At 40.8% G+C, this 72,089-nt stretch overlaps 3 protein-coding genes across 4 annotated transcripts in view; all 3 read right to left on the reverse strand.

The window, feature by feature from the left end:
- PPP1R8 (protein phosphatase 1 regulatory subunit 8) overlaps window positions 1-14,258 on the reverse strand; it is a 17,428-nt gene extending 3,170 nt beyond the window's left edge. Inside the window, exons 1-5 of the mRNA XM_082668694.1 lie at window positions 14,131-14,258; window positions 12,177-12,237; window positions 7,390-7,543; window positions 5,865-6,085; window positions 4,133-4,277 (exon numbers count right to left, since the gene is read on the reverse strand). Of these exons, the coding sequence (XP_082524820.1) occupies window positions 4,133-4,277; window positions 5,865-6,085; window positions 7,390-7,543; window positions 12,177-12,237; window positions 14,131-14,186 (637 nt within the window). The 5' untranslated portion in view covers window positions 14,187-14,258. The remainder of the gene's footprint in view (window positions 1-4,132; window positions 4,278-5,864; window positions 6,086-7,389; window positions 7,544-12,176; window positions 12,238-14,130) is intronic.
- Window positions 14,259-18,958: 4,700 nt separating this feature from the next.
- On the reverse strand, window positions 18,959-53,779 carry STX12 (syntaxin 12). 2 transcript variants are annotated; one of them, XM_082668462.1, is made up of 10 exons: window positions 53,579-53,779; window positions 40,241-40,310; window positions 38,362-38,461; window positions 34,073-34,210; window positions 28,122-28,165; window positions 26,706-26,811; window positions 22,889-22,961; window positions 21,749-21,831; window positions 21,539-21,609; window positions 18,959-20,447 (listed from the first exon to the last, which is right to left on the reverse strand). In XM_082668462.1, the coding sequence occupies exons 1-9, from the start codon at window positions 53,694-53,696 to the stop codon at window positions 21,580-21,582; spliced, it is 762 nt and encodes a 253-aa protein (XP_082524588.1). In that variant the 5' UTR covers window positions 53,697-53,779; the 3' UTR covers window positions 18,959-20,447; window positions 21,539-21,579. The 2 variants fall into 2 exon arrangements, with proteins under 2 accessions (XP_082524588.1, XP_082524587.1); XM_082668461.1 differs by lacking the exon at window positions 21,539-21,609.
- An 8,494-nt stretch (window positions 53,780-62,273) lies between these two features.
- FAM76A (family with sequence similarity 76 member A) overlaps window positions 62,274-72,089 on the reverse strand; it is a 26,823-nt gene continuing 17,007 nt past the window's right edge. Inside the window, 4 exon segments of the mRNA XM_082658289.1 lie at window positions 62,274-64,551; window positions 65,083-65,184; window positions 67,832-68,023; window positions 68,025-68,049. Of these exon segments, the coding sequence (XP_082514415.1) occupies window positions 64,465-64,551; window positions 65,083-65,184; window positions 67,832-68,023; window positions 68,025-68,049 (406 nt within the window). The 3' untranslated portion in view covers window positions 62,274-64,464.

Consider the following 72,089-nt stretch of genomic DNA (forward strand, 5'->3'; position numbering starts at 1 on the left):
ACCACTACAATAAACATTTAATAGATGAGAAAACAAACTCAGGCTTGGAGAAGGAAAGTGACTGGCCCAGTCACCTTGCTGGAGAGGAGCCAGGATATAAATCTAAGCAGCCAGAAACAGGCCTGTGCTCCGGACTATGCGCTACACCGGCTTCCCCAGGTTCTTTCCCATTCCACATACCTCCCTCTTTTGAGGGAAGACATCAATAATCTCATGTTAGTGATAAAAAGAGGTCACACACCACATACCTTGCTAACACCCGCTCATTAGCAAATAACAGAATTAGGATTCAGACCCAAGGCTTCTAGCTTAACTTCGCCTTTCAACCTGAACAACTGTATATAGGCATACCTTGTTTTATTGAGTTTCATTTTACTGTGCTTTGCAGATATTGTTTTTTTTTTAAAAAAAAACAACAAATTGAAGGTTGGTGGCAACCGTGCATTGTCAGACGATGGTTAGCATTTTTTAGCAATAAAGTATTTTGTAATTAAGGCATTGTAAAGAAACAAGTACACTGCTTTTGTAGACATAATGCTACTGCACACTTAACAGTTTACAATATAATGTAAACATAACTTTTATATGCACTGACAAACCAAACAAATATGTGTGACTAGCTTTGATATTCACTTTACTGAAGTGGTCTGGAACCAAACCCACAATTCCTCCAAGGTATGCCTGTACAATTAAGACTCACTAAAGGATCTGAAGCCCCTGTCCAGGCAGGGTGGGACCGCGGCTCCCTTTTCACAGCTTATACACACACTATTGCACCCTACGAAGCTTCTAGCTTCATTTATTCACTGTGCCAGAAGAATGCACTAAGACCAAGTAAGGGACATGCTTGTAGTCAGTCAGTCTCTCATTTACTGGACATCAGGCACGGAAATAAAGAACAAGACACCGTCCTGCCTGTAAGGAGTTCACAGTTGTAAAGCCAGACAGGCTAGGATACAATGGAGGTGCTTGAAGAGTGGTGCAAAAATAGTTTTCTTGGAGCACAGAGGGGAGATTGGGCTGGATCACCTAGAATGAACAGTTTTCTCACTAAAGACTGAGTGTGGGGAAACAGGCAAGCATAGACTTATCATTACTAGAAACACTACTCGAGGGCCCTTTTATCTTAATGCAGTGGCAGGAAAGGAGCTGCTTCCCTAATAGATGTTGTTCACCTTATTTTAATGTGTTGAGGGCACTTGCTATTTAAGAAACACTCTTGTGAGTCCCTTTAGAATACAAAGATTCCTTATTTAACTTGAATAATTAGTCCCTGGTTTATCTGTTTTAAGTCTGGCTTTTCACATATTAGGGTGCCTCTAAGGAACATACCCTGGAATTATTTTCACAAACAATCGATGTTCAATGAATGAATAGCTTCTATATGGAAGAAGAAAGAGGAAAAGATATCCAGGCTCATCAGGAAGGAGAGGTCTCTAAAAAAGGCACCCTTATCTTCTCTCTCATTACCGTAACAGCCCGCTCCAATCATCCCTTCAGGAAAGCTAAATCAAGTGCAAGAGCAACTGGAGCCCAAGAGGCATGGCTAACGGGGTATGTGGCCCACAAACACAAGAGGCCTGCGGAAGTGGGGGCTAAGCCATCTGGGGGACCCTGTCCTGTGCTGGCTGAACGGTGCTCAGGCCTCTCACCCTCTCCTCATTCTCTAGCCATTCGACTCCTAGAGAGGGGGTCTGCCCATTGCAGGAAATCTCTGCTCCTGGAAGATCTACCGAGAAGTTTCTTGCTAAGTCTACTTCTAGTATAGGAAAGTCTGCATAGGTAAAGGCAAAAGGGGTGGCGGATGATGATGAGGACAATGGCTAACACTTACCAAGGGCTACTGAGTGCCAAGCACAGATATGAGGTATTTTCACATATATTAATCATTTAATCTCCCCACCAATCCTGAGACCAGTAGTCATGTCACTGGCCAGGGTCAAAGAGCTACTAAGCGGAGAGGTGGATTTCATACCTAGGCCCTCTGATCAGAGCCCACGCTCTTAAACACTATGCCATACTCTGTCTGAACGTACTGCCTTAATAAAGCTGCAGGACAATAATTTTCTTTTTTTTCCTTTTTCTTTTTTTTGGGCATGCCGTGCGGTATGTGAGATCTTCGTTCCCCAACCAGGGAGTGCAGAGTTTTAATCACTGAATCGCCAGGAAGTCCCACAATAATTTTCAAGGAGAAAAACAGAACATATCAGACCCCGAGTCCTGAAAGAGACTTAACAAATTATCTAGTTCAGTGATTCCCAAACTGTTGGCTGTTCATCAGTACAAACAGGAGCTTATTAAAACTACAAATGTCTAGGTCCAACCCCTAGAAACTCTTATCTGGCACTCAGAAATAAACTTCCCAGATTAGTCATCCAGCTTCTGCCCAAACATTTCCCTTGGGCATTCAGTACCTTGAGAAGTAATTCATTCCACTTCACACATCATCAAAAAGTGAACAAAAGTCACTAGAATGAATGCCCCAATCTCTTTCACAGGAATTCTTTTAATTCTTCTTCTAAATATAAGAAGGATTTGTTGTTGCTTTTCATGCTGAGCCAAATATTTGCTACTCACAGGCTCTGGTTTCGCCTCCTCCGTCCTCCCGAAGGTCAGCCTTGCAAACATCCACCTCAGGGTGCCTCCCTCCAATCTACTCTCCCTCATGTACAGCTCCCAGCATTTAGGGACCACTTTCCATAGCTGGGAGTCTCCTTCCCTCAAGACTACATAACACATTTAGTACTTAAGGCCATGCTTGCATTTAGTAACACATTTGGGTGAGTTCTGCTCAGAACACAGGCCACCGGGTTACTGTCCCCCATTATTCTATTAATGCAATTTTAAACTGTACTTGATTAGTTTCCATATCCCCCTGATGACTCAGACTGCATTTTTAACTAACTAAAATCCTTATACCTTTTTTTTAACATGAGCTGTCACTGGAGCAGATTTTCTCCATTTAAATAATTGACATTCTGAAACTAAATGCAGGACTTGAAAGTTATTCTCACTGCATTTCAATTTGGGATATAAAAGCAACTTGTTAGTCTGGGATCCTTGTTTCCATCCATGAAGGTTTATTTTCAAACAAGATTTTTGGAATCCCAATTCCATCTTCACTGTATAAACTGCACCTCCCAGCTCCATGCCATCCACCTCCCAGAGTACTTGAGATATAACATGAGCCCAATAAACGAATGGTGAATGATGGAACAAATGGGTAAACTCAATGGCCTTCCCAGAAACTGATGCTCTCATCTTGCTGACGTTTCCATACAAACTATCTATAAATTAGGACCTTACAGAGGCAAGTCTTCAATGCGATTAATAGTAGCAGAAAGTTCTCCAATCTTAGAGTTACCAATCATACATGGAACCCCATGACAATAGTGTCTGCTCTGACCTATACTTAAGCTCCACTATACCTGGATCAGCAAAGGAGAATTACAGCCTTCCTTCATCTACTTCTTTCACACTGCAACTGGATAATGCTTGAGTTTCAGGGCACTCCATCAATGTACAGGCATACCTTGTTTTACTGCACTTCACATATACTGAGTTTTTTATAAATTGAAGGTTTGTGGAAACCCTGCATCAAGCAAGTCTATCAGTGCCATTTTCCCAACAGCATTCACTCACTTCGTGTCTCTGTGTTACATTTCTGTAATTCTCACAATATTTAAAACTTTTCCATTATTACTATAGTTGTAACAGTGCTCTGTGATCAGCAATCTTTGTTGTTACTATTGCAAAAAGATTACAACTCAATGAAGGCTCAGACTAGCATGGTTAGCATCTTTTAGCAATAAAGTATTTTTTAATTAAGGTATGTACATTGTCTTTTTTAGACATAATGCTATTGCACACTTAACAGACTGAAGTTGTGTAAACGTAACTTTTACATGTACTGGGAAACTAAAAAATTCATGTGACTTGCCTTATTGCAATGCTTGAACTGAACCCAAAATACCTCCAAGGTATGCCTGTTCTGTACAAAAATATCTCCCCTCAACATAGCACCTGTTATCCTAAACCTTGTACAGAAACATTACAACTGACCTACAGGCTGTGTACACTACTCTCTGACATCACAGCTTTTTCATCAGAAAAAACTAGGAAGATACCTCACCTGGGTTGATGATCTCATCATCCTCACTAAAGGTCACCCGTGAGTTCTTCCTCTTCCTCTTTGGTCTCTGAATGTCCAGATTCCCCTCCTCAATGGTGAGAGTGGAAATCCGCTTGTTGTGGGCAGTGTTGAACTCCGTCAGGTTCTGGGACAGGGTTCACACAGGAAAGACAGGAATAAGTACACAAGGAATTTGAAGGAGAATATTACCAAATAAAGGGCAGGAAGATATTAGGAGCTAACCTTGACCTCTCCACACAGATGAGATTCTTTTCTGCATTCAGAAAAGATTCATTACCGTCCCTAGACAGCTAATACCAGCAAGCCTCAATTTGACAGAATGTGGAACATCTTCATTGACTAGTGCGGCAGTGATATTCAAAAGGGAGTGAAGGACCTTGAGATGAAGACAGGTCATCTGTGCAAAAACCCTTGAGTTGAGGTTTTGGGTTTTTCTGAATAAAGTTTATCATGTCTTCATGCTGAGAATTAAAAGAATACAACTGGGAAGAAATCCAAGAATTGTTTTTAAGTAACAGAGACGAGAAAGGACAACTGACAGCTTCTTTCCCAGTAGCTCTCTCCTTTAAAACTTGTAAGGACGTTACCAGTGCACTGAATATCTGGCATTAATGTTTTGTCACTCCCCATCCCTTCATCTGGCCCCATTTCTACTCATAACTATCTATCCATCTCAGTGATTAACTTGGCCTCATCACTGCTGCCTGCCTCTTCCCAATCACCTGGACTTATTCCAATCTGTACTGCAGTTTGAGACATCCCAAATGTCTTGAGAACAAGGACCCAGAGATGACCTAACATACTGAACTAAAAGACAGGAAGGCATGGAAGCAGCCTGGAAGAGAATGTGCAAGAGTGACTGCCAACCAGGTCCCTGGCTACCAGGCTACTTCTTTAGAACAAAATAACTTCTAAGTTGTAAGACTGCTACTGTGCTTTTCTTCCTAAGGGCTGGGAAACTGTCTCGGTATACAAGAATAGTAAATGCATGTGGGTGGTTAAGGACAGGCTGGCGTTTGATCTACCTGGATAGACCAGCCACACCAATGCAGTGATAGACACATGAAGACAAAAGCTACATCACAAACTACTGGGGTCAGCTCTAGAAAAGAAAACCTTAGCACATTAAAATTAAATCTTGTAAAATTCATGGCCTTCAGGGCAGCCAGGCCCAGAGCAAAAGTAATCAAGTTCTACTCAGAAGATTCTTGGGCTGACTGGACAATATCAAAAACAGCTACGTAAATGAATGAAAGCTTCAATCTCTGTGAGCTAGTGTTGTTCAAACAAACTTTCTGGATGATAGAAATGTTTTCTATCAGTGCTATTCAATATGGTTAGTCACTAGCCAAATGTGATTACTGAGAACTTGGAATGTGGTTAGTGGCTACTGCATTGGACAGTGCAGCTCTAGAGAAATGTAACTCCCAGCCTTGGCTTCTGACATCCACTGAAAGTACACAAGACAACCATAAAGGTCTACTGGCAGGAGACCCAGTCTCCTAGTTAGCCCTGGTTATACATAACCAAACCCACACAATGCAGCTCTCCAAGGGCCACATCACACTGCCAAAGTGGCAAAGGCTTATCACTGGGCTCAAGAAAACCTCCAGTTGCTAAGTCACTGGCATTTCAAACTACACAGAACAGCTACACACTGCAAAAGCCAGCGTCCCAAAAGACATAACAATGACATAGACAACGGAATTACATCAAGCTCTGTTTCCTCCTCTGGAAGCCCCAGTAAGCCCTTGAGTTCATCATCCTCTCCACCCATCTTCTCATCTCCTTTCACAGCCGATGGCAATGTCTGAGGCTTCTCACGCAGAGTGTATGCCCTTGTGGATGCACCAAATGAGACCGTGGAATCGATGGGAATTTGCTGAGGCTTGTGAGGCTCCAACCGAATGTGACCCAAGAAAGTGCCGTGTGCTGGGAATAACCAAATCAGAAATGTAAGAGAGGAAAACAAACAAACAAACAAACAAACCTGAGTTGTAGAAGGGAGAGTAGCTCCTGCCAGCACATCAGTTTTGCTTTTTAAAATGGAAATGGCACTGGGTCCACTTTGCATCCCTTGTCATGGGTCACAATGAAAAGGAAACTCCTTCACTGAATCTTGAATCTCTTCAGTGGATTTCTTACACATCTTCAGACCTGCTGTTACCCCACATAACAAATACCACTGCTTGCTCTCTGCTGCCAGACAGGCTTGGCTCCATTCTGGGTCCAGCAGGAATGGTTCCAACCCAGCAATAGGCATGCCCGCTAAGGCAGGAGACAGGAATTGCTATGGTCTGACCTCTCCAGCCCCAAGTCTAAGGAACATAGAAATTGCTGGCCTGGTGGCAGTTATGTTTGGGGTTTCCCCAGGATAAGAAATGAGGTTGGCTGAAACAGGTGCAATATCAATGGCAAGGCAAGCCAAAATCCTACTGGAGAGTCTGGATATCTTTCCATGTCTGCATTCTGCATATTATGAAATGGAGAGAAAAGATGAGATAAATTTGCAAGTAAGTACTTATGAGACAATGCTCTCCAAAACCATTATATAAGCATACTGGGGTGATGTGTGCGTGTGTATGGGGAGCGGGGAAAGGAGTAAAACACGATCAACCCAGGAAGCAGATCTTTTACATTTCAAGCTGTAATTATACATAGGCAAAAATGAACAAATTTCAAGGCCCCATGCAGTCAAGTCTCAACTGCATTTCTGGGATTATCTTTGACAAACTTGAAAATCTTATTAGTTGGAGTATGCTCATAGAATTAAAATTGATATTATTAATATCACAGCAAAATGTAGCTGGGATAAAGAGCCCATTATAAAAAATTAACTTTTGGTCAAAACAAGTTTTGTTTTTTTTTTAATGTCCTACTGTACTACAACTCTACTACATTAATGGAGCTAATCACAGCTTCTGCTTAAATTGGACCACAATCTATCATGGGCCTATAAACACATTCCTTAGTTCCTGGATGCTTTTTCTGTTCTCTGTATATGCTTATTGCTCTCTCCAGGAAAGTGCTCCCCAAAACCCTCTTCTCTCTCCAGTCATCAATTATTCCAGTAAAATAGGAAATATCACAGGAATGGAGAACAACTAATTTAAAAACCAAACATAAACTTCCTTGATAAGCAACAAAACACAATTTCAAAACTGAAGAACCCAAAGAGCATTTTCACACTGCCCAAAAGACAATGTGTGAAATAGGATGGGATATGAGTTACTTACTACTGTTGAGATCTATTAGGAAAACTCTCTTCAGATGCTTATGGTAGACCAAGGCAGCGTGGACCCGAGAGCAAGACTGGTGGTCAATGGTAAAGTCACACAAATCAGGGTTTCTCCCAAATAAGTAATACTTCTTCTCATCAATGATCAGTTTCTAAATAAATTAAATTAAATATTACTTAAAGCTTGTTTCAACAGGGTTTAGCAAAAATTCTTCCAATAAACTAAGTAGAGCATCTTAAGATAAAATTCCTTGTCAAAGGAAATATTTATATTTACTATTATTCTTCAAGATAAAGAGCTCAGAATAATTTACGAACATTGGGGGATGGATGGCAATTAATCTCCCCAAATGTAGTGGTCAAATGTTTAGTGTTGATATGAAAAGAACTTTCCTAATCGTATTAGATGTAAATGGCATGCAAGAGTGGTTGTCTTCTGACCATTGGAAATTTAAGATTTCACTGAAGCTTAATTTTAGGTCAAGCAGGAAACACAAAGCATGCCTATAAAGTAATAAGACCGCTTTTCAGAAAAATATATATTCAAATGAAGATTATCAATTGGTTCAAAAAGGAAGGGGATAGAAACACCTATCTATATTCTAATCATGCTGCCAGAGACACAGAGTATTTCTGGAACTCTCTTTAGAAACTAGAATTACATTAGACATCATTGTATGAGCCTCTAAATCTAACTTTATTGTCCCATTTCATTTTGCCCACAAAAAAGCATTACTCAAAGTTAACTCTAAATGAGTATTTGCTGTGTCCAAATACGGAACAACCTCACAGGGCAAAGATTTTCCAGGTTTGGGGGTTAGGGGATGTAGGGATTAAACATTTATTGAAGAACTATTATTGCTAGGCATTTTTAAGTATTATGTCATCTAATCCTCAAAACAACTCTGTGAACCAAGTATCACCTTTACTGTTAAACATAAGAAAATAGATTCAGAGAGATGAAGCCACGTATCCAAGGCAGTCCAGCTGGTTAAGTAGCAGATCTGGGGTTTAAACTCAGGTGTGAAATGACCTGCAATGCTAACATTCTAAACAACAGTGCCATGGGTCTGAAACAATTCTGAGAAGAGCTCCAAAATGTTTCTAGCCACTGCTGTGGTACTGGAAAAAACAAAACCGTATAAGGCCCCAATATAATAGCAGAAAAGAGGATTTCGCAGACCAGCAATCTATTATTTTAAAAATTGTAGGGGCTGACACAGTATTGTTAACTTTTCTTTTGCCATATGAGAACTATTTTTTTAATTGTCACCAATCAGTATTATAATCATTTTATGAAAGATAGGTCATTTTAACAAATAAGTAAGAAGAGGGATAAAGGACCGCTCTTCGTGCTGAATTTATGAAAAACTCACTACACTGTCTTTATTTTTCTTTTAGCCCATGATCAGTAAAGCCTTTGCCACAGACTGGTTGTAGACTGGGCCATCATAGATGAAGGACTCTGGATAAATTTTCGCTAACACTGCTTTCAGTTCTTAAAGTCTACAATATGAGTACTTGAAGAATAACCCTCATTCATATACATTATGTTGTTCCTTTAAGTTTTGGGGGTTTTCTTTGGCTGTGCCACGCGGCTTGCAGGGATTTCAGTTCCCCCACCAAGGACTGAACCAGTGCCCTCGGCAGTGAAAGTGCCGAGTCCTAACCACTGGACCGCCAGGGAATTCCCTGTTTTTCCTTTAAACACAAGGTCTCACTAAGCTCTAGTTCACATTTCACACTATGCTCCTTCTAAAATCCCTGAGAGAAGACAACACAAAGTTGAGTAGGGAAGTATAGTCAAACTAGGATGTACCAGGCTAGGAATCAAGAGGTTTATATTTCATTCCTGGCTATGTCATTGAATCCACAGTGGGCTACAATTCTCCCCTATGCTTTATGTAGCTGGTTCTGGTTCTTACAAAACCAGAAATACACCTCACGTACTAATAACAGTTAACAACTGCTGAGTACTTATGTGCCTATGTGCTATGAGTTTTATGCTATGAGTTTTATGCTATGTCATTTCATCCTCACAACCACTCTGTGAAGTAGGCAGGCACTATTATTCCTATTTTTATAGATAGGAAAAGTGAGGCACAAAGAAATTAATTAATATATGCAAGTTCACACAGCTAGATATTTATAAACTGGATTAGAAATTTCAGGTTTGTCTGACTTCAGAGTCTAAGCTTTTTAAACCACTACATTATATATTTTCTTCACTCTTCCTGCGTCAAAAAATCCACCATATGGCAAAAAACATTTTAAGGAATGAACAAGTACTATGGGTCACACTCTTAATTGTTTTTTAAACAATCACTTACCCAGTTCCTTCCCAGCTTAGCCTTTAAGGCTCAAAATAGGTATGGGGGTCACCTCTGGGAAACCCTGTCCAACAGTGCCCACCTGCTGCTGGCAGAGCTTGTCCCAGGCCCCTAGTGCTAGGGAGCACCAAGATTCAACAACAGCCTGACAGCTCAGTCACACAAGCATCCCCATGTCTGCTCAGACCCAAGTATTAAGATTTGGGTTAAAAATAAGACAATGCTTCAGAATTGAGAGAGCCCTGAAATTTCAGCATCTTATTCTCTCTAGATAATATCTATGCAGGTTGAATCTCACTGCATTTCTCATTCATATTTATGTGCACATAGATTATGTCCTCATAAGCTTAAATTTGCTAACCAAAGTGTTCACAGGCTAGACTTAAAGAAACAGTACATAAGATCACCAGCACTTGGGCTCTAATATAAAATTGACCACATTTCTATGATTCTAAGCTGCCAGTACCAGCGATTTAGGTGTTTAGAGGGGAAAGAAAAGAAAGGGCCTCCAAATTAAATATATACATTCACTATTAAAGGCATCTCAATTATAGAAATGTGAAAATGTAGGGGAAAAAAAAGTATGCCTCAGAAGCAAGAAAATGTGTGAATTCTTAGACAATATGCTTCTTCTGTCCAAGTGAATGAAATAATGCATTGGTCTTTCAATAGCCACTAAGCCACAATTTCTTAACTAGCTATGGCTAGTACCATTATTCAGTTGTGCCTCTGAGTTATAACTCAGAGTGTATCTTTACACACTGGGCTTAAAAGACTCATGGCTTTTGTTTTAATATTGCACTTCTTAAACCCAGCTATCACAACACATCACAAGCCTCTGACATAAGGCTAGGACATAGATAGCTCGGTTAGTATCAAGTGCTGCCTAAATGCTTAAAAAATAAGCACATCTCGTGTCTATTCCTCTCGGAAACAATACAGTGATGTCTAAGTATTGTAACATGACAGTTCCGTGGCAACTCAGCACACCTAAGAGCACTGAAAGAGAACATTATCACTTAATGGAAACCAGTAATTAGAAGGATGTTTGACAAGTCAGAGTGCTTTGAAAGTATAAATTATTTCGCAGAGGAATATGACCTTATCATTAAAGCTAGCCCTCCTTGTCTGTTTCTTCCTGTAGTAAACTGAAGATTTACTAAATTCTGGTTATATATAAAAAAAGACTCCTATATGTCTATTTAGCAACAATATTTTATATGTGTGGAACAGTCTACAGTGTAACAAAACAAAACAAAACAAAAAATATTTTAGCTAACTTATTCCCTTGAATAATCTTGGTACTCTGTAATCTTTAAGACAGAAGAACACATGACAAAGGGGCTCTAAGTGACTGGCTCAGGGCTTGATGAATTAATAAGAGAATTCATCACAACTCATGCCTTAATACTTTGCAAAATACGTGGGTATCTCTACAACATCCTGAAAGTGAAAACACTGTATTTATAGAACATCCTGCAGGAGACCTCAAAGATAGCTTTTCATTATGGAATGCAATGTTTTTACTATATATACCAAAGAAAAATAACTGCACTCAATAATAGGGCCTTGAACTTAAATTCTATCTGAGCAAGCAAACATAAAATTGGTTGAAGACACAGAGACTCACAACTCCACAGTCAGAGTGGGCTTAATCTCCATCTCTTGGTAAATAAATGGTAACATAAGGATTTAAAAAAAGTACACAACCTAACAGCTAATCAAAATTCATGTTCTCTTGAAGTTCTATGTGGTTTTCATTCTAGAGACTTGTAGAAAAGCTGGAATTCTGCTCAACTTGTCCTTTATAGTACTTATTTCAATTATAATCATGCAAATTTTTGTTTGATTCTGTTGTTCCCATCAGATGATTCCTTTGAGGACAGGAACCACATTTGTTCTGTTCACTGCTATAGTCCTATGCCGAGCACAATGACTGGCACATAATAAGTACTCAGTAAATGTTTTGAATGAATGAATGAATTTTGTCACCATTTCCATTCTCTTTTTTGAGCAAGTATCGTAGTTTACTATCTTCTTTGAAGAGTTTTGGCTTGAATCTCATAAAAGCAACTTAAAAGTGAAATTCAATCTACATCATTCACTTTCTTCTTCAATTACTACAGATCTTGCACCTTCCATACAACTCCACATACTCAGAGAGAAGGAATTCACCAAGTTATAGGGCATCCAGTTTGACTGAGGCCTACAAGGCCATGATCTACTAAAACCCTTCATTTGGAAGGTGAGAGGAGTCACAAAAAACTGAGTGTCTGTGAAGATACATGGTTTTAATGTGTTATATCACCATGTGCTTTTAATAGAAAAAAAAAATCAGGATGAACGAAAGTAGCATTTCTGTAAAACAAAGCACAGGAGAGGAGGTGGAAAAGTGAGTCACTGGCAAAAATCTTTAGTGTGGTGGGAAAAAAAGGGAAGACATGTACTTCCATACCTCAATTAGCTTGTCTCCTTTGACTACATCCAGATGTAAACCAGGAGGGGGTTTACCTGCCCTGAAAAATAAGTGTGAAAAAACATTTTCAGGATGAGTTTGTAGATGCTATTTACAATCATTATCCCATTCAACACTGTAGCTCTCTTACTAGCCTATAATTAGTTCACGTTCAAGCAGAAATGCCATCTACTTCACTGTTATTATAGCTCCTTTCTACATTTGACACTTACTTCCCCAGTGATTCAACTGCTCTGAAACATATTTTAGTGGATCTGTATTTAGAGCAGCACCAAAGAAACCCATATTTTAGTACTGGATTATCCACCTTGGAGAGAAAGCAGCACAAAGACTGCAAGTACTATAGCTGGGGTTGTCTGGTCACTTGGAGTCTGAATCTAAGATTTGCCACTACCATTAATTAATACCATATAAAGGCAGAATAAATCAGTTGGTGTCTGGGGCTGATCAAGACTAGACTCATCACAGAATAAGCAGAGGGTACTGTCCTGAGCTCTGAGTCCAAATCAGAGAAGTGTAATTAGGGAGCTAAGGCAATCCAAAACTATGCCCATGAAACCAGGTACCAATAAATACAAGACATATTTGTTAACCTTGAACAGGTCATTCTACAATGGCATGGGTAAGGGAACTTTTCTCTACACTCCTGTAACCACACCATCCAAGGGAGATACATGTATGTCAAAGCATCTAACACAGTGCCCGGTGCCTAACAGACGCTGAGGAAATGGTAGGTGATCTTATACAGCCTCTTCTAACTATTAAGTTTACTGTCCTGGCCCAACTTCTGAAATCAATGCAGCAAGGAACCAAAATGGACACAGAATTTGTAGACTGAAGCAACTGGGTGTTACAAAAGTGCAGAGGGACCCAGAAAATAGCCACACATTCACTTGCTTCCTGTGTTTGCTCCTTTGAAGTTTGAAGGATGAACAATCTTGCCAGAGTCCCTACATATGCACACACAAAAATGCACCTGTTTACATCTAACTTAAGATGCAACACAGTCATCTCACAATCCTGACCCAACTCCTCTATGGAGGTTGTCAGTAAGACAAGTGCATTGGACAAAAGCCCATTTTGTCTGGAAAACAGGGAAAGCCAAGTTATGTCTAAAACATGCTTTCTGAACTCCTACTACGTGCCAGGCTCAGGTCTAGGAACTCGGAATATAAAGATGCGTTAGGCAGCCCTTGCCTTTGAGGATCTCTATATAACGGGGGCCAGAGAGTAACACAAACAATACACTGTGATGAGCAGAAATAGCCCCAACTCGGATGGGTCTCCTTGCAAGGCAATTCATACGTATTCATCGTGTACTCTACTCAAAGACTAAAATTATTCCATTATTCCCAAGAACTTGCGAAAGGAGGAAAGGGGTTCATCCTAACAAGCAATGATGCCCTCTGCTGCCCGGCTTCGCGCTGGTCGCTGAGGCGAGCTTGGGGGTAGGTCAGAGCCGTTCCTGCCCTCAGGGAGCTCCCAGTCTGCGAGAGACAGGCAAGTGCCGCACCCAGGCTGCATCAACAACCGCGGGATGCGGGGCTCTGAGCGGGGCGCCGGGGCCGGGAAGCTAGCTCGTGCGCGCTCGGGACAGAGAGCAGGGGGGCAGATACGATGCTCCACAAGAGCACCAGACAGGAGTTGGGGTAAGTTCGGGGTCAAGGCCCCGAAGCGCCCCGGCAACCAGCTGATTGCCCGAGGGGCTGCCTAAGCGAGCGCCTCAGAGCCCCCAACTCTGGGTTTCCCCAGTTCCTGGGCCCGGGCTCCGGGTTCCCGGTTCCTCCACACGCCGCCCGGCCCTACAGACAGTTCTCCCTCAGTCAGTCCCACGATCCTTGGGCCGCTCGGCTCGCTACGAGAAACGAGCCGCCCGGCCAGCCCTGGCCAGCGTAGGCTAGGCCACTCCAGCGCTGGTCGCCCCGCCACTCACCAGGTCGGGCAGTCAAACAGCGGGAGGCTAGAGCCGGAGTTCGCGGCTGCTGCCATCTTGCTTCTCCCCCTCCCATTTGGCGGGCCTGAAGCACGCCGGGAAACTGGAAGACCCAGAGGAGAGAGGCGGCTTCCCAGCAGCCTGTGCGTATGCGCGCGCGCGCCCACCCACGGACGCATGGACGCGCAGACGCACGGGGCGCTTCTAGTAGCGGGGGGAACAGGGATAGGGTTTTGAGGTCTTTTTCAGTGCTTGATAGTTCGCTATTTACAGAGGTCAGGGTTTTCCTTGGCCGGGAGTTGTTTGAGGAAAATGGGCTCGTAAGGAGGGGTTCGGTTTCCCTCTACGTTCTTTTTGCAAACACGCTCCCAGGCTCTAAAATGTTGCGACTCCACCCTTGCTCTGGGCCTGCCCCCTCAGCCTTTCGACCCCAGTCTGGAGAGAAGCTAGAGGGTAGAGCTCAGAGATTGGAAAAACTCCAACTTTTCTGTTTCTCTTCTTCCGGTCCTTCTGCGTAGAGCTGCATGCACCGTACTCCCTTCCCCATTGTAACCCAAATCCGGCACTTGAGAGCTTCTGTAGTTTATCTGGGAAGCTACCTTTGGGGGTCATCTAAACTCTAGACAAACAGGAGCCAGGGACGGATCCAACCAGATGGCAGGCGTCCAGATCTTCAGTGTGCATGAATGAAATGGCTAATCAAGTTGAGGCCCCTTTGGATTTTAAAACTTTGGTCATAGTGACTAGATAGTGTAAGGAAGAATTAGGATTCAGGCCTGCTTTAGGCCAACAGCTGGGTGAAAGAGACCAGCAGCAGGTCCTCTGGTTGTAATGGCTTATGTCTACTGAGTGCTTACCTATCTGTGCAAGTATACAGTTTCTATGAATCATCTCATTTAATTCTCACAACTCTCTTGAAATAGGTATTATGATTCCTGAGGGGTGGGTCAGAGAGATTGAGCTACCCAGCCTCACCCTAGAACAAGTGGTGAGTGGGATTCAAATCTAAATCAGTGTGATGCCAAAGGCCATGCTGTTTAATCATCGCTATCTGTCACATTTTGATGTTGGTGTGATCATATTAGCATGCAACTAAAGCCCAACACTTTTTCACTTTTGTAGAAAACATGGGAGGATTATCTGACCTTTTTTTTTTCTTTCTTTTAAGGAAACCGAATGCAAAATTATTGTTCACCCATAAAGAGGCACTAACTGCACAGCAAGTTATCTCCTTCTATGGTGGAGTTATTTCTTTTCTTGATTGCTTGCGACTGTTCCTCTAGATTTTAAATCGAACATCAGCCTGTTCAAAAGAGTTTGCCCTTGGTGACATCTCTAGGCATCAAGATTTAGCTGCAGCATAATATTAACTTAGAATTTAAAATTATCAACTCTTAGGCAGGAGGATCACATTTTCTCCTGGTCTTCAAATGCACAGTGAACTCATCCAGCAAGGATGTTAACTGATCAGATCACTTTTTTTTTTTTGGCTGTGCCTTGGGGCTTGCAAATCTTTGTTCCCGGACCAGTGATTGAACCCAGCCCTCGGCAGTGAAAGCGCCGAGTCCTAACCACTGGACTGTCAGGGAATTCCCTCAGATCACTTATCCCACAAACTGGTTAATATCCTACTTTCCAGCTTCGTGATTCCAAAAATAGACTAGGCTGATAGCTCTAAACTTGGTTTCAGGAAACCAGGCTATAGCTTCCTCCTTTGAGCACAAGGACTTGATTCTTAAGAAAGAATTAAATAGTTTCAAGTGTTTTGAGTGTAACAGAAAGGAGCAAGGTGCTTGTATCTACAGAGATTGTGTGGGCCTTTAAGGTCCCATGCCCTTTCCAGGCATGAAGAGGTATTGAAGCCATGTCTAACTATCAGGGACCTAATACCATCTTATGTCAGCTTTGCCTTTCAATTTCTCAGCTTCTGTGGGTGGTCTATTATTTATCCCTTATAATGCTGAATGTACACCCAAGAAACCTAAGCTATATTCTTACCCTTATAATTTTTTATTCCTTGGCCATGTTCCCTGTTTCCAGCATAGCTGATATTCACACTGACCTCTGATGTAATGGCACCTTACACTTTCCTGGGCCTTATAAAGCAAAATGCTCTTTGGGCACCAATGATGTCAATAGAGATCAGCAAACTGGAGGACAGCAGTCTAGGACATGAACCTTTTGAAATGTAAAGACTGATGGGCTAGCTGCCTTTGGATTTTGGTATCTCAACAAAGACATTAATTTCTTAGACTTTGAGACTTCCTTAGAATAGAATCTAAAGACATAAGGAGCATATTGATATCAAAAAACTTCTTAGAACATCTTTTATGTATGAGTGATCAAATGGAGACACTGAAAAAATTGTGTGTTTGTGTAGAGATGGTACAGCAGGAGACTTCATTTAGCAGGGTGGTGAATGAAAAGTTTACAAGGTGCCAACAAAAGAAAAGATATTCATGAAAACTGAACAGAAATTGCCACTACTCCGCATTGTTAAAGCTTCATGAAAGACGTGGTGAGCAGGATAGTTTGTATCAGTGATGAATGGAGACAGTGTATAGTGTCTAAAGGTGTGGTTTTGAAGTCTGTGTGCTTGAGATCAAATCCTGGCTCCACTGCTCCTGAACTGTGTGCCCTTGGCCAGGTCGCTTACTTACTATGCCTCGGTTTCCTAATCCACAAAAAGAGGACGAGAAAAATATATCTCCTCGATAGTTTTGTGAGTGTAAGATGATAAAGGTAAAACATTCAGCATAGTAAATTGCTTGTAGTGAGGGCTCCAGTATTACCCCACAAATGACCATTCACATACAGAGCACTTCCTCAAGGCTCTAAATTCCTGCAGTATACTGCCATTGCTGGCCTCAGCTTCTTCAGTTGTAAAGCGATGCGGCTAGTCTGTAGATGAGTGGTTCAGATATTCGAGATGTTATGGACTAGGGGAAAATAAGTATTATAGGGGTGTCAACTTTTATTTTGCCAACTGAGATTTTTAAATGAAGACTGTCACCTAACATCACCACCTTTTCATAATCTTTTTAAAAAGTGAGAAGGCCATTAGCTCAGATTCAAAGATGGTACTTTAAAAAGCCCACTATGTTATTTTTCTCATTTCTCCATGGACTGTAAAAACTTGGTCCTTAATCAGAGTCCCACATTAAAAATTCTATTATTTCAAGTTTATCTTTTAAAAATTAAGTAGTATATTGTTAATCAAATTTCATTTTGGATACGTATTAAAATGAACTACTCAGTTGGCCTAAAAGCAGGATCAAGGGTTGGAATTAAAACCTTTCAAGCTATTTCCTGGCTAAATGGAGATTCTAAAGTAGTAGATGTAATTCATAGTACTGGAAAGCAATACTGAAAAATTCCTTGAAACCTAGGGATACGCTAAACATGCTTAGAAAAGGGAGGAAGCAGATTTCTAGCCCTAGGAAACAGGATAGAATGAAATCTGAGTGAGGTTCTGGTCTGCATTTAGTGACCAAAAGCAAAAGCTTCATTTCCATGACTGAGAACTGCCCCTGAACAAAAGAAGGGGGAAAAACCCAAAAAACAAAAACACTGAATGGAGGAGGCTCGGTATGTTTTAGTTTGCACTGACTGAAGCATGATTTCATTTTGGTATTTTTTTCCCCAGTGGTGCAAGGCAGTGTATCACCACCCCTTAACAAAACAAAACCAAACCTACCCAGGGAGCATTGGTCTAGCAGCTAGCAAGTTCTTGTTCTGGAACATTCGCAGAGGAAGTGGCCAGCATGACACCTCTACTTTACCCTATACTACAGTACTACTGTTTTAATTCACTTGAAGAGAAAACATTCTATAAAGAATGGAGAAAGAAAGAGAAAAGGAAAGGAATACGGAGACAAACATACAGTTGGTATGTTCAGACCACATCCCTATGGTCTTTATAATCAAAGAATTTTATAGCTTTAAGAGAACTACTGAGGAAACTAGGGGCCTATGCGTTAAATAACTTGTCCAAATACCTACAGCAAGTTAATGACAGAGCTAAGATTCCCCAGGCCTTCTGTACCCCAGTCTAGTTTCTGACCTCCAAACCAATGGTTTTCAACCATGGTTATACCTGAGAATTATCTGGAGCTTTTAGAAGTCTCTATACCCAGGCTATAACCCAAACTAACTAAATTAGAATCTTGTGGCACGGTCACCTAGGTATCAGTATTTTTTTAGTTTCTAATGTGAAGCCATGGTTAAGAGCCACTGCCCTAAACCATGGTGCCCTAAAGGTGGACAAAGCACAGTCAAGGAGGATTCTGTGAACAGGTTTGTTAGGACCACTTAGCAGAACCTCTTGGTGACTACTACAAATTCCAGGCCATTGAAATTCTAGGCCAAGGTCATATTTGCTACCCATGACTACTATTACCACCACCATTGGATAACACAGAACAGAACTATGGTGGCTTCATTTTACCCAAACTGAAAGGTTTCGTGTTTTTTTTTTTGTTTGTTTGGTATTTTTTTACAGTCAAGACGTTTTTCTTGCCTGGAATGTTACAAATGATGTATTCAAGTCCAACCATAATTTAGAGCTGAAGGGGCAGTGATTGTATAACCAAGGAATTACCTCTGAAGCTGCTGCTTGGGCCACTTGATGCCCCAATAGCTCTATCCTGTTCCTCAAGGAAAGGACCTATTCCACCCCTAAACCAATCCTCACCTGATCTCCAGTCTTCTTGCAGGTCTCAATTTTTCTCTGGACAGCACATTACCCAATATCTACTGCATTAGGATGTTAACTCATAAAAACTTACTACAAAAGCTTTTCAAGTGTTTATTTGTCTTATGTGGGTGGAATGCTGCAAGAGTGCAAAGAAACTTATGCATTTAGCCCTGTTTCCCTGCTGTTCACATTAGTTTAGTAAAAGAAGATTAAGTAACATTAAAGGGAATGGAAGAAATAAGTATAAATATATCCAGGGTAGTGAGATCCTCTGATTCACTAAAGGATGAACTGAAATCGTCGGCCCAATTCACATTTATGTGAGAGCCTAGAGAAATTACTTTCCCTTTAACTTCCCTACACTTGTGAAAAAGGGGAGTGGACAACATTTATGTTACAAGACAGCAATCTTTTATTGAAACATTTTTTGTCTAAAACTATGCATGGAGAGATTAATCTCTTGTTCATAAATTAGGATAAGTCTAACATCACTATTCCAAACCAGTATTATTTACAAAAAAGAACCTTTGCTTTATCGCCAGGTTCACAGGACTAAATTTTAAACCAACTTCAGTCTAGCTTTTAAAATCTTCCTGCCATCAAATGCCCAGCAAACCTTATTAGGGTAGGGGGCAGCCTTTTGATGGCAACATTCATCATTTACCAGGAATGCAGAACCACAGCTGAGCAACAACAACAAAAGATTAAATCATTCCAAACAATTCCTATTTGCTCTCCAGAAGAACGCTTTGTCTAATTCTCCCCTTCTATACAGACAGGTGGGAGAGGAACCCCACAAAGAATCATAATGTTAATTAAATGAAACTCTTCAAAAAGTGAACAAGATCATTTAGTGTATATATGGATGAATTGCAGTGGATGACACTAGCAGATAATAAACTTAAACCCAGATTAACACACACCCCAACAGCTGACCAGCTCAAATAGTTACTTCTCATTTAATCTGGATCACCTGTGCAATTTTTTATTCTCTAGTTAAATACATTGCCAAAACCTTCCAAAGCATATAGGGGGCAGGCTTCTTAGAAATTCAAACAAATATTAAATAATAAAAATTGCTGGCTTATTATACAGTTTCTGACAGACTCCAATATGCTGGGTGACAGAAAGTAATTCTATCTCAGTTGCTAGTAAAAAGGTAAATCTCGTATGTACATAGAAAGACAATTATTACAAGACTATAGTGTTACCTACCAAAACAAGAATATCTAGAATGTAATTTTCAGTAAACACTTGGGACGAAGGGCAATCAGAGTATAAGAGAAAGCAAAATCCACATAAATTAATTCTTAATTTGAGAAATCAATAAAATGTATACATAAATTGATAAATACTGTCTCCACAGGTCACTAATTCCAAGGACTAGTTAGTAGTTAGTTTCTAACTAAATTATTACAGGACATTCTGGTGTATTCTGTCTTCTTGTGATCAGTTTGTTCTGGCAAGACTCCAGCAAGCACTTGCCCTTGAAAACAGCTCAGCAGGAGAAGGCTCGGAGGCAATCACTTCATTTATTAACTAGCCACAAAATAAGTCCCAAGATTACAATAATCACTGACAGGACAAGCACCAGGATACAGATCTTCTTGCGAGATTTTTTCTGAGGAGAGAAATATGTAAAGAAGACACTCATGAAACAAGTAAAAAATGTTTCAGTCTAAGACCCCAAGAGTGCTTCATCAATCTGCCTCCTGGTAATTCAAAATTAACTCTATCCATGTATGACTATGCGGACACCTCCTCAAAAATCTCAAATTACCAGTGCTAGGCAGCAGCGCAAGTTCTAATTCCAGGCTCCCAAATACAATTTTGCAAAGGAACTGTTTATACCTATGTTGCTAGGCATTATTTGCAATAAAATAAGTTATCCGTACATGTGTATTTTAATAAAGGTTTTATACCTAGTATAAAATTTTGTTCACTGTAAAAAATACACACGAGCAGAAGAGAAAATAATCACCCACAGATAATAAAACAGTTGACATTTTGATTGTATTTCCTTCTGATCTTTTATCCATGCATATTGTTATCTGACATAATTGGGACCATATTGTATGATGTTTGATGTTTTTATCACTTAATATTTTAGCATAAAAATTTTGATATTATAAACTCTTCATAAACATCTCTTTTAATTCCCACATAACATTGAGTGGATGTATATAATTTACTTAATTGTTCCTTTACTGTTGGATATTAAAGTCATCATTCAGTTTTAAAGGGAAACACTATTATTAAATATGAATTTCTTTAAGAACAGTCCCAGGTGAAATACAGCTATCTTAGGAACATGTAACTGACTGAATGCTATTTATTTCTAAAAAGCCATGCAACACCAAATTGAGGAGAAATGAGAGGGACCTCATTCACAATATTTGTAAACTGAGGTAAAGACCCAAATAAAAGTCATAAAACTAGGGTTTCAACTCATATGTAGAAAAATATCACTTTACAGAAAGTGGAACGATTAACCCCTATTTATTCATACGAAATAACCCCAAAATGATAAGCCCCTATTAATTCATAAATAGCTGTCGGAGTTGATTCTTTGTCCATCCTCTGTGGCAAAGGTCAACATAAACCATCTGCAAAGTTCTACTTTGTACCTATTACTATCCTAATTGAAACAAACTTCAGCTGTTTAGGTTATAAACGTAGCCTTATACCAGATTAGGTATCATGCTAGCTTACGTGGTTAGCTTTGCAGCTAAGAGGCTTCTATGTCAGTTTATTCAAAGTTTGATGCCTTTTTGTAGATCTCTCTGCAAAGAAAAATACTAAAAATGGAGCTGGGACTGCAATTATGACTACCTGTCTCCAGCTTAAGTCTAAGCAAAAGGCTGCAGCTTGCTCTCAAAAAGTCTACAGCACACAGTGACTTTCTTTAGTACCTGCTTTTACCTGATAGTAAGCAGCTCGCTGTAACTGATCAGTGGCTCTTTCTACATGCACCTCTGAGCTTTCCACATTGGCTTCTATGCTGTCTGCAAAAAAGAAGGGCAGTGGATGTTTTACCACACTCAGATGTCTCAAGACTGCAAACTGAAGACAATTATGATGCTATGGGTCCTGGTTCACCATCATCACTCCAACTATCCAGGCATGAAATCAAAAGTTACTAACTCCGTAAGAGAATAGCCCTATTCTTTGGAAATAAATACTGGGGTGGAGGGTTATGAAGTATATAACTTACCCACAAATGGTTCAGAAAAAAATCAGGTATATACATAGAGTGAGAAAGAGTGAGTGCAAATAAAAAGCAAGTGGGGTAGAACGTTAACAAGAGGTAAATCTGGGTAAAGTTTATAAAGGAGTTCCTTATTTTTTATTTATTTAATTTATTTATTTTTGGCTGTGTTGGGTCTTTGTTGCTGTGCACAGGCTTTTCCTAATTGTGGCGAGCGAGGGCTACTCTTCGTTGCACAAGCTTCTCACTGTGGTGGCTTCTCTTGTTGCGGAGCAGGGGCTCTAGGCGCATGGGCTTCAGTAGTTGTGGCTCATGGGCTCAGTAGTTGTGGCTCGCGGGCTCTAGAGCGCAGGTTCAGTAGTTGTGGCACACAGGCTTAGTTGCTCCACAGCACATGGGATCTTCCCAGACAAGGGCTCGAACCCATGTCCCCTGCATTGGCAGGCGGATTCTTAACCACTGAGCCACCAGTGAAGCCCAAGGAGTTCCTTATTATTTTCATTTTTGCAACTTTTTATAAACTTGAAACTATTTCCAAATAAAAAGCTTTAAAAAAAAGGGTTTCTAAGCCCATAGTTGTGCAAGTTTCTGGAGATAAAAACTGGGAAGCTGACAGCTAATATTTCCCTAAACAGCCAAAGACTTACCAAGAGGCTATGGCAAGTGAATGGAGCTGACTATTCACGGAAGCCTCATTTTAACTTACACATTTGACAACATAAGAAAATTGCTAAGAAAATGAATTTAATGATTTTTAAATGGTATTCCAAAATTCCTAAGACACATCTTACTGACTTCTTTGCACACAAATACTGTCAACTCACCTTCATGTTAAAGGTATCAGTAATACATACCAATGAGATCACCTTGGTCATGGATCATCATCGCCAAATCTTTAAATATCTGATTGACATCCAAAATATCAGCCTAAGGAACACAAAAAAACAATTAACATTAAGCAACATGTTAGAAGATTCATTTCCTCTACTTACCTAAAGTTTTGTCTAGTAACAACACATGTGTTTTTAAAGCTTATAAATCATGTTTTCTCCATGAACAGAAAATGAAAAATAGTTAATTATTAACATTTACTAAATGACTACTATGTGCCAAGTACTATACCAGGTAGGTAATTAAAAGCACAGTCTCTTGGAGCCTGTCAGCTACAGAGGACTGTTAATCCTCCAGTTTTGTTGTCCAACCTTAAATTAAGAACTTCTCTGGACCTCCCCTCTAAAATGTGCACAATGACAGTACCCATCTCATAGGGTTTTCAGAAGTACTAAATAAAAAGTTCTTAGAACTGTGAAATAACCACTTCATAAGGGTCAGCTATTATTAACTATTACTTAATTGGCCCTCATGACAACCCAATGAGACATGTATTATCCCCATTCTACAGAAGAGAAAATCACGGCTCAAAGAGGTTTAATGACTTGTCCCAAGGTCTCACAGCTAGCAAGTGGCAGAACTGAGAATTAAAAGTTCATGATCTTTTGTTACTATGCCTCCTTGATACTTGAATTAATCATTCAGTAACTCTATGAATTAAGTATCTTTGAGGATAATGAGGCTCAGAGAGGTTATGTAACTTGTCTAGTCATACAACTCGTCAGTGAGGAAACTAAGCATTGCAGCCAGGATTATATCCCTAAAGCCCACGCTCTTTCAAAGTGTACTGCCTCTCAGAATGCTATAATAAAAAATGATGTCTTCAAAGCAATGACTTCCTAATCATAACTTGCAAGAATAGTTCTTGCCAGAACCTCAATTACTTGCTAAGAGTCTACTATAGTTGGGAGAGTCTGCTAATTGCTGTGAATATAAAAGGGCTTAATAATAGCTAACGTGGGGGGGGGGCGGGCGGGGAGGGATCAGTATACAATAAGATAAATAACAAGAAAGGGTGTTACATGGTAAATGACTAATAAATGGTATAGGAAGTCTAGCAGAGGAGGAAGACTATGGCAGAAGAGGTAGGACTTGAGTTGTGCCTTACAGCAAAAGAGAAGCCATATACACAGAAAGGTAACTGGGTTAAAGAACAAACAGCCCAGTTTGGCTATAACATAAGGTGTGATATTGTGATGCATAATAAGAAATATATATTTGGTCTTTGTCCCATTCCCAGCACAGAGCTTCTAAAAACCTTAGAATTTTCTAAGTGATAAAAGAGATAAAGATGTCTTTTTTTATTCATAACAAGCCCTTTTCAACCACTGCTAAGTTTATGTTAATGGCTTGACTTTTGGAAAACCAGTAAGGATGGGGGCTGGTTGCCAGGGGAACCAACTTGGTGATTAGATGGTTGGAACTTTCAGCCCCAATCCTGACCTCTGGGGAGGAGAGGAGTGCTCAAGGTTAAATCAACCACCAAGGGCCAATTATTTAATCAATCATGCTCATGCAACCACAGGGTTCAGAGAGCTTCTTGGGTGGTGAACACATGGAGATTTGGGGAGAGTGGTGCGCCTGGAGAGGGTACGGAAGCTCTGTACCCCTTCCCACATACTTTGCCCCATACATCTCTTCCATATGGCTGTTCCTGAGCTGTATCCTTTTATAATATACCGGTAATCTAGTGAGTAAACTGTTTTCTTGAGTTCTGTGAGCAGCTCTAGCAAATTAATCAAACCCAAGGACGGGGTCGTGAGAACCTCCAGTTTCCAGCCTGTCAGTCAGAAGCACAGGTGACGACCTGCATTTGAGAGTGGCATCTGAAGTCACAGGGAGGGGGGTCAGTCTTGTGGGATCTGAGGCTAACTCCAGGGAGATAGTGCCAGAATGGAGTTGAATTGTAGGACATCCCGATGGTGTGGCAGAACTGCTTGATGTGGGAATAAGCCCACACATCTGGGGGCCAGAAGTGTCAGAAGTGTAGTGTGACAGTAGAAGAGACACACAGGAGTGTGATGCTTCACCGTTAGAATGGGGTTTGTATGTTAGATGCAGGAAATGACTGGATATGAAAATCCAGCCCCGGCTAAGGAATTTGGCCTTAATTCTGTTGAATGAAGTGCCCATTACACTCCTGACATCTACTACATTACATTCTTCTCCTTAGCTCCATGTATCTCACTCTACTCCCTGCTATAACAGGATTTCTCATGTTAAAGAACCAAGTCAATGATTAGTAGCAATAGGTGAAACAGAGAAAAGACATGACATTTTTGAAGGTAATAATCAAACTTGAGGATGAGCTGTCCCATCAAAAAAAGTGACACTGGGGCTTCCCTGGTGGCGCAGTGGTTGAGAGTCCGCCTGTCAGTGCAGGGGACGCGGGTTCGTGCCCCGGTCCGGGAGGATCCCACGTGCCGCGGAGCGGCTGGGCCCGTGAGCCATGGCCGCTGAGCCTGCGCGTCCGGGCCTGTGCTCCGCAGCGGGGGAGGCCACAACAGTGAGAGGCCCGCGTAGCACAAAAAAAAAAAAAAAAAAAAAAAAAAAAAAAAAAAAAAGTGACACTGATGGGCTCTAGGGCAGTGGGGCTCAACCTCGATGCACATTGTAATCACCTGCGAAGTTTGTAAGGCGAAAAGTGTCCACGGCCAGGGCCTCTTGTGGATGTTTGCCCATTTTTAATCTACGAAAAATAGGCAAATCATATAGTCCAAACATAGTAATTGGTAGTGGAGGAGGAGAGCTGGGGAATTTTAAAAAAATCTCCAAGTGATTCTAAAGTGCAGTCATGGTTCAGAACGACTGCCACAGATGAAGGTCAAGGAGGAGCTCCAAGTTTCTCCTCTCTCAAGCCTCCCCTCCCCACTGCCCCCGGGGATGGCAGTTTTCTATCTCCATGGAGGAGAAAAGTACTCAGGTTTAAGGATATCTTACTGGTCACTGTGCAAGATTAAAGTTGGGAACTCAGGGAAGAGAGGCCTCGAGACCGCTCTCTCAACCCCCACCTCAAAAACTCTTCCTGGGGCTTCCCTGGTGGCGCAGTGGTTGAGAGTCCGCCTGCCGATGCAGGGGACACGGGTTTGTGCCCCGGTCCAGGAAGATCCCACATGCCGTGGAGCGGCTGGGCCCGTGGAGCGGCTAGGCCCGTGAGCGGCTAGGCCCGTGGAGCGGCTAGGCCCGTGAGTCTGCATATCCGGAGCCTGTGCTCCGCGACGGGAGAGGCCACAACAGTGAGAGGCCCGTGTACCGCAAAAAAAATCACCAAAAAACAAAACAAAGCAAAACAAAACAAAAAAAAAACTCTTCCTGTTTCTCTGACTCACTGACGTGATATCCAAAACTTGGGAGTGGACTTTGGGATACACAAAAATGGAGCAAACCTTTTTGGCCTATCTTTATTCTGGGCTGTTCAGACTAAGCAAAGGGCTCTCCATAGAGTCCTACCTGACCGAGAGGTTGGCATTGAGGTTTCGGGACAAAGTCTTAATGAGCAATAAAATATCTGTTGGCCTTGCTCTGTTCTCTATGCATAGTCTCATGGAGACCACATAAGATATAGTAACTGAGGAGAGGATTCGGGTATTCTCAGGTGCCATGGCCAATATCAACATAAGAGTAGTTCAAATTCACTGTGATTACACTGAGACATAATATGTCTCATTAGCCATACAACAACTCATTTCATCCTTTTTCATAATCACTGCGAGAAAAACCAAGTGAATTAAGAGACTGCATCTACATTGAGTTAAACAAAAAACATGACTTGGCTCTCACCTCCAGCTGCCGAATTGCCGTTTCCCTCTCTTTAATAAGTTCCAAATCCTGTTCAGTGATGGCCACCTCATCCTCCTGGCTCTGCATCTGGTTCCACTCCTCATGGCTGCAGGGAGACAAGCACACTAGTTGATTCCTCCTCTCTAAGGTGTGCATAAGACATACCTTCATCACCTCTGCTGCCAGCAGAGCCTGCCCAAAGACAGTACCAGGGCTCCAACTCCTCTGGTATCAATACAAGTGTCAGAGGCCACATTCTTCACATCCAGAGACAAAGAGTTGGTAATACCAAGAAAACAAAGTCTCAGCTTTCCTGGGCAAAACTAAGAGGAAGCAGAATTATAAGGGATGGGACTCCTTGCTGTTTCCCTTCAGGGGTACACTCTACAATCTTGCTAGGGCTTGCTAGACAGAAGTGGACAGAGGTTTGAAATCAACAAAGTACACTGACCCATTCTCTCCCAGGGCACTCTCAAAGTGCAAGCTGTATTGGTATCTCAGATACTAGACAGGTGGAGGAGAGCAGGTTAAGTGACCAGTCAGTGCTTCACCAATTAGTCCGATAGAATCACACCCCCTGGTTTTCGAGAATCTCTTTGAGGTTATGCTTTAGGTTAAATGTCTCTTAACAGAAAGCCAAAGTTAAAAGCTAGTGAAATGTTATAACTCTTCTTTTCAGGTACCATATTTAAAAGAAACGCATATGACATCTTATACTAGAAATGTAACACTTTGAAAATTCAGTATTAAGCATTTTCCAACAGTACACATAAATCACAAATCATCTCCACAATATTTAAAGAATTTCCTCCATGTGCTGGAGATACAAAACTGAATAAGCACCCCAGGCCTTTGAGGTGCTCACAGTGGGGGGGGGGGGAGATAGATACATACCTATAAGAAAACATTTTATGTTCTCAACTAATACCATCAGTACATTTTTATGGAATTAGTTAATTCAGTTTGGAGAAGTTAAGAAAGGAGATGTTCTTCAGATACAAATTATTTGCTTCTTCTTTTAATACTCCTAGAAGGATGGGTTGCCTCCATTTTAGGGATGAGTAAACACAGACCCAAGAACTTTGAATAATTTAAATCTGAATTTGAGGTAAAATTATTCAGACCTCCGAATCCGTAGATTTGGGGGCTCATACTTATTCTTATTGAGCCACACCCTCTCCTCAACACATAGACATCAGAGATTTCTTGTAAGTTTTTTATTCACTTTGAAATTATTCCTTCCATAATTCAAAGATCTTGGAAAAGCCCACAGTTTTGACTTTTTTATTTGATGGATTATAAATTACCTACTCCAGGACTCCCTTTCTTTTTCCTCCTTTTTTCTCATTGATTTTTAAAATTAAAATTAAGTATAAAATCCCATCTCGATTCTCTACATTAGAATAATTCCTTTACCTGTCAAATGAGACGAGCTGCTCCTCTCTTTGCCTCTCCTCCACCTAGAAAGCAGATGGCATTATTGCTGCTGTTATCCAGAAACATGTCACAGACAGACACACACACACACACACACACACACACACACACACACACACACACACACACACACAATGGCTTCCTTTAGCTACAGTATAAAGAAGTAACATCCCTTGGCTCCAACAGACTCTGTAAGATGACACAGGGCTCTGGCAATCTGACTGGACCAGGAAATGGGTGTGAAGTAGTTGAAAGCAAATCTGCATTCCAATTTGGATTCAGAACAGAAACCATACTAAGTAGGACGGAGAAAACATGGATAGGAGAAAGGAATAAAAATTAATAATAATGATAACCTATCTTAAAATTTGGAGGCAGGTGGATTAAGGGAAGGAGTTGAAAATTTGCTAGGAAACAAATTTTCAGAATATGTGAAGATTTTTTTAAATGGACATTTAAAGCATATTAGGTACTAAAGTGGCAAACTGACTTAAAAAAATCAGTCTAATTATGTATTACTTTTGTAATTTAACAACCAAGAAAAAATGTTAAAAGAGCAATCTTTTCCTATTTTTAAAAAGCCGTCCCTTTTTATGATAACAATAATTAACAAGATAAGCAAAATAAAGAAAATTTCAAAATTCTTCCCACCCAGAGGAACACTGTGGGTTTTTTTAAAAAACATTTTTACTCTTTCCCCATATCAAGAAACAAAACAAGGGCTTCCCTGGTGGCACAGTGGTTAAGAATCTGCCTGCCAAGGCAGGGGACACGTGTTTGAGTCCTGGTCCAGGAAGATCCCACATGCTGCGGAGCAACTAAGCCCGTGCGCCACAACTACTGAGCCTGAGCTCTAGAGCCCACAAGCCACAACTACTGAGCCTGTGTGCCACAACTACTGAAGCCCGCACGCCTAGAGCCCATGCTCCGCAACAAGAGAAGGCACCGCAATGAGAAGCCTGTGCACAGCAATAAAGAGTTGCCCCCACTCGCCACAATGAGAGAAAGCCCACGCGCAGCAACAAAGACCCAATGCAGCCAAAAATAAATAAATTTAATAAATTAAAAAAAAAAGAAACAGAACACTGCTAGTGTCCTAAAGCCTACCTATGTGCCCTCCTCCAGTTACAACCACCTCCCTCTCCTTTAGAGTAACCATCATCCTGACTTTGTGATCATCATTTTCTTGTATTTTTTATGTTTTTTAAAATTAATTAATGTATTTATTTATTTTTGGTTGCCTTGGGTCTTCGTTGCTGTGCAACGAGCTTTCTCTAGCTGCGGTGAGCAGGAGCTATTCTTCATTGCAGCGCGCGGGCTTCTCATTGCAGTGACTTCTCTTGTTGCAAAGCATGGGCGCTAGGCGCGTAGGCTTCAGTAGTTGCGGTTCACGGGCTCTAGAGAGTAGGCTCAGTAGTTGTGCGCATGGGTTTAGTTGCTCCGCAGCATGTGGGATCTTCCCAGACCAGGACTCGAACCCGTGTTCCCTTCATTGGCAGGTGGATTCTTAACCACTGCACCACCAGGGAAGCCCTATCTCTTCTACTGTTAATTGACATTTGGATGTTTCCGATTTTTGAGTACTACAAATAATGCTGCTATGAACATTCCTGTACATATACCCTGGTACAGACTTACAGTGTTCTCTAGCATAGAACTGCTGGGTCATAAGGTGTGCATGTGTTCTGAAGTTGCAGCCAGAATGTTTTCCAGTGGTTGTTCCAACTCATACTACCACTGGCCAGATAGGAAAGTTCCTGTGCATCATATCCATGGCAACAACCCTCCTTGTTCACAGAATTTAAAATTTCTGCCTTTTTTTTTTTTCTGCCCTTATTTTGGACATGAAATAGTATCTCAGGGTGGTTTTAATCTGCAATTCCATGACTACTAAAAATGGTCCATTTGACCATTATTCAAAGCAATACTAAGATGTTATTTGCTTTTTTCACTGTGTTGACAAAAACAAAGGTGGACAAAACTACCACTTGCACTTTAACACAAATCAAGGCAGTGGCACCAAACCATACTAGTTTTCTATTCTTTATCACCACACATAGGGGGATAAAAGCCAGTTCGTCCTTAATGAAGCCATTAAATGTATTAATTAACTAAATCTCAGTACATGTCTCGTTTTTTTTTTTTAGTACGTCTTTTTAATATTCTGTATGATGAAATGGGAAGTATACATAAAGCCCTCCTGCTACAAACAGCAATACGATGTTTGTCTCCAGGAAAAGCACTTGTGTAATTGAGTTGCTGGGTGAACTAGCTACTTTTTTTAGGGAATAGCATTTTTACTTATTCAATATAGTTTATACTTATATATAAAACTTTTAAAATATATAAACTTTTAATACAATTTGTGTATATATATATACACATATATATTATACACAAACATATATTATATATGATATATATAAAAGAATAACTAACAATCTATGGTTACTCAGATGGGTATTCAAAAGACAAGGTCTTCAAGATAAACAATGTGAGCCTGTCACTTCAAGGAAAATAATGCACAGTGTTTGTTGCCAGTGATAAAAATCTAGCTTTCAAATAGAAAAAAAAAAGAATTCTGGAAAACTTGTATCTACTGCTTGTGAACTTGAGAGATTCTCAATATTTAAAGACTTTTCTAGTCAAGCTGAAGATAATACATGATTTTTTGATATTGTAAAATGAAATATATCAACATTTAGAAGACCTGCATAAGTCAGGGAACCAATATTTTCCAAATGATAAATACATGATGTTATAAAAATCATACACGGATAAAAGATCCAATAAAAGCATAAGACAGACCAAGATTTTAATGCGTCAGAGTATGAACAAGTCATTGACAATGGTTTTCGATTCCACAATGCAACTAAGTTTTGTCCAGTTTTGATGTAGTATCAAGGAAAAATATCAACAATGATCTGAAGAGGTTAATTAAAATACTCCTTCCTTTTCCAGTTACTTACCTTTGTGAGGCTGGATTTTCTTCAGATACCTCAACCAAAACAACATATCGTAACAGACTGAATACAGAAGCAGGTATGAATATCTAGCTTCCTTCTGTCAAGCCAGATATTAAAGAGATTTGCAAAAATGAAAACAATGCCACTCTTCTCATTAAAACTTTTTTTATTGTTTTGGAAAAGTAGTATTAATTAAAATCTCATTTATATTTTTATGTTAGTAGGTAATGGGTTTATTATTATTTGTAAATGAAATAATAAACATTTTTAAAACTTCTCAGTTTTAATTTCTAATACAATATATATCAATAGATATCATTCATACAAGCAAAAGCTCTTTGGGGTCCTTAATAATTTTTAAGAGTATAATGGGGCCCTGAAATCAAAAAGTTTAAGAAACTATTGTTCTGTTGGGTTGTGTCTTTTTCATATTGATTCCTGAGAATTCTTTATATATTGTCGATACCAGTCTTTTGTCAGTTGTACAAACAGCAGTATCTTCTCCCTGTTTGTGATTTGTCTTTTCACATATTTACCACTTTCTTTATTCTTACTCCTTTCTGCTTTTCAGGCTTACTATCTGCGATCACCTTCCTTCTGCCTGAAGTTCATTCTTTAGAATGTTCTTAAGTAAGGTGTGCTGATAGCAAACTCTCTTTTGACTGAAAACGTCTTTAATTAGCCCTCATTCTGGTTATCTATTTTCACTGGGTTTAGAATCCTAGGGAGGCGATTATCGTCTTTCATAACATTAAAGACAACACTCTCCTGGCTTCAAGTGTTGCTGTTGAGAAGTCTAACTATTGCACCTTTGAAGATATTCTATTGTTTCCCTGGCTATTTTTTGTTGTTGTTGTTGCTGTTTTGTTTTTGCGGTACACGGGCCTCTCATTGCCGTGGCCTCTCCCGTTGCGGAGCACAGGCTCTGGACGTGCAGGCTCAGTGGCCATGGCTCACGGGCCCAGCCGCTCCGCAGCATGTGGGATCTTCCCGGACCGGGGCACGAACCCGTGTCCCCTGCAACGGCAGGCGGACTCTCAACCACTGCGCCACCAGGGAAGCCCTCCCTGGCTATTTTTATGATTTTCTCTTTGTCTTCGGTGTTCTGAAGTTTCTCTTTGATATACCTAGAATGAGAGTTTTTAAATTTATCCTTCTTGGGATTTGTTGGGGTTCTTGAAACTGTAGATTAGTGACTTTCATCAGTTCTGAAATATTACCAGCCATTATCTCTTCAAATATGACTTCTGATCTATGTCTGCTCTACCCTCATTCTGTAACTCTAATTAAAACTATTATAGGGACTTCCCTGGTGGCACAGTGGTTAAGAATCTGCCTGCCAGTGCAGGGGACACGGGTTCGAGCCCTGGTCCAGTAAGATCCCACATGCCATGGAGCAACTAAGCCCGTTCGCCACAACTACTGAGCCTGCGCTCTAGAGCCCGTGAGCCACAACTACTGAGCCCGTGTGCCATAACTACTGAAGCCCGTGTGCCTAGAGCCCATGCTCTGCAACAAGAGAAGCCACCACGATGAGAAGCCCGCACACCACAATGAGTAGCCCCCACTCGCCACAACTAGAGAAAGCCCATGTGCAACAAAGACCCAACGCAGCCAAATATAAATAAATAAATAAATAAATTTATTTTAAAAAAACTATTTTAGATCCTTTTACTTCAGTCTCCATTTCTCATAACCTTTCTTCCCTATTTAACTTCTTAACCCTCTGTCCTACATGCTGGATAATATCTTCTAACCTATTTTCCAGTTAAACCACACACCCGTTAAGTTTTTAATTTCCACATTATATTTTTCAATTCTAGAAAATCTTTTGACTCTTTACAAAGCTTTTTGTAGTTTCCTTCTTCCTGTAGATGTGTTCAAGATCTTCTATTTCTTTAAACCCAATAAGTATAGTTAGCTTATAATTCTAATACATTAAGTCTTTATAGGTTTATTTCACCTCACTTTTGTTTCTACTAGTTTTTGTCCGGGGTTATTTGTTTATTTGTGTACCCTGGGCTGCTCATTACACTTCAAAAATTATTTGAGGGTATTCTTTTAGGGCTAGGATAAAGGCCTCTAAACAGAAAGGATTTGTATTTGCTTCTGTCTGGCATGTAGGTACTCAACCAGACCAGGACTACTTGAAGCTTTAGGTTTTTGGACCATTCAGGTAGAATTTGGGCAGTAAATCTGCCTGAAGGTTACTTTGTGGTACAACTTACTGTCTGGATTTCCCCTCCCTCCTGCCATCCTCAGTGCTAATGCGACCTTTTTTGCAGTCTGCTAGGGGAAAGGAGGGCTTACTTTTCAGTTTTTAGGGCCCAGTTTAATTTGAGGAGCACCTTCTTTTAGATTATCCACCATGCATGGATCCTTGGCTTTGACTTTTGTCCCCCTTCATGCCATGAGGACATCAAAACTGAAGTTGGCCCTCAGTAAATGCACTCAGTGGAAAAGCAGTTTCAGTGCTCTGCTCATGTCTATGGGTTCACACCTTCTCTTAGACTTTGACCTTAATATTTTCATGGCTCTTAATATTTTTAAGAAATTGGGTTGTTAAAGTCTAGTATTTGTTAATTCTTTTCAAAGAGAAGGCTTGTCCAAATAACCTAGCCTGTGATATTCTAGGAAACAGATGTATTCTTTTTTCTTTTTTTAAGTTTTTAACATAAGATCAACATGACAAGAAAAAAGGAAAAAGAAAATTACACACAATTCTACCTGTCACTTTTGTAAATCTTTGGGCACATTCTTTTCTAGTCTAGTGTACAAAGTGACCATATGTACACTTTTTTTTTTTAAACAAAGGGTAAACCAATCTGACATTTTCACAGCAGCTAATGTCTATGTTTATTATTTGGAGGGATAGTAAGCAAAGAAAATGGTCAAAAAATTTTTAAAAACTTAGGAAAGAACATCCTGAAATTTGCAAAGGTCTTCTTTTGGAAATAAACTTACAGAAAGACGAGATCCAGCTCTTGCTCTGGCAATACTCTCCTTTTCCTTTTCAGATACCCTTCTCTGCACAGCCTGGAAATTGTTTAAGGCTGCAGAGAAGTCATTCATGAGACGTTCCTTCTGAAGTTTCTGCTGGCGCTAAGGAAATTAAATAAGAACTTGAAATTTCACATTAACCCAGAATCATTTGGTTTTAATTCCCATTAAAAGCAAAATTATACCTCCTAAAGAGTTCCAACTAGGAAAATTACTATGAAATAGGCTCTTCCTTAAATTAATAAATTTGTCCTTTTCTAACTCAAATCCCTGGTTAATACTATAGGCCAAGTCAGAGTTTTCCTTCTTTCATTCTGACAAACCTGGGAATTGGGTATCATTTACCTGGTAAGGGAATCTCAGAGGGAACCACAATTCAAAATGTTAGCTCCCAGGAGAATCTAAAAGCAGAATACCCAACAGAGATTGTTTTCTTGCTAAAATGTTAAAACTGTATTCATCTATACTGAGTTCGCAGCTTACCTGAAAACCATGGAATCATTTTCCTTCACACTGTAGTGAGGTTCAAAATCTTTGAGAACCTGAAAACTACTTTGTAGAGTTACAAGCTACCTTTACTAAGCTTACTGATGCTACATCTCAAAAAACACATACTGAGAGCACTTGCTGGGTGCTGAGAACACAGAAGTAAAAAGTCACCCCTGACCTCAAACAGCTTATCATCTATTTGGAGATAAAGAATTTAGATATACAAATAACAAATCAATACAAATAATTGCTATATTCAATTAGTACTATACAGAGTACTGTACACATTATACAGAGGCAAGTATGATCAGTAAGAATCTAAGTGATCAGAAGGCCTCCAGAGGAGGTGGGCACTGAAGGAAGAGTAAGCCGTGAAGAGCAGAGAGAAGGGGTAAGGCGAATCCAGGCAAGGCAACAGTGTGAGCAAAGGCATGGTGGCAGAAATTTGCAGAGGATCTAGAAAAAGATAGTTTGGCTTGAACCAAAGGCTTTTTCATGAGCATAGCTAAAAGATAAAATTGGAAAAGGAGGAAAGGGGGTGGCCACGGCAGGTTTTAAATGCCAAGATAATGAGTTTGGGATTCAACCTCTACAGAACAAAGAGCAACGAAGATTTCTGTGTGGAGAACACGATGGGTACAAAATGATAACTTAGAAAAATTAGTCTGTGATGGCGATGGAATGGGAAAAAGAAACAAGTCAAAAAGATGACTGCAATAATCTAGGTTTAAGGTTAGGAAGACGTGGTATCAGTAATGGGAACACAAAGAAATGAATCTAAGGAATATTATGTGACTGGCTGTGGGGAAAGGGGTATAAAGTCAAGGGATGACTCAAATTTCACACCTGGGAGAGTGATGGTAATACTGAAAAGCAAATTTAGATAAGGGACTTTTTATCCCTTTTCTTGGATTTTGATTTTTACATAAACATTATAACAATAAGGGGAAAAAAACCCATCACTCCCCAATCTCACTATACAAAAGTACTATCTTTTAAGTATATCATTAACATTTTCCATGTTACCATACTCTTCACAATTATGTCTTTGTTATATAATACTCCATCAAGTTGATCTAGTAAATTTTAGGTAAATATTCCTTCTAGACTGTTCCATTTTTAACCATTATAAATAAAGCTAAAGTGAGCCCCATTGTAACAGCTAATATTTATACAGTGCTTATCATGTACCAGTACTGTTATAAGTACCTTATATAATAACTCATTTGATCCATCCATCAACCTATAAATTAGGTACTATTATAGTACCTATTTTACAGATCAGACAAATGAGGCACAGAGAGGTTAAGCAATTTGCCTATGATCACACAGTAAATGGCAGGGGTAGAATTTAAATCCAGGAAATTTGGCTCCAGAGTATATAGTTGGTTTCTTTTTCTTAGAACGCAGACACATTTGCATGAGTGGGAACATTAGGTCAAAAGGCACAAACGTTTTTATGACAATAAGCATTGTTAATCAGCTTAGTTAAGGGGTTTGGGTGAAACAGGAGGAATTCAGTATAAGACAACACATTAAATTTTAGATGAAGGCAGCATATTCAAGAGGAGATGTTAGAGCAGGAATTGGCAATATGGGCCAAATACTTAGAGGTTTAGGGGCTAGGGCTTGAAAAAGATCTGGGGATCACATTCATAAAGGTGACAGGAAGCTCATAAAAGTACAGTAGAAAAGACTCCTGAGGGAGAAAGCATAGAGTAATAAAATTACAGGATCAATGGCAGAGCCTTGGGGCACATCCATTTCTAGGAAGATATAAAGTCAGAGAAGGAGGCTGAGACTCAACCTGGGGTAAGAGAAAATAGGCCAGAAAGGGATCACCAGAGTTGGGAGACATGAAAACTACTTTGTAGGCTTTACTACAGAGATCATGGAAAGAAGAAAGTTTCAGCGAAGACAGGATGGGCAAGAGGATCAAATGAAACAAAGAAAAGTGAATAAACTCAAAAAAGCCCACTGGATTTAGCAACTAGAAGGTTACTGATGATAGCACGTAAGTATGAGAAAAATGCTGAGAGTAGGATGTATGGTTTGATAGTCCAGTAACAAAAAGATGGGTGACAGGGCTAACATTAATTAAAGAAACAATTGAAAGTGCAAAGAATATTCAGCACAATAGGAGGAAGGGAATCAAGGATTTGTATTTCACCAGAGAGAATATGTCTGTAGATTTATTTCATGTTCTTAATGATCCAAGATAACGTAAGGGAACAAGAGCATGCATAATCCAAAACTAAATTCTATTTGATTTTGGAATACGTTAGATTTATTTTTAAGCAGATTGAACTTTATATTTTGCTTAGGCTACTATTTAACACTTAAGTACTTTCAATACTCTGTTTACATCAGACTCTTAGACTCCCTTTTTATTACTGCTAAAACTATCTGCAAGTGTGTATTCCCTAAGTGCACAGCTGGGAGGAGGAAAGGGGTGATTTGGGAACAATTTGAGATAATGAATGGCAAGGGGGAACTGGTCCATAGGTGAAATATCAGGATGAGTAACAAAACAAACAGCACATGCGGATAGTCAAAGGGTGATTACATTAAGGTTACTACTTTGGAGCAGGATGACAAAAGCACCTAGTTTTGGTTCTTTTCTTTTGTGCAAGGGGATGCCAAAACTCCAAAGACTGAACGTATACTTCACTAAATGACTTGCCAGGAATGGGTTAAACTGATGATTTTCAAACTTTTTTGATGGAGACACAGAATAAGAATGTGACATCTTGACCTAGCACCATATGTATACAAATGTATGAAAGTTTCATTAACAGTATTTACCCTTATTACATGGTTACACACTCTGATATTTCTACTTTGTTTCATTTTTATAAATGATGATCACAACACACTAAAATTGTTTTATGTTCCAATAGTCACAATGCACAGACAACCCGGGATAGGGAGGTGGTAGGCTTCATCTTTAAGAGCCATCAGAGATAGGATACCATCATTTAAAAAAATTCAATAATAAAAAGAAATGTAAGTTAAGTGCTCCCATGAATGGTACAGAAACTAAAAGCAAAATAGAATCATAATAGGCTAAGATAGATGGAGAAGGTTTTTGCCCTGGAAGAGAGAGGATCTGAGGCCTGAGGCAGACCATGAATAATAGATTAAAAAGTCAAGCCACAATGGAGGGGGCACATCTGACTTCAGGAACGTCTGAAGAAAAGGCACGCATATCAAGGGAACAATGAATTCCAGTAAAAATTGTGTGTTTTTAAAGGATTTAAATGGCCACTGAAGAAAATGACTTAAATAGAGGAATCTATTTCCCTGAGCATTTCCTCAACCTGAGACCTATAAATGATTCATGATGCGACATGAAAGTGACCACAAAATATAGAAGACGTCTGCTTGAAATTTATAGATACAGGATACAAGAAAACTAGGATCAAGCCCGAAAGCATAAAGCTGCAGGTCAAACCCCAACAAGATGCAAACATGGACATTCTTCTCCAGTTAAACCCATTTTACTAATACATTATTACTAATAATAGCAGCCACTACCCATATTGAGTACCTACTAAATGCTAGGCACTTTGCAAGATCTGGTGCATGCGTTCTTTCTGTTGTCACAAAAGACACTTATCCATTTTATGAATAAGGAAACTGAGGTTCAGAGAAGGTCTATCTAGAACCAAAGGCCAAGTTATTTTTGTTTCACACACTGCCTCTCCACAAAAACAAAGTCCTTTCTTATTAAAAAACAAGCCAAAACCCCACAAAATACCAACCTGTTCTGAAGTAGATAAAGGAAGGGGCAAGGACCCTAATTCCTTCAGTAATTCATTTGTTTCCTTGGCAAGCTGATTTGTAGAGTGCTGTAACTGTTGCCTAAGAGAGAAAAGATATGTTTTAGGATATTCTCACTTCTTGAGAGCTGTTGTTATCAGTTCATTCTCAGTGTCTCACAACGCAGGGAATGAAAGGGCACTTGAAGAAATGGGTTCCTAGATGCCCAGGTTCACAACAAAATTCCGGAAATACTACCCAGTCATACTCACCTCAAGTCGTCTTCATGTTACGGAGTAGAAAGAACCTGCCTCAAGGAAACCTGCTGACTGGGTATTTTAACTCCTCGGGGAGGAAGGAGAAGCTGCCCCCACACCTCAATCTAAGAGTTTTAACACACCGAACGCTCTCTCAAAACTCTCGTATTGATTTGCCCAGGAGTTCTGCATGGGTACTGTCTGTCACAGTCCACCGACTAGTGACAGAATCCAGGCACTGGAGGTTGGACGAAATGTGCATTAGAAGCACAGCTTCCACCCTAGGGAACAACCTCCAAAGATCTACTCCCACGCTCTTGCTTAAAGCTCAGGCTTTTTCAGCTTTATCCTTGGCTCCCTACCTGTCCCTTAGGCCTGACTTTCTGGCTCTTCCCTCCAAAACAAAGAAGCCCTATACTGTGTAAAAAAATGTAACGAGCAGAGGGGGAAGGAAATTAAAGAGGGAAGAATGTGTGCTATATTAAGTGGGATTGAAAGGTAGTAGAAATACAAAAAAGGCTCCTTTAGGGCTTCCCTGATGGCGCAGTGGTTGAGAGTCCGCCTGCCGATGCAGGGGACGCGGGTTTGTGCCCCGGTCCGGGAGGATCCCACGTGCCGCGGAGCAGCTGGGCCTGTGAGCCATGGCCGCTGAGCCTGAGTGTCCGGAGCCTGTGCTCCGCAACGGGAGAGCATCCGGAGCCTGTGCTCCGCAGCGGGAGAGGCCACAGCAGTGAGAGACCCGCGTACCGCAAAAAAAAAAAAAAAAAAAGGCTCCTTTAGTCATGGTTTCCTCTACTATCTGGCCATTTGTACAAAGCGTTTAAGGGAGGACAGGGAAACCACACCACTAATTACTAATGTTTTTTTCACTGCAAAGGGGCCTCCAAGATAATAAAAATAAAAAAATAAATAAAACAAAGGAATCAAAACCAAGAGGGAGACAAAACAAACAAACAAACAAAAAAACCCCAAGAGGGAAGTCAATCAGAAGCCTGAGCATCGTAGACAGTACTAACATACCCAGAGCTATCTCACATCTCCCTGGAAAAAGCTCAAAGTAGTAAGTCATTCTCTCACTTCACAATGTCTAGGTCAGGAAACAAAGAATATTGTTCAGTGCGTGTTAAAGATGAAAACTAGAACTTCTAAAAGCAGAGATGGAGTCAAGAAGGACATAATAAAAAGAATCTATTCCAATATTCTCTCCCTCAGACTCTCCTCGGGTCATTCTGAATACATTTTTCTAATATGATAGACAGTTGGAAATCCAACCAGATTAGACGAGCGCTGTAGCTCGATCAGGAGGCCTCTGCCAACAGGGAAGCTCATTTAGGCAGAATGTAGTTTAAGAGTGGTAGGGATTCCCTCTCTGCTTCCCTAAATTGTTCTGCTAAACTGCCCAAGGGAGGAAAGAAGCAGCGTTCAAGGACTCTGCGAGGCAACGGAGATCACAACCCATTAATATATTTTGTTGCTCCCCTTCTAGATCCAGCTATGACCTCATATCCCACTGCCTCTCATTCTGATTTCACAGGCCTGAAACCTCAGCTGCCAGGCAGCAAGGGTATTAAGCGTGTCCCCAAAAGGTCCTCACAAATCCCAACCTTGTTAGGAAGCTACTCACAGATTTTCCTGTAGCTTGCTTGAATCTTGCTTAGTTCCTAGTTGGCTCATCAAATTCTTTATCTGAGCAGCTGGGGAGAGAAGAAAAAAAGATTTATTGAAAAGAAAAACACAGGGCTTCCCTGGTGGCACAGTGGTTAAGAACCCACCTGCCAACGCAGCAGACACGGGTTCGAGCCCTGGTCCAGGAAGATCCCACATGCCGTGGACCAACTAAGCCTGTGCGCCACAACTACTGAGCCTGCGCTCTAGAGTCCGTGAGCCACAACTACTGAAGCCCGCGTGCCACAACTACTGAAGCCCACGCGTCTAGAGCCCGTGTTCCACAACAAGAGAAGCCACCACAATGAGAAGCCTGTGCACCGCAACGAAGAGTAGCCCCCGCTCAGCAATGAAGACCCAACACAGCCAAAAATAAATAAATTTTTTAAAAAAGAAAAATACATTCATCACGAGCATCCTAATTCTCAGATCACTGGTCTCTCTCCACATCCTGAATAAGTACATACAACTAATAGAAAGCATGCTATGATCAAGACCTTGGCATATATATTCCCGTCTAAAGCTACTTATAAGGTCCGCCTTTCTCCTCTAGAGTAACTGTGCCACTAAGTAGAGGGTGGTGGTTTTGTTCGTCACTCCCAAAGAACTCCCACATTTTGCCAGATTTCCCATGGCACTGGTTAAAATGTTCATTGCTTTTGGAATGGCCTTGATACCAAATATCAATTCACAACAATAAAAATTTAAATTCACTCATACACAATATTTTATACGGCAAACATTTTTGGAAAGACAATGTACACTTATTATTAAGTTACCACTAACTGAGCACCTCTATGTGCCAAGTACTATATTAGGAGCTTTGTATACATAATCTTATTAATTTTCATAGCAACAGTCTGAAGTAGATGTATCTCCACTGTGCAGATGAGGAAATATATTTAAAGAAGTTAAATATCTTATATAAGGGCACACAAAAAGTAGCAGGGCAAAAAAATCAATCCCAGGTACATCAGACTGCAATGCCTATATTTTAACTACGCTGTCTGTAGACACACAGTGTATTGTTTTGTTCAGATTACTCTACCTAGATATTGTGCTAAGATTTGGAATGGTCATGTTTGAATCCTAGATGTTTAAGCCCCTAGTCCTGGACTAGGAAAGCAGAGGAATGGATTATCTCTCAATAAGGAGAAACACCAGCCTGCCTGGGAATCTGAACACCCTTGTCCCTCACTGACCTCTGCAACAGGAACAGAGCCCCTGATTTCCCATGTCCTGCTTTCTATTTTCTTTTTCTGGTTGGCAGGGAGGACGAGGGAGATTCATTCATTCATTCATTTGCAGAGCTTGGAATTTTATTGTACGACTTTTTTGTTTGTTTACATGCTTGCATTTTAAGAGCATTCCCTGTCTTCTATTACAAGTAGCTGGAATACAGAACACAATAATAGAGTACTTTTTGCCCAGGGGAAACACAATTAATTATCTTCAAGTCTCACTAGAACTTCAAGAGATACTATAACACAATAGGTAATATATGGCTCCTCTAGCCAAAAGACAGTGTCCTTTGTGAGGGCCTTTCCTACCCTCTCAGGATTAATGCCCAAGTTTCACCTGTGAAACACCAGACTGCTAAATGACTGGCGTAGTGGAAGAAGATGAGGAAACCACTGTATACTGTATCATTTGTATGTATCTCATAGTAACAATATATAAACAAAGCTTCAATGTCCAATGAAAATGAAATTGCACTTACTAGAATTTTAAATTTTAAAAATTAATTGTTCCTGGGACTTCCCTGGTGGCACAGGGGTTAAGGCTCTGTGTTCCCAATGCAGGGGGCCCAGGTTCGATCCCTGGTCAGGGAACTAGATCCCACATGCATGCCGCAACTAAGAGTTCGCACGCCAGAACTCAGGAGCCCACGTGCCACAACTAAGGAGCCCACCTGCCGCAACTAAGGAGCCCACGTGCCACAATTAAGGAGCCCGTGAGCTGCAACTAAGGAGCCCACCTGCCGCAACTAAGACCCAGCACAACCAAAATAAATAAATATTTTTTTAAATTAATAAATAAAAATTAATTGTTTCTTATGACAAGATGCTTCTTAAATAACAAAATTTGGGGGTCAGAGTCATAACCTTGGCCCTTATTCGGTCACCAAGGGTAGTAAAAAGGCAAGCCGAAGTTTATTAAGTACCAGTTACCTTACAAAAACACAGATGTGTTAATAGCCTCTAAGTCTGTTAAGAAACAATAATTAAGCAAAATCTTCCAGGTGATTGCTGAGTGACTCTTCTCCTAAGTAGAAACTGAACAACTTAGTCCTTAGCAGCATGTACAAGTTATTTCTCCCGTAAAAAATTAATAAACAGAAACTTCAGTTAAACAGAGTTGGGAGACCAGAAGGGGGAGCTCACACACCCTGCCACAACAGCCAAGCCCAACTGCTATGAAGAAGACTCCTCTCAGCCAATGAAAAGCCATGGACTCTTTGTTTGCTATACCCCTCCCAACTTCCTTTTCCTCTTCCCTTGCCAGGAGGGGGATTCCACTTGGCTAGCCATGATTGCAGACCCCAAACTGCAACTCTCTGCTGACCGTGAATAAACCCCTCTTTGCTGGAGAAATATCTGGCAGTCTCTGTTTTAGGTCAACACTCGCTAGCCCAAATCCCTGTGTCATCATGGGTGTAGCAAAGCAAAATTTTGCAAAGTCAAGAATATATTGGTTTTTAACACTTCAAATTATGATTTTATCTTATTTTGAGGCCATTTTTTAAGTAAAACTATAACTCCACTTTTACAATAGAAATATAGAATTCACTTGATTAAAAAGTTGCCTTTTGACAAACTTTCCTAAAATATATCTGTTCTATTAAATGAGGGTTTTTAGCTTATTGGTTCCATTGGAAAAGGTAAGCACTATAAAATACTGCATTCTGCTAAAAAAAACACTATGTAAGATATAAATAATCATTTTTCATCACTAAGATGTATAATGTCCTTCTTACCTAAGTCAAATGGGAATCAGAGTCAAAGCTATCTACTGGGTGGCCAAACAAATAATTTAAGAAAGAGGACAGACGTTAGCATTTACTGAGCATTCACCATGTGCCAGACACTGGGCTACATACTTGATGTGGTATAATAAAAAATATATTTGGTCTTTGTCCCCAGTTCTTGGCATAAAGCTCCTAAAACCCTTGGAATTTCCTGAGTGATAGTAGTGTCTTTTGTTATTCATAAAGGGTTCCTTTGGAGCATACTGAGTTTACCTATTGAAGTGACTTAGGGTAGGGCTCCTGATAGGCTCAGGTTGGGTGGGGTTAGTCACCAGAAAGATCAAGTGATTATCAGGTTGGAACTTTCAGTTCCACCCATCAACCTCTGGAAAGGCGGGGGGGGGGGGGGGGGGGGGGGGGGGGGGATGCGGGGAGGGTGTCAGCGCTCAGAGAGAGCATGGAAGTTCTGAGCTCTTCCCACATACCTTGCCCTATGCATCTCTTCTATCTGGCTGCTCCTGAATTATATCCTTTTATAATAAACCAGTAATCTAGTAAGTAAATGTTTTCCTGAGTTATGTGAGCTGAGCTAGCAAAATAGCTGAACCTGAGGAGGGGCTCATGGGAACCTCCAATATGGCTCACTGGTCAGAAGCACAGATAAGAACTTGGACTTACAATTGGCATCTGAAGGGGGTGGGGTGGGGGGAGTCTTGTGGGACTAAGTCCTTAATTTGTGGAATCTGATGCTAACTCCAGGTAGTGTCAGAATTGAGTTAAATTGGAGGACACCCAACTGAAGTCCAGAGAATATGATAATTGCTTGGTGTGTGGTAAATCCACACATCTGGTGTCAGAAGTATTGACAGTGGAGGAAACACAGAAGTGTGTTTCCTTCACACTTGATAAGTATTATCTTATTAAATAAGCATTATTACAGATGGGCACACTGAGGCTCACACTGAGTGTTACAAAACTCATTCATTCATTCATTTAGAATACCTGCTCTACACTGTTATATGCTCTATAAGATATTGCTTTCGAGAAGCTTACATTTTAAGGAAAAGAGATAATAAGCATATATCAGGTGGTGATAAGTGCTATAAAGAAAAATAAATTCAGATAAAGGCTGGTAGGGAGGGGGTACTAGTTTACACGGGCGGTCAGAGACTTCTCTGATAAGGTGACACAGAGCAGAGACCTAAAGGAAGTGAAAGATCAAGCCATGCGAAATTTCTGGGGGAGCTCTGTAGCAGAGAGCATTAAGCACAAAATCCCCAAGGCAAGAGCACTTGTGATGGAGGCACAGGAGGCCTAGAGGGAGCAAAAGAGAGGTAAGAGAGAGAGGGGAGCCAGATTACATAGGGCCTTGTAAACTAGAGCAAGGACTTCGAATTTTAAAGAAATGTGAGGCCACTGATGGTTTTGAGCAGAGTGTCATAAAAACCAGAATTCAAACCCAGGAGGGCTAATTCCAATAACCATATATATATATATATATATATATTTTTTTTTTTTTTTTTTTTGCTTGCGGTATGCGGGCCTCTCACTGTTGTGGCCTCTCCCCTTGCGGAGCACAGGCTCTGGACACGCAGGCTCAGCGGCCATGGCTCACGGGCCCAGCCGCTCCGCGGCATGTGGGATCTTCCCGGACCAGGGCACGAACCCGTGTCCCCTGCATCGGCAGGCGGACTCTCAACCACTGCGCCACCAGGGAAGCCCCCAATGACTATATATTTTATGCCACACTAGGTTCTCTCAAAAGGCTGACGCTTAAAGGAAATACACAGAACTAGTGACTTAGGGCAGGCCTCCGTTTCCCAGTGTTCCACTTCGCCCCACCTGCTTATCTGATAGCTTCCTAACTTAATAGCTCTCTGCTCCAGATAGGCTGATGCCCTTGCTCTAACCTGCTCCCTTCCCGGACTCCCTCCCACCTTTGGTAAGGTTCCTGTGTACTCACCAGAGTTCAGCAGAGTGCCAGCACCCAGCGGGTAATAAGTAACTGCTGATTAATTGAGTTAGCCTCTGTTTTATGTCATGCCACTTTCAAGGCAGAAGATATGAATAAACATGAGCTAGGAATAATGAGACCTAAACTCTAAGCCAGATTCGACCACTAACTACATGTATGGCACCAGACAAGTCATTTCATGTTGCTGGGTCTCTTTCACCAATTGTATATGATATTCAGGTTTAACTAACATATATTGAGTACTTACTATTTGTCACAGTACTTACTATTTGTGTGGGGCTTTGTATTCATTAAATTATTACAACTATGTAAGGACTAAATGATCTCTAAGTACTCCCACCACTGCTCAATGCTAAAATTCAGCAATAATGAAGAAGCTCTAGTCCCAGAATGATGCTGTGTAACCAAGCAGTGTTTTTAAGTCAGAGTTTGGCTTAGAGAGACTCTGCCTGTGTACAAATGGGACTGGATTGACTATATGCCTCTGATGGCACTGACCACATTCTACTCATTTTTGCATAACCACACACACATACATACCCCTCCAGAAAATAGTTGGTTACAGGGTGACATATAAAGGGAAATGTTACTGGTATGGCAGTTCAAGGAAACATTTCATCTTACTGACTGTCTTTATATAGAGCATTCTCCTTAGAAACTCTACAGGTATGTCAAAGTTTCAAGTTGTTAATCATCTATCAAACCATATTAAATGCCCTAGAGAGCAAAGGGGACTTTACAGACTTTGGGGGGGAAAAATCAATTGAAATTCAGCTGCTCTTTGTATATTCTCAGCTGAGAACTTTTATTTATCTAGACTTTTCTGACTTCTTTTGTTTGCTGAGATTACCTGAATTGGGATGGGGGGTGGGGCGGAGGAGGACTTTATAGGGTCACTTACTAGTTTAGCACCAGAATGAATCCAAGCCTCCATCAATTCTATCTAAATTCCTGCATATTGATATTTTCCTAAAAGTTTCCAGCAAGACTCAGGTATCAGATGCCCCAAAACTCAAACGATAAAGACAGTGGTGTCTACATCTACTGGAAGTATCATTGTTTTGTATACCGCCCTCCATAACCACCAACAGCAGAGGTTTATTTGAAAATAGTGACTTAATGACCCATCTGTTTTACAACTAAGAAATGTATCCCTTAAACCTAAAGCACAAAAAGAAATAGAATAGTGTGAATGTTTACATACATGCTTATTTTCACTTGAATGTACTTAAAATGTCAAAAAGTACAGTGATACTTCTTGGAACAATTTTTACCAAAATGGGCTACATCTAAAAGGGTTTTCTGGTCAGCTTGGTTAATGAGAAAACTCCTTTTCTAAGCATTCTAGTAAATAAAAGTTTTACTTTAGATTGATTTGTCAAAATATTTGGGATGAAAATAATTGGGTATCTATTCTCTATGAAATGCTACATAATCCTGGAAACCAGATGACTAGGCCTCAGTTCCGTGTGAGCAATTTTGTTATTTTTAAATCTAGGCCTCAATTTCTCCTATCACTGACCTCTCACTTTTAAAAGCATGTCCTGGCTAAAATTTTTAAAAGACTACGAAGCAAATCAATTTGTTGCACATTACAGCTAACATCCACACTAGGAACTACTCTAAACTGAACACTCTTCGTGTGCTTTTAGCTGATATAGGCAGAATGTGAATCTCCAAATGAACCTTAATCCAAATCAATGTCTAGTCATAGCAAAAGCAACTACCATACAGGTAAAAATTTCTTCATCTGAGAGACTCGAATGCTCTAATTCAGTATATTAAACAAGCAAATATAAATTCAAAGAAAGAGCATTATTTACATTAAATGAGAAAATGATAGCCTATGTGGTCATTATTACAATGAAGTCATCTCAGTGCCTTTGAAAATTAGGTTTGCACTGCTTTTGCAAAGCTACGATGAAAATGACCTGACTTTTTAAAAGTAGCCACTATAGGACTTCACTGGTGGCGCAGGGGTTAAGAATCCGCCTGCCACGGGGTGGTGGTGTGATGAATTGGGAGATTGGGATTGACATATATACACTAATATGTATAAAATGGATAACTAATAAGAACCTGCTGTATAAATAAATAAATAAAATAAAATAAAATTCAAGAAAAAAAAAAAGTAGCATCTCTCTGTCCACTTCCTAAGACAGGAGAGATTTCTAGCAACAACAACAAAAAAGAATCCGCCTGCCAAAACAGGTGACATGGGTTCGAACCCTGGTCCAGGAAGATCCCACATGCCACAGAGCAACTAAGCCCGTGTGCCACAACTACTGAGCCTGCACTCTAGAGCCCACGAGCCACAAAAACTGAGCCCACGCGCCACAACTACTGAGCTCGTGTGCCGCACTACTGAAGCCACGCGCCTACAGCCCGTGCTTCGCAACAACAGAAGCCACAGCAACGAGAAGCCTGCGCACCGCAACAAAGAGTAGCCCCTGCTCACCGCAACTAGGGAAAGCCCGCGCACAGCAACGAAGACCCAATGTAGCTAAAAAATTAAAACAACTAAAAAAAAAAAGTAGCCGCTATACTACAATAGTAAAGCTCTAAACTAAACTGAACATGAATACTAAACATCAAAGGTATAATCTTCTATTTACCATACCCATGACAGGACACGAACTCGTTAAGAGCACAGACTCTCAGTTAAGACTGCTGTGTGCTATTCCTGGTTCCACCACTTCCTAGCAAAAGTTTCATTCCTCTGTGCCTCAGTTTCCTCACCTAAAAAATGGGAAAAACAAGAGAACCCTCGTATGGTTGTTGTGAGGATGACCTAAGATAATATGAAGCTAACTTTAGAACACGTCTGGCACTTAAAAGAACTCAATTAAGGATAGCTATTATTATCAAACTCGAGACCAAGAAAAATGTACTTAGCAATGATAAAATCAATTAAGTACATATCGAATGCTAACTACATATCCACTGCTGTGCCAGGCACTGAAGCTAAAGACAGCTGTACAATGTGTGATCACTATCCCCACAACAAAACTAATAGTAATCTCTCAGTTGGAATAACAAGGTCAAAAAGCATGAATTAAAGACTACAGAATAAAGTAAGTGCTAAGCTTGCAAGTTCAAAGGAAAAAACCAAAATGATAGCTAACATTTCTTTTTTTTTTTTTTTTTTTTTTTTGCGGTACGCGGGCCTCACTGTTGTGGCCTCTACCGTTGCGGAGCACAGGCTCCAGACGCGCAGGCTCAGCGGCCATGGCTCACGGGTACAGCCGCTCCACGGCATGTGGGATCTTCCCGGACCGGGGCACGAACCTGTGTCCCCTGCATCGGCAGGCGGACTCTCAACCACTGCGCCACCAGGGAAGCCCGATAGCTAACATTTCTTAAACAATGTTGCAGGCACTGCTTTAAGCACTTTATATAAATTACCTCACTTAATTCTCACAATCCTGTGAAGTAGAGTCTATCACTAACTCCATCTTATAGATGAGGAAGCTGTGAAATAGAGAGGTACAGCAATATGTTTACATAGTTAGTAAGAAGCAGATCTAGGACTCAAACCCAGGCAGTCTGACTCCTGAGCCTGCTCACTTAACTACTAAACTATAGTGGAGCAGGGGGCTCAACCAATGATATCACCATTTACTGAATGTCTACTATGTACCGGGCACTAGACTAGGCACTTTCAAACATCCCACTTTAACAACACCATTCATTTTACATATGGGGTAACAGACAGAAAGGGGAACTAGCCTGCCCAAGGTGAACAGTACAACACAGAGGAGCAAGGACTCAGTCACAGATCTACTGAGCTTAAGGCCCAGGCTCTTCCTGACTTCACTCTTTCAAAAGCAAAGGAAGGCTTAGTTACAAGGGGCAGGATTTAAGCGCAACTCAAAGGATTTTTATAATTTAGGTAGCTAGTGAGATAGGGAAAGATTAAAGAAAGGAGGAACAGAAAGAGCAAAAACTTGCAGCAAAACCCCGTGTTTAGGGATGTTAAGAAAAACAGCCTGCCTGTAACAAAGAGAAGTAGAAAATATGGCTAATTTGGGTTAAGATGACAGAGACAGTGAAAGCAAGGTGGAATGTTAAGATCTGATACAGCAGACAACAGAGAGCCGCCATAGGCTCTTGAGGAGGTGAGTGGTATAATGAAAACAGGACTTTAGACAAACTGCTGATAGCCTTATCAGGATGAACTAGAATGGGAACAGAGACACTGAGACTATGCTGCTGGACGACAGAGGCTGAGATCATGAAGACTTATGAGGAGGACAATGAAATAAAGAGCAAGGGGCCAATATGAAAATAACTCTGAAAGAACAACCCAGAGGATTGCACACGATAATCAGTTTTAAAAGTTCAACTGCTTTTCATCTTTTTAGTAAACAGAACCATATCAATAAATTAGCAACGTTGGGCTTCCCTGGTGGTGCAGTGGTTATGAATCCACCTGCCAATGCCGGGAGCATCGGTTCAAGCCCTGGTCCAGGAAGATCCCACATGCTGCAGAGCAACTAAGCCCATGCACCACAACTACTGAGCCTGCGCTCTAGAGCCCGTGAGCCACAACTACTGAGCCCGCGTGCCACAACTACTGAAGCCCGCACGCCAGAGCCTGTGCTCCGCAACAAGAGAAGCCACCACAATAAGAAGCCTGCACACAGCAACGAAGAGTAGCCCCCGCTCGCCGCAACTAGAGAAAGCCCGCGCGCAGCAACGAAGATCCAACACAGCCAAAAATAAATAAATAAATAAATTTTTTAAAAAAATTAGCAACGTTAAAGAACAGAAATGATGTTCTTTAAATCTCTTCAGAGATAACTTGGCGCCTGTTAAGGTTATTTCCTTATATCTGCCTCAGCAATACTTGCCCAGACCCTTTGTTTCACAATAGACAGAGTCAAGCAGTTTTCTTCTGTAGCCCACACATACTGGTAACAACCCCTTGTACCAGGCAGTCAACCTTAGCTGTACCTAAAACAACCCATGCAGTGGCCTGCCGTATTTCAGGCTGATATGCTCAGCAATTCCAAACCCACGTATGTGAAAAAACCCACAGTTGAGAAAAAAAGAATAGCTATTCTCTCAAATTTTCAATAGATACAGGTCCTTGCAGGACTTTATGGATGTGGGCATATGTCTGGGAGGTCACATTCAGACTGTATACTTAGGTATGCTGGCCACGTCTGGGGGATGGACACCAGCCTGATAAGTGGGTAGAAGCAATGTCACCCTACCAATTTCAAATTCCCAGTGCCTCAGTAAACAATCCCAAGGGAAGAATTCCAACTCACACTGACTAGGGTCATAAGATGTGGTAGGAACCACACAGCACAAGGTAAATGAGTCAGGAAGAGTTCCAAGATGGTAGAGAAACCTCATTCATTCAAATCTACTAAATACAATTTACTAAGCATCAAGACCCTAAATGATATGATCCCTGGCTACCTCCCTGGCCTCTTTTCCTACTACGCTCCCCTTCTCTAACTGCAGTCCAGCCACACTAGTCTCCTTGCTATTCTTGAAAGCACTGAGGTCTTCGCTCTTGCTATTCCCTCTGCCTAGGATGCCTTCCCCCAGCTACTCACGAGGTTCCCTCCCTCACTTCATTCAGGTGTCTACTCAAACATCACCCCCTCAGAGAGGCCTTCTTTGACCAACTGATGTAAAAATATAAAATAGCACACCCACCCTCTTGCTCTCCTCACTCTCTGTCCCCTTATTTTTTTCTTCATAGCACTTATTATTTCTCAATATTGTTTATATATGTGCATGTATGCATATGTGTGTATACGTACACATACACAAACACACACACATACACACAATCAGGGCAGGGTTTTGTCTGTCCTGCTCATCACTCCAGCCCCAGTGCTCAGCAGGTGCTCAGAGAATATTTGTTGAACAGTGAATGAATGAATCTAACATATACTTGGGTCTGAGATAAGTACTAGAAATATAAAGATGAATAAGTCATGTCCCATTTCTTCAAAGGAACTAACAATCTAGCAGGAGAGGCAGACACACCACAAGAAGAGAAAGTTCCACAGCCTCAGGTATTCCCCATAGCTTCCTATGAAGAGTAAAAAAAAAAAAGAAAGAAAAGTCACTTGTAACTTGAAGTGTTAACTGTTATAAAACTGTAATATTAATTAAAAATTATAAAAAGGCTGAATGCTGGTCATAAGAGACAGATCTGGTTTCAAATTTAGGTATTGCCATTTGTAAGCTGGGTAATTATTTAACCTTTCTCAGCCTGTTTCCTAACCCATAAAAAGAAATAATATTGGTAATTACTTCACAGGTTTGTTACAAAATTAAGAGAATGCATGTAAAGCACTTATATTGCCTGGCATACAGTATGTACTCAAATGTTAGCTATTAATGTTATTAATGAAATGAATCCAACTATCCCTTGAGCCTGATGCCTAATCAACAGCTAAACCTTAACAATTCTATCACCAGACACCTCTCCTATCCTTTCCTTCTTTTCATCTTCAGATCCTAACTGGTGTCTCTGATTCCAGTCTCTCTCCCTTCCAACTCAATTTACACATTTCTAAAGAATTATATCCAAACCCCCTTAGTGTAGCACTTAAAGCACTTCATGTTTGGGCCCCAACTTACCTTTCCAATCCTATTTTCCACTACTTTCTGGACTCCACCAGTCTAGCCAAATTAAATCACTCTACTTTTCTATACATACCACATGCTTTCCCACTACCATGCCTTGTTCATTTTATTCCCTCCTGGAATGCTCTTCCCTTCTTTACTCTCGAAAGTTCAAATACTTTCCACCATCTTTCCAGACCTAGCTCAAATGCCAATAATGCATTTCCCTGGCCTCTCCCAAGTGAAAAAGGTGTCTTTCTCTCCTGAATATCTATAATTTTATTATATCTCTTCTATAGTAGCGATCCCTTTCAGTCATTATGTACGCCACAGGTTCCCTATTGAAGGAATCCATGTCAGTTCCTATACATACTACATGCCTCATACTCAAATACATGCAGAATGAAAATTTCACAAATAGACATTAAAATTATATTTGGCCCCAATAAGAAACTTTCAGTATTGAACCAGAATATTCTGATCTAACCTGTATTACAGCTCCCTCACAAAGGAAACTGGAACACAAAGTACTATACTTTCTAACCAGTGGTCACATTAATTTTTGTTTCAAATTTCTGGATTTAACAGACCACATATTCTTTTTTCCACTTCCAAAGTGCCCAGATTCAAACGCTTTCCATCAGAAACTTCCCTCTCTCATTATATATTTAAATTTAAAAGCTAAGTGATAGATTGTTCTTTAAAATATAGAACATAATTGTAATTCAGGACCAACTAGTTGTACCTATTAACAGGGTACAGCCAAGCTCACAAAAACACAATAATAAACAACAAGGATCATGATACCATTCTTTGCAAGTAGTTGCTGCTGCTGACCTCCTGTTTATAAGGCTCTGAGCTAATTTTCAGGCACAAGGAATAACGTGTATTTGACTCATTCAACTATAGTATCATTCAGACCCTAATGGTGGGGAGGGAGTTTTAAGACAAGCAATGACATTCTGAAATCCACCACCACCTCTACCATGTCTTACTTGCTATGTGATTGTGGCCATGTCCCTGAGCTTCTCTGTGTATCATGCTTGTTCAAAAGAGTAACTAGGTGGGGAAGGAAAACAAAAGCCTCATTGGCTTGAAATCCAAAAATATATGCAAATCTTTTGCTACAAAAGACAAAAGAATGTAAACTAAAATGTTTTTGGTGAATTCTCTTTATTAAAGTAGAAGTCATCTCACCCCTCGAATCCAAGTCATTGTATCTGATTTCCAAATTCCTTACAGGAAGAACTGTATTAAAGTCACCAAAACACATGCACTCTCCACTTCCCTTAATTGAAAGGTTCTGACTTCCAAGAAGCCAGAAGCTCAGCAGAATGTAAAGTCTAAACCAGTAAACAGCTCCCGATCCAAGCTGGCCAAAGAGGAAAGAGAGGTGGGTGGAGGGAGGCAGATGACAGGAAAAACTAGGCTGACCACTGGAGCCAGTCGACTCATTCACTGCCTGGAGGGGACACACACACACCCTCCCACCCTGCGGCTGTCAGGACTGCTGTCTTGGCCCCAACACGGTAAGAGCAGAACTCCTAAGAAACTCGAGCTGCAGCTGGGGCTCCGGACCCTCGGGGTGCCTGGGCCTGGCAGACTCAGGGATAGCAGCCCGCCGTACCCAGAGTAGAGCACCCAAGACGGCCTCAGGTGTGGCCCTGGCCGTAGCCCTAGCCGGGCTCCGCGTCCCGGCAGCCTCACCCGGGCCTGTCCCCGGGACGGCCCCCGCCCTCCAGCCCGGTACCCCGGCTCACTGGCTTGGCTGATCCGCTGGATGTTGCCGCTGCACGTCTGGATGATGCTGTTGAAGTCCCGGAGCGGGGGCCCCGAGGCCCCCGGGTTCCGGTACATATCTAAGGGACCGTAGGACATGACGAGGAGCCGAGACCGACTCGCCCTGCACCGCGCTCCTACCGGAAGCAGCCGCCAGACCCGACCAGCAGGCTGACAGGGAAACCGGGAAGAGAAAGGGCGGGGAAGGGGCTAAAGCTGCGTGAGCGCTAGCCCCGCCCCCTCGCAGCGCGCTCACGTCCGCCCTGGCTCCCCCACATTGCGCAGGCGCCTCTGGAACTGGTGTAGGCACGGTAGCTTAGAGACGTGACGCCCTGGAGCTTGGGGATGCGGGGCGGGGCGATGACATCATACCATTGGGGCTCGGATTGGAGAATCTGAGGTGGCGGTGTTGTTTATCGCCAGGGCACGGTGACAGAAGGCAAGAATTTTTCGATTAGCATAAAATTGTACCAGATGATCTCAGCCCTAACATCCTATTCTGTTCTATTCTGAGCATTCAGGCCCAAATATGGAGAATTCGACAGCCTTGAAACCCAGATCCGTAACCAAACTCCTGAAATTCCTCACTCTGCTTCCATCCTCTAGGGCTTTGTTAGGATTTGTGGAGCACTTTTTTTTATTATTATTTTTTTTTTACATCTTTATTGGAGTGCACTTTTATGGTTTACAAATTACTTTCATTTCTCCCTCCACCCCTCTTCTAGTCTAAACAATAAAATGATAATAATGAGATTTCTTGAGCACGTATTATTTGTGATCCCCTCACTGCAATTCAGTTGTTCATAAGCTCTTTCACAGCAAGGGACGATGTTCTAACTATATTTTTACCTTCAGACTAGATAACGGACAATCGATTTTTTTTAATGTTGAAGTAAAGTAACTCGACAGAGCAAGCATTATTATTTTCCCTTTTACAGTTGAGAAAGTTAAGACCATAGAGGTTAATTTGTTTTTCTGAGATTTGACTGCAAAACCCAAACACTAAGCTAATTGTATTGTCATCTTGCTATGTCCCTAAAACGCATTCTCATATTACCAAATTCATTCTCCATCTAAATCCCTCCCAAATAACTTCTTCATCTATATCCCAAACCAGGATTTCTTGGAGAACTAGACTGTCAAATTTTTAAAGTCATTCTCTTAAGTAATTTGGAGTGTATGACCTCAATGTTCCCATAGAAGACTGCATTTTGTGAGCGTATGTTAGATGGAAAGACAAGAGTAGGATTTTGCTTTGGGAGGAGATCAAGATAGAGAGAAGTGAAGGGGAACTGGCAGTGTTTGTTTCCTGTATTCTCCACCCCACTTCACTCCAGTCTGCTTTGCAATCTCTGGGGAATGACCAAGAGAGGAAGCTGCTTGCCTGTGTAGGAGGGGACCCTAAATGGGTGAATGAGCCTGCATTCAGCCTTAGAGCTTTTGTAAGCAATGCTGTCTCTATTTTTCGTTGGAGCGTTTATAAGAGCAATTTTTTCTCTTTAGAAAAGGTCAGACGACATTTGGGTCCTCTCATTCTGGTTATTAAAACCATACGATTTCTTAGAATCCATAGTTTTATGTTCTATCTTATAGTAAATCGTGTACATTGTACTTTTTTACCTATAAAATAGTCTTGAGAATGTTTTCATTTACATTTGATTCTATTTAAAGTGAAGTTCAGTAAAGGTATTTTTCTCCTAGGATTGAAAACATAGTGGTGGTTGTTATTGTTGGTTTCTTTCTCCAGCTAAAATAAAAAGTGGTTTTCCATCTGTGCCATGGCTATCTTGTGCTATCTCTCATAGCAATACATTTGTGCCTCGCAAATACTAGATGTCAAATGAACATATATTGAATTTATACATGAATAATAAAAAATAACTATCATTTCTTAATGTCCATCCAGGTAATGTGAACACATTTTACGAAGTTATCGGTAATACCCAAGATAAAGCCCATCTGATAAAGTGGCTTTATCTTTATATGGTCTGACAAAGTTAGGTTTATTAACTTACTGCTGCAAGGGGGACTACACACCAGAGGAATCATGGGGTATCTCACCAAGCACAGGAGAGATAGAATTATTCCAGGATTTGGAAAGATGGAGTGTAGGTAAAATTTAAAAGAAGCAGTGTTTTTGATAGCCTCAAAGCACACCAGGCTATGTGTAAAGGGATTATCGTCAGGCCTGAGCTAACAAGAAGATTCAGAATCCTGTTTCCTTGGAAACTACAGCGTGAAGATAAATGTGGAATGCTGTATCTGGAAACCCCTTATCTGAAGCTCTGCACCTGGGTTGGAAATTGAGGCTGCTTCTCTGTGTCAAAGTAACTCAGATCCTCCAGGCGAGAGTGGAATATTCCGTTCTTACTGATATTTCAAATAGCAAATTTTCTGAAAAAGCAGTGCTTTTAGAAAATGAGGTTTCTCAGCATTATGTCTTTTTGCTAATTGACAAAAACAGTTTTCATGGTTCAAACCCATCAAGGTGAGATTAGCTCCTTGGTAACAGATAAGGAAACTGGTGTTCTCTAGAGGTTCTGGGCACTTGCCCAATGTCATCCAGCTATTAAATTGCAGAGCCATGATTCATACATATTCTATGACCCAGCAATTCTACTCCTACCTGTATACTCAACAGATGTGCATCCATATGTGTTCCAAAAACCAAGTATCAGAAAGTTCATGACAGCATTTTTTATGACTAAGCAGCATTTCTCTGTATTAATTTTTATTTCATCATAATTAACACACAATAGAGTACACAGGTATTAAGTGTTCATTTCAATGAATTTTGACATTTGTATATACCCACGTGACAACCATCCAAACTGAGAAATAAAACACTTTCACTGTTACCCAAGGAAGTTTCCTCAGGCTGTGTTCCTTTCTTTTTTCTTTTAAGAGATGCTTTTCTTTTGTAAGTCACCAATGTCTTTTTTATTTTTATTTATTTATTTAAATTTATTTATTTTTGGCTCTGTTGGGTCTTCGTTGCTGCACGCAGGCTTCTCTAGTTGCAGCGAACAGGAGTTACTCTTCGTCGCAGTGCACAGGCTTCTCATTGCAGTGGCTTCTCTTGTTGTGGAGCATGGGCTCTAGGTGCGCAGGCTTCAGTAGTTGTGGCACATGGGCTCAGTAGTTGTGGCTCGCGGGCTCTAGAGAGCAGGCTCAGTAGTTGTGGCACACGGGCTTAGTTGCTCCGCGGCATATGGGATCTTCCCGGACCAGGGCTCGACCCCGTGTCCCCTGCATTGGCAGTTGGATTCTTAACCACTGCGCCACCAGGGAAGTCCAGGCTGTGTTCCTTTCTAATCAATTCTCCTCATCCCCAGAAATCACTGTCTGATTTTTATCATTACAGATTAGTTTTGCCTATTCTCAGGCTCCATCAAGAAGAGATCAGACGTTATGTATTCTTTAGTGTTGGCTTATTTCAATTAACATAATGTTTTTGAGATTTATCCATGATATTGCATATGTCAGTGGTTTGGTCTTTATTGCTGAGTAGTATTTTATCATATGATCTTACTACAATTTGATTATCCATTCTCTTATTTATGGGCATTTGGATAGTTTCCAGTTCGAAGCTATTATGAAGATGGCCAGAGCAGCATTTATTTTTACAAGTTCCAAACTGGAAACAGCCCAAATGTACATCAACAGTAGGATGGATAAATTGTAGTATCATAGAGCATGAAAATTCATGGCCCACTGCTATGTGAGCAATGTGGGTGACCTTGTCCAACATAACGTCTAGCAAAAGAAGCAGACAAAGATGAGTACACTCTGTATTATCCCATATTTATTAGGTTCAAAACCAGCAAGATGAATCTATATTATTAAAATTCAGAGTAGCATGTAGTTAGTTTTTTGGTTTTGTTTGGTTTTTTGCCTTGCTGTGCAGCTATACAGGATCTCAGTCCCCCGACCAGGGATTGAACCCGGGCCACGGCAATGAAAACCTGGAATCCTAAGCATTAGGCCACCATGGAACTCTCAGTTTTGAGGAAGAGAGGGAGTGACTAGGAATGGGCACATGAGATGGGCTAGGGTGCTGGTAGCAGTCTTTCTTGATCCGGATGGTGATTATATAACTGTGTTTACTTTGTGAAAATTCATCAAGTCATACATTTGTGATGTGTGTCCTCTTCTGTATATATGCTACACTTCAGTAAATACATCTCATATTTTAAAAATAAAGTATCATTATCACCAATATAACAAGCTTTCTGGGAAATGTAGGGAAGAGTCAGTGGAGAAATTCAAAGAAGTTTGCAAAGAAGACTGTGTTAAAATTAGCACTCATCATATATTGCCAGTGAGAATGCAAACTTGTACAACCACTTGGAAAAGTTTGTCAGTTTCTCAGAAAATTAAACATAAATTTATCACGCAATCCAGCAATCCCACTGCCAGGTATTTACCCAAGAGAAATGAAAGCACATGTTCATATAAAGATGTATATGCAAATGTGTTAGCTTTATTCATAGTAACCAAAAATTAGAAATAACTCAAATATCCGTCAGCTGCTGAATAGATAAACAAATTGTGGTACATCTATCAATGGAAAACTTTTCAGCTATAAGAAGGAACAAACTACTGAAACACGGAATAAATTTACTGAGACGTGAAACAACGTGGATGAATCTCAAACGCATATGCTAAATGAAAGAAGTCAGACATGAAAGTCTACATACTGTTTGATTCCATTTATATGACATTCTGGAAGAGGCAAGGCTATAAGGATAGAAATCAGATTAATGGTTGCCAGGGGCTGGAGCTGGGGGAGGGAACTGACTGCCAAGGGGCACAAGGGAAGTTTTTGTGCTGATGGAAATGTTCCATGTCTTGATTGTGGTGACTACACGACTGCATACATCCATCAAAATCTTTTTGATCTATACACTGAGAAGGATAAATTTTACCATATGCAAGTTATATCTTATTAAACGTAAAGAAAAATGGCACTCTAAGGATCAGTGTAATGAAGTGGCACGCATGAGGTGGGTAATGTGGAGTTGAAAAAAAGATATAAAAGTTGTGTCTTGCGTGAATCTGGGGATAAAGTGATCTGGAGATAAAGTAACTTTGGAAACAAAAAACAAGTGAACAGGGCTTCCTTGGTGGCGCAGTGGTTGGGAGTCCGCCTGCCAATGCAGGGGACACGGGTTCAAGCCCTGGTCTGAGAGGATCCCACATGCCATGGAGCTAGGCCCGTGAGCCACAACTACTGAGCCCGCGCACCTAGAGCCCGTGCTCCGCGACAAGAGAAGCCGCCGCAATGAGAAGACTGCGCACTGCAACGAAGAGTAGCCCCCGCTTGCCGCAACTGGAGAAGGCCCGTGCGCTGCAACGAAGACCCAATGCAGCCAAAAAAGTAAAAATAAATAAAATAAATTTTAAAAAAGTGAACATATATGTTCACTCTATTTTGTCACTGTTTTCTCTCTCAAGAAACAGAAAATGTAGATTCTGTGATAATAATAGCTTGAAAAATCGAGTGCCTACTATGTGCCAAGCACTGTTTTAGAGACTTCTACATACATTATTTAATCCTCACAACAACCCTAAGTAGAGATAGAACTCACACACAGGCAGTCTGACTTTAGAGCTAACCACAGCCTGACACAGTCTCACTTTTCAAGTAGAGTTGATAATCTGCTTCAGTGACAGCCTGACAAGCACTGGCAGGCAAAGTGGTTATTTGACTCCAGTCATAACTAAGAAATATGAACTCCTTTCCCCCAAATGCCAACTGTCATTCCTGCCTTCAAAATCCAGAGATTCACATAGTTGTTAATCAATCTTATTGGTCAAAGGTCAATGTGGTAGCCAGTCTCCAAGATGGACCCCAGTGGTTCCGCCTCCTGATATGAATGCACATGGGTAGTCCCATTCCACATTGAATAGTGTCAGTAATTTTTTAAAAAATTTATTTACTTATTTTTGGTTGCGTTGGGTCTTTGTTGCTGTGTGCAGGCTTTCTCTAGTTGCAGCGAGCGGGTGTTACTCTTTGTTGCAGTGCGCGGGCTTCTCATTGTGGTGGCTTCTCTTGCTGCGGAGCACAGGCTCTAGGCGCACGGGCTTCAGTAGTTGGGGCATGTAGGCTCAGTAGTTGTGGCGTATGGGCTTAGTTGCCCCATGGCTTGTGGGATCTTCCCAGACCAGGACTCGAACCCGTGTGCCCTTCATTGGCAGGCGGATTCTTAACCACCATGCCACCAGGGAAGTCCAGTGTAATTTGTCCTCTGTAACCAATAGGGTATTACAGAAATGATGCAGTGTGACATCCAAAGATAGGCCATGAGAGTCATTGCAGCTTCTGCCTTGTGCCTTGTTCTCTTAAATTCGGTTTGTTTCCAAAATCCATTCTCTATGCGGCAGATTTTATATATATATATATTTTTAATAAATTTATTTATTTTTGGCTGCGTTGGGTCTTCGTTGTTGGGTCTTCGCTGCTGCTCGCAGGCTTTCTCTAGTTGCGGCGAGCAGGGGCTTCTCTTCGCTGTGGTGCGTGGCCTTCTCATTGTGGTGGCTTCTCTTGTTCCGGAGCTCAGGCTCTAGGCACACGGGCTTCAGTAGTTGTGGAACATGGGCTCAGTAGTTGTGGCTCTCGGGCTCTAGAGAGCAGGCTCGGTAGTTGTGGCACACGGGCTTAGTTGCTCCGCGGCATGTGGGATCTTCCCGGACCAGGGCTCGAACCCGTGTGCCCTGCATTGGCAGGCGCATTCTTAACCACTGCGCCACCAGGGAAGTCTGCCAGATTATATTTTTTAAAATAGCCTCCACAGTAGCTTCCATCCCACATGCTCTTCTACTTTGTCACCTTCTCATCAAGAGAGGGGATCTATGTCCCCTCCCCTTGAGTCTGGATGGACTCCTGACTGCTTTGACCAATAAAATGCTGCAGAAGTGAGGTAATGTGACTTCTGAGGACAGGTCAGATGATGAAGCACAGCTTCAGATTTGTTCACTTGTGCTTGGAGTCTTGATCCACCATGGAAGAAGTCTGATTACCTTGAGCCCATCATGCTGGAGAAGGCAAGGTATATATGGAGGGGCCCTACATAGGTGCTTCAGTCAGCATTACTAGACTTTGTCATCTCAGTCCAGGCACTAAATACACAAGTAAGCAGAGCCTTCAGAGAGATGATTTCAGTTCCAATAAGTTTCCTTCAGCTTTTGAATCTTCCCAGCTGAGGACCCAGACATTAAAGAACAAAGACCAGTCGTCCCCACAGTGCCCTGCCCATTCTTGATCAACAGAGTTTGTGGGCATATTAAAATGGTTGTTTTCAAACACTAAATTTTGGGGAGTTCCCTGGCGGTCCAGTGGTTAGGACTCAGTGCTTTCACTGCCTTGGTCAGGGAGCTAAGATCCCGCAAGCCCCCGGCACAGCCAAAAAACAAAACAAAAACAAAACACCTAAATTTGGGGGTGATTTGTTATGCAGGAATAATAACCACAACACTCTGTAGGTCCTGACAGTTTGGACCTTCCCGAAAACGGCCCCTCCCCCCAAATCCTCGAACTGACCGTTAGCTGAAGATAGCTATACTGCAGGTAACATACGGTCTTAAACTGAAAAGAATGCAACCAAAATCCTGCTAAGTTGCTTTTAAGGTTAGTTAGAGTGGTTGAAGAACTTCCTGAAGAACTAGATGATACCTTTCTCTGTTTATACTATATGCTTCCCCTACAGCCGTTTATACGGCTGTGTAAATGGGTAAATTAAGGTAATTCACACAATAAATGCGGTCATAAACATAACCTACTGTTGTAGTCTGTTTGGGCTGCTATAACAACGTATCACAGACTGGGTAGCTTATAAACAACAGAAATTTATTTTTCACATTTCTGGCAGCTGGGAGGTTCAAGATCAAGGGGTCAGCATTCTAATGAGGGCCCTCTTCCAGATTCATAGCTGGCATATGGTAGAAGGGGCAAGGGATTTATTTGGAGCATCCTTTATGAGGGCACTAATCCCATTCACGAGGGCAGAACCTAAGCCCCTCCTAAAGTCCTCACCTCCTAACACTACCATCTCTAGGCGTTAGGATCTCAACATATGAATCTGGCGGAGAGGAGAGGGGCAATAAACATTCAGACCATAGCACCTATAAAACTATCTTTATTTAGAGAAAGTAAGTTGTCATTGCACCTATAGAACAGAATGACCAGGATGTGACAGTGATAATGTCTGAAAGGCACCTGTTATTTAGAAACCTACTAGCACCAATGTTTCAAACCAATACATTCCTCTCCTTGAGATGACATCTCAAAAACCTTTCACTCATACCTTACAAAGATTCATCCCGTATTAATTTTGAGTAATAATGGTAAATATAAAATCAAGGAACAATGGTGTAGTCCAATATTGCATTAAATGGGAGCCTCATGAGGAGAGTAACTTTGTCAATTGTCTTCACTGCTGTATCCTCATTGGCTACCAATGCTTATAACAAAGCAAGCACTTAAACTGAATAAATAAACTCAAAGAAGAAAGAGAATGATTTTATGGACACAAAACTCCCTATTAGCACTGTTAGGTTTTTAATTATTTAAATTCTACAAGCAAGACAAACTGACTCTTTTCTAGGTTGAAGGGGATTATGGGATATGTCTATTGGTGAACCAGCAAGAAATGAAAAAAACAATTATACTTAAGTCAATATGAATTTTTATTAACACACATTTTTCAAAGTCTGTACAAACCAAAACATTCCTGTGTTTTAAAAGGTCCATTATTACAAACATACAAATAAACAAAAGGTGTTACCAAAAGTTAGCTACTCAATTTCACGGTAAAACAGTGTCATGATTTTTAAAAACCAAAATTTCAAGACTGAGGTTTCTTCCTTCCCTTTTTGGAACTTGTGGAAAGTTAGAAAATGTGTGGATTTGCTTTATATTAAATGCCAAGACCTTAAAAAAAGATTTAGTATAAAACTAAATGTGTTTTTACATTGTCACTTCACGTAACAGAATTTCTCAAGTCTTTAAAATTAAAAAAAAAATGACTGTAACTTTTTTCACAATCTTTTCCCCATAGTCAATGTAAATGCAGCTGAAAATATTATCTGACAGTTTATCTTTACCTAAAAGTTTCTCATTCAAAAAGTTACAAAACTGTTTAGCACTGCCATTTCCCTTGCTTAGAAGGGAAAATTACATCCTCTACTAGAGTGATAGATAAGTAACATGGTCCATTGTTCCTCTTACCAGAAGGAAGCCACTCATTGCCACATCTCTGTCCAATTATGTGCATGGCTCCACTTGTGAGAATGCTCACAGATTAGAAGCATTTGCTCCTAGGAAATGCCTAGCAAGTTAAACTTACTGCTACACTTTTGGTAGACTGAGGTACAAATGTCATCTGCCCTTATGATTACCTCTAACTCTAGTACCACCCCCTGCATCAATGATTCCAAGGTAGCTGGTTTTACTGTTTCATGGCACACTACACATCTCTAGTTCCTTTCACAAACATCATCTAGAGGACCTGAGAGTACAGCTAGAAATGCAAATCTATCCTCTCACCTGGAAAAGAGAATCCATGTGCCTATTGGGTCAAGAAGGGAAAACAGGACACAGTTCAGGCTGCGGCCAAGCTGCTTTTGAGAAGCAGCTGTTTTCAACACATTTCCATTAAAGGCAGGGAGTGTACAGGCTGGGGTGGGTGAGGAGGAGTGGGGAAAAGGTACAGTGATATCATTCTCCCAGGACTTACAGTCCATACTTGAGCAGCTCATACTAACCTCCAAAATGCTCTGTAGTCTGAGTATTATCCCATTTTGAATCATGTAAAAAAAAAAGTTACCTGAAAATGGCCCAGTATGACAACTGATATAAGTAAAGGGCATTTTTTAAAAAAGAGGTGGCAGTGTGAGAATTTAAAATCAGTCACGTAAAACAATCAAGAAAGGGGTGGGGGAGAGAAGTGTCCAGTACAACCTGGACAACCCTTCTTTCTGCCTTTACTTAGAAAGACAGACTGCCCAAATCTTTGCTACCTTCCTTAAGTATCTTCTTACATGGTCTTCCAAGAAATCCTCCAAAAGGCACTTAACTCCATACTTATATATTGAATTGTTTCACCTTAGCAATCAGTTTTTAAGACTCCAAGGTAACAAGAAAGAAAAGATCTGATTCTTTTACTAAACGCTAGAGAGTAGGACTTTTTTTTAAGAGGCATCACTTTTACAAGAAGAACACGCTAGGCTACCATTACTCCTTTATCAAGAAAAAGTTTCTTTTTTTAAAAAATAAATAAAACTCTGGCTATACATAGTACAAAGTACATAATACACCTGGAAAAAAACCCAAGAGTATACCCTGAAGCAAAAGGTTTACTGGAGAGAAAAATTCTCTTCCACTGTACCAAGTCTTAAGGTGGCAGTTTTCAAAGTTCAGAGGGTGGCAGTGATATGTAATTAATGCCAACTATTTGCTCATGGGTATGGCAGGATGCCATGATGGACCAAACAAAAAAAACCAAACCATTCTGCACATAACACTGAGCAGTGAACACCACACACACATAAAAAAGTAACAAAATAGAGACAGACAGAGAGACAGTAGTACTGAGAGGAGGGTTGGGGGTAGAGAGGGGAGTGAGGGAGAGTGAGAGAGAGTGGGAGAGAGAGAGAGAGAGAGCCTGAAACCCCAAACATTCAAGCATGCAGTCATAATATAGCACAAACCAGGTGTTTCCACTCAGCCTCACTGCAATCGCACAAAGAAGGATAACTATAGTAAAATAGAGATTTCTTAAGAAAGCTTGCAATTCCCAGAGAACAGCTACGTTGCCACCCTAACCCAGGAATCCATTGCTATTGCCAGGAGCGTCCTTGTGGTCTCTCATGGAGAGGTTATAGCTCCTGACTTCTCTGACTTCTTGCTCTTGGACAAGGCAGCTGCCTGCTTCAGGAGCTCTCGGTTTTTGGCCTTTTAAAAAAAAAAAAAAAAAAAATCAGTGCACACAAGACGTTTTAGCAGGATAGGCTATGTTTTTCATGCAGATGCTAAGGGAGACAATGCAGAGGTCAGGAAGAGGTGAACAAATTCTAGAGGCAGAAAACAACAGAAAGCTCTAGGGTTTGGTTCAGAGGGAAGAAAGTATTTGCTGGAGATTAATCAGTGTACTTCAATCTCCTGGGATCCACTATTACAAAAGGATGCTTTATGCAACACAAACGAACCGTGGAGTGCCTTAATGTGCTGGATAAACAGAATTTACAATTCAGACATCTGGAATCACATCTGGTTTACCCAAAAATCAAAGAATACATTTATTAATTCCACTGTTTTTGAGAGAAAAAGATCAGAACACATCCAAGAGAAAATATTAAAAGACATCTATAAGGGGGATTAATGTGATTTGTCAATTCTCTGAGAAAAAAGAAATCTAAGAGATGACCACTTAAAATACCATCAGCTAAATAAACCAGAGTTACCATATTAAATAGGAAGAGTCACCTGCAATTGTTCTGTAACTTCTTTGTGGGTTTTCTCCATCTGGTTCATTTTGGCTCTCATCTGAGATTCTTGGTATTGAAAATCAGCCTTCAGCTCTGTGATCTGAGGGAAAAAAAGGCAGAGTGACCAGAAGAAATCTCTGTGCAATGAGAAATGTTTTGGTACCAGAGTGCTAAATGGTCCCCCAAATTAACGAAATCCAGGGCTCTCCTAAAGATTCATACCTAAATCAAAGCCAGGGAACTGTGTATCCTATTCTTTCTAATGATTTCCTGAAAATTACACAAAATCCTGAAATAGCATGTTTGATACTTAACCACTTACTAGAAGGTTTTAGATATTTCATGTATTTAATATATGCAATAATCTTTCAAATACCTCCAAATAAATCAGTGATTATAACAAATATGACTGACAGTTTGAGAGAAGCCATGAGAATAACAGCTGCTGCCATTTACTGAATTTTTACCTTGTTCCAGGCAAACTGTTTGATTATATTATTTCATTCAATCCTATGACAACCCTGTGGGACAGTAATGTTACTCTTCCCATTTTATAGATGGGAACATCAAAGCCTTAGAAAAGGTTAAGTAAAGTGGCCAAGATCATACATGTTAGCAAGTAGCAGAGCTAGAATTCAAACTCCAGGCCTTCTATTGACTATGCTATTCAAGGAACACAGAGAAGAGGTATCTAAATCAGAGAAGTGATGTATGAGCTGAGTTTTGAGGTACAAGCAGCAACTGGCAGATGAGGTAAGGAAAAGGCCATCCGAGCAAAGGGAACAGTATGGGCACAGGCAGAGTGCGAGATAATTGAGAGCGTGTTCAAATGACTGATGAGAGTGTCAGGAGATGAGGCTATTGATAGGCAGGCATGATGTGGAAGAGCCTGTGTTCCAACCAAAGAGTGTGACCTTGATCCTGAAAGTTATGGGAAATAATCTACTACTTGTTTTTGCTCTTTCTAAAACCTTAACTTTGTGGGAATTCCCTGGCGGTCCAGTGGTTAGTACTCAGCGCTTTCACTGCCCTGGTCCAGGTTCAATCCCTGGTGAGGGAACTAAGATCCCGCAATTGCAAAGCACTAGAAACAAGTGTTCATTTTGTCTCTATTTTGCAAAAATCCTTTTATGTGTCATTCTGATCTAGTTCATGAAGAAAATATACTTGGGTCTGCTTTCATCTGACAGTCATGTAGTAAATTGGAAAGAACATTGGTCTCTTCCCATGAATCTCCACCTTACTGGCAGAGTAGAAACACAGCACAGTAGGGTCAGGAAGATTTGGGTTCATTCCTTTGTTCTGTCATTTATCAGCTGTGTGATTCGGACATTTAATTTGGTCGTTTAATCCTCTTGGGTCCACTTCCTCATCTGTAAGATGAGGTAGAAATCAGATGCAAAGAATGCACGTAAAGATTTTAACATTATAAATGTCTTTGTTAGCCATTCAGAATGAATCATAGCATTCCGAACACAGTGCAAAACAACATAACAGCCTCCGGAAGAAAACAGAGCTAGAGGAAGGGACTGGAACCCTAAGGGGAAAAATACTGAAGGTACTGTTTATCTATGAAATGATGATAATAATAATTCCTACCTCAAAGTGTTGTTATGGGGATAAATGAGTTAATATATATAAGCACTTAGAATGGCGTCAGGCACACAGTAAGCCTCCAAAAAAGTTAGCTATTATTTTTATTGTTATTAAAATATTAAGGCAAAAATGAGATATTCTCTAACAATCTGAAAATAAGAAACAATAGATATGAATCAGAACAAGGACATAAAAAATTCCCCGCAAGAGGGGGAGATGGCTCTTAGACCAGAGTAAGGCTTTACTGAAGATATTAATGAGCTCAAAGAGTAGGTCACTCAGTAAGGGAGTTACCAGCAATAGAAACAAAGTGATGCAGTTACAGAGGAAGGCCTACCTGAACACTGTCCAGGGAGGAGAGAGACCTGGTCCACATATTTTGAGTATTACTGTCCCCTGGACACAGCCATCCCAATAATAGAGACGGAGGCATCAGGTTCTCCTAGCCTGAGAGCACTAAAAATTCCAATTATGTAACTACTTCCTCTTGTCCCAACTCCGTGCTCATTCAGCACCCTCTGATTACAAGCTTCCTAGACAGCTTATGCTGAAAAGAGTAGTACTCTGTTATATTAAGAGGCAGACATTATAGTTGTGAATTAAGAGGCAGACATTATAGTTTTACACATCATCTCTGTAAGCTTGGTCAACATCGGTCCTCCCTTAGAAGTGGAAGCTTCCTCCAAATGCAAGAAAGAAAAATCAACTTTTGGGACTTCCCTGGTGGCACAGTGGTTAAGAATCCGCCTGCCAATGCAGGGGACACAGGTTCGAGCCCTGGTCTGGGAAGATTCCACATGCCACGGAGCAACTAAGCCCATGCGCCACAAATACTGAGAGCCTGCGTTCTAGAGCCTGCGAGCCACAACTACTGAGTCCATATGCCACAACTACTGAAGCCCAGGTGCAAGAGAGAAACCGCACAACAGGAGAGAAGCCACTGCAATGAGAAGCCCATGTACCGCAACAAAGAGTAGCCCCCGCTCACCGCAACTAGAGAAAGCCCGTGCACAGCAACGAAGACCCAACGCAGCCAAAGATAAATAAATAAATTTATAAAAAACAAAACCAAAAAAACAGCATCATGCCCTGCACCACATATCTTACCCGCCTGTCTCATTCTGACCTGGGAAGCACTAACTAAACAGTACCTTCTTCTCTTTCTCTAAAATCATTTGATCCTTTTGATGCAGCATCTTCTTTAGAGTGGCTACTTCTTCCTTCAGTTGGGCAATGATGACAAAGTGGTCAGTGCCTGGTGAGTCCAGAGCCAGGTCTGGGGAAAAGCTGAGTGGAAAAATGGAGGGGGAGAAAATCAGTTGGATTGATAAACTTTTTTCTACCTGAGTACACATCGCAGGCCACTTGACTGCAAGTGCAAGAGCAGGAGCAACTATGTGAATTCCCAGCATCAAGCAAAATACACACCTGACTTGAGAGTATTTGCTAAACTGCACAGGTAAGGTAGCCATCAGATAACTATACCAACCAAAGCCACAACGCACAGCATTCCTGCAGCATCTTTGCTCACATTCAGGACTAAAATAAATGCCTTCTCACAACAGCCAAGGATATTCTGTTCCAGGTTCACTGAAGATCTCCGATTATTTATGGGTGAGAGTCATAATTTTTTTGTGATTAGATAATTTCCCTAGAATCTGGATAAATTATCAATTGTAAGTTCATGCGTTTTTCTTTAAAGCTACCCATAGAGTTTTTGACTTTTTGTTTTCTGCTCCAAAGCCCACGATGTGGTGCAGCTGCTGTGTTCTGCCCCAGGAGCAGTCAGTCTTTTTTAAAAAGTGATAGAAAGAAGATGAAATTAATAGGAAAGAAGCCAACTTCCCCCACTACAACTGGCCTATTCATTGTCACTTCCAATATCAAGAATTCTGCAATATTTAGTTAGGAAAAGAACAAAGAGGTGGCAAACTGCAAAGCCACACCACAACCTGGGGTTTTCAATAGATTCCTCCCAGTAATAGTCTCTGAGCACTACACTCTGTCAAAGTGCCAGGTGAACTCCATCCTTTTAGTAGAGTAACCAGGACACGTTCAGGGAATCTGTAAAGCTCTGAAATTGTATGTACAATTCTACGTATACATACAATGGATGGTTTCTAGGGTGAGGATCCACAGCTTTCTAAGGCTGGTCAGAGGTGTCTTAGACCCAAACAAGTTAAGGAATCACGGCCAAGAGAGTCAAATCCTGCCCTTCTCTACAGACTTCCCAAAGGAAGCTCTTTACTTTTCCCAGGGCAACCTTTAAAGTAAAACACAAACCTGTTTCTCCTAACAGATACTGCAATACTGATTCCCAACTCCCTATATCAATATAGCAACTACTCTAGATACCCCCTGCTGTTGGTTCTTTCCTACATCTTAAACAACATCTAATAACTAATAATTCTCTACACAGGTAGAAACTCCAAATAACAAGGTGAACCACTGGACAAACTTCCTCATAGTTACCAAGTCAAACATTTCTATGGCTAGAATGGGAAGACACACTCCATTGATAAGAATGTTCCCCCTCTGTCTACACGAAGCATATGAGAAGAATGTCAGAGGAAGAATGGATCACTGCTTTTCTAACTGATAAACACGCAGAATTACTGGGTAACAAAAAGTAAATGTAAAATAATAAAACAAGGCATGCAGGAGAAAATATTGAAAGGACCCATCATTGTCTCCACCGGTTTTCATGCTCACCAAGGGACTGTCTTCCCTCAACCCAACAGAATCTAGGTAAACCCATAAGCAGAGCAACAAATGAAATAGAGTAATGGGCTAGTATAAATAACTTCTTCTTGTCCTCACAGCTCCTAATACTCTGCTCTACCTGCTTCTTCTTTTTTTTAAACTGAAATATAGTTGACGTACAATATTATGTTAGTTTCATACATAATGATTTGACATTTGCATATATCATGATCACCGGAAGTCTAGTAAACATCTGTCCCCATATAACATTATTATATTATTGACCATATTCTTTATGCTGTATATTACATCTCCATGACTTACTGATTATATAACTGGAGGTCTATACCTCTTAATCTCCTTCAACCTATTTTGCCCATCCCCTACCCCCACCCTTCTGACAACTACCTGTTTGTTCTCTGTACCTATGAGCATGTTTTTATTTTGCTTTGTTTGTTTTTTAGATTCACATATACGTGAGATCATGCAGTACTGGTCTTTCTCCAACTTATTTCATTTAGCATAATACCCTCTAGATCCATCCATGTTGTTGCAAACAGCAAGATTTCATTTTTTATGGATGAGTAATATTCCACTGTGTGTGTGTGTGTGTGTGTGTGTGTGTGTATGTGTGTGTATACATACACACACACACACACACACACATCATAGCTTCTTTATCCATTTGTCTATTAATGGTCACTTAGGTTGCTTTCATTATCTTGGCTATTGTAACTAATGCTACAATGAACATTGGGGTCTATATATCTTTTTGTTGTTTTTGTTTTTGTTTTGCGGTACGCGGGCCTCTCACTGTTGTGGCCTCTCCCGTTGCGGAGCACAGGCTCCGGATGCGCAGGCTCAGCGGCCATGGCTCACGGGCCCAGCCACTCCACGGCATGTGGGATCTTCCCGGACCGGGGCACGAACCTGTGTCCCCTGCATCGGCAGGCGGACTCTCAACCACTGCGCCACCAGGGAAGCCCTATCTTTTTGAATTAGTATTTTTGTTTTCTTTGGATAAATACTTAGAAGTGAAATTGCTGGATCATACGGCAGTACTATTTTTAATTCTTTGAGGAACCTCCATACTAGTGGCTACACCAATTTACAATCCCACCAACAGTGCACAAGGTTCTATTTTCTCCACATCCTCATCAACGCTTGTTGTTTGTTGTCTTTTTGATAGCCATTCTGACAGGTGTGAGGTGGTATCTCATTGTGGTTTTGATTTGCATTTCCCTGATGATTAGTGATGTTGAACATTTTTTCATGTGACTGTAGGCCATCTGTATGTCTTCTTTGGAAAAACATCTATTCAGGTCCTTGGCCCATTTTATTTTTTTTGATAAACTTCATTTATTTATAGCTGCATTGGGTCTTCGTTGCTGCGTGCGGGCTTTCTCTAGTTGTGTCAAGCGGGGGCTACTCTTAGTTGCGGTGCGTGGGCTTCTCATTGAGGTGGCTTTTCTTGTTGTGGAGCACAGGCTCTGTGGCGGGCAGGCTTCAGTAGTTGTGGCACACGGGCTCAGTAGCTGTGGCTCGCGGGCTCTAGAGTGCAGGTTCAGTAGTTGTGCACGGGCTTAGTTGCTCCACGGCATGTGGGATCTTCCTAGACCAGGGCTTGAACCCATGTCCCCTGCATTGCCAGGCTGATTCTTAACCAGTGCACCACCAGGGAAGTCCCCTCTGCCCATTTTTAAATAGAACTGTTTGCTTTTTTGATGTTGAGATATATGATTTTTTTGTACATTTTGGATATTAACCCCTTATCGGATATATCGTTTGCAAATATCTTCTCCCATTCAGTGGGTTGCCTTTTCACCTTATGGATAGTTTCCTTCATTGTGCAAAAGCTTTTCAGTCTGAGGTAGTCCTATTTGTTTACTTTTGCTTTTGTTTCCCTTGCCTGAGGATACATATCCAAAAAACATTGCTAAGACCAATGTCAAAGAGCATACTGTCAATGTTTTCTTCTAGGAGTTTAATGCTTTCAGGTCTTACATTTAAGTCTTTAATCTATTTTGAGTTATTTTTGTAAGTAGTGTGAGAAAGTAGTCCAGTTTGATTCTTCTGCATGTAGCTGTCTAATTTTCCCAACACCATTTAGTGAAAAGGCTGTCTTTTCCCCACTGTATATTCTTGCCTCTTTTGTTGTAGATTAATTGCTCATATAAGTGTGGGTTTATTTCTGGGCTCTCTATTCTGTTCCATCAGTCCATGTGTCTGTTTTTGTGCCAATCCCATACTGTTTTGATTACTGCAGATTTGTAGTACAGTTTGAAATCAGAAAGCATGACACCTCCAACTTTGTTCTTCATTCTCAAGATTGCTTTGGCTCTACCTGCTTCTTGAGGAAGGAGTCTTCCTATACCAATAAATCGTTGACAAAACTAGTTGTGTCTTTCTTGTGTTAGGTCCTGACCTCTCTAACTCTGTAACTCCTGATTAATAAGAACTGCTGGGTATCAAAATGAAAAAAGATGACTAGGTTACCAAGGCAGAAAATCAAATCCAGTCTCTTTCTAAATACCTCCAAAGACAGGGAACTCACTATTTCTCCAGGAAGCGTCTTGTCTTTTCCAAAAGCTTAAGAGAACACCTTTCCTCAGGTTGAGCCAAAACCTGCCTCCCTATCAGTCCCATCCATTAGTCCTGGGTCTGTCCTCAAAGGCCACACAGAGTAAGTCTAATCTTTCAGGCATA

Source organism: Grampus griseus (assembly GCF_964374135.1).
Source record: "Grampus griseus genome assembly, chromosome: 1".
In the NCBI taxonomy this organism is placed as follows: Eukaryota; Metazoa; Chordata; class Mammalia; order Artiodactyla; family Delphinidae; genus Grampus; species Grampus griseus.

Bases quoted from the DNA above. Each gene is read 5' to 3' on its own strand.
- STX12 (XM_082668461.1), bottom strand. From the start codon at position 53,696: ATGTCCTACGGTCCCTTAGATATGTACCGGAACCCGGGGGCCTCGGGG. The intron at 40,311-53,578 runs GTGAGCCGGGGT...TTCTCTCCCCAG, and splicing joins CCAGCGGATCAGCCAAGCCA to CTGCTCAGATAAAGAATTTG. The intron at 20,448-21,748 runs GTAAAAGCAGGT...TTCTCTCCTCAG, and splicing joins AGCGAGCTGCTTACTATCAG to AAAAAATCTCGCAAGAAGAT.